Below are 70,353 nucleotides of genomic sequence, written 5' to 3'. Positions count from 1 at the left end.
TGGATTGTGGGGTTGGAGTTGGGGTTGAAAAGAACAGGATAAATTGTTCTGGGAATGTGATCAGGGACTTAAAGTTGCACCAATCTATGGGTTCGGATAGTAGAAGGGCATCGATTGATGGTGGTGGATTGAATCTTGATTTGTGTAATTCTATTGAAGAGAACCCGGATGGGAATTCAGTTAAAGATATGTATTCGGATACTGATAGTGTATCTTCCGGTAGCACTTCAGGAGTTCAAGAAAATGGGTTAAGTCGTCCACGAATTGGGTCTAAAGGGATAATTGTTTCTCCAAAGTTTTGGCAAGAAACTAATAGTAGATTGAGGAGGCTGCAGGATTCAAGCTCTCCACTTTCGAGCAGTCCGGTATCAAAACTATATACCCCACAAAAACATTTTAGTCCAAGAAGATTCTCGAGTGATAACCCGTCAAGAACAACTGGTTCTTCCCCAGGTAGAATTAGACCATCATCACCAAGTAAATTTATGACATCGCCATCACCATCCAGGGGAATGACTAGTCCTCGCAGGAATTCAGTTTGTGGAATTAGTTCTAATTTTAGTGAGACACCATCAGTACTTAGTTTTGCTGTTGATGTTCGAAGAGGAAAAGTGGGCGAGAATCGGTTTTTTGATGCACATATGTTGAGGCTTTTATATAACCATCAGTTGCAGTGGCGGTTTGTAAATGCTAGAACTGAAGAAATGGTATTGAAGCAGAGACATAGTGTTGAGGTATGATGATTAAGAACCTGTGCTATTTTGCTATTAGTTTGTTTTTTGTTTATGTTTACTTGACAGAGTACTACTACCTTATGTAATTTGAACTCATCTTAGTTCTATGTTTCTAATTTTATGAGCTAAATTTCTTTGTATTTAGGAAAATTTATGGAATTCATGGATTACAATATCAGATCTTCGCGACTCTCTGACCAAAAAACGACACAGGTTGCAATTGTTGAGGCAAAAATTGAAATTAGCATCCATTCTTAAGGCACAAGTAAGTTTATACTCAAGCGTATGTGATTTAAAGTAAAGTTATTCACAGAAACGCAGACTTGTCATTCCAAAACTATTGCAAATCTTGTGGGACATATAGTATACGTCATTCTGGCTGAAATTGTAGAGTTGTGGTTAACATGAGAGGCTCCACCTCAAAAGTTAAACATTTAGGCTTGGTTTGAGTTGCACAATCAAAAAATGGATTACTTAAGTTTATGGATTATGGAGCCTGATTTGCATAGTACAACTAAATTCAAGCCTTTGTGTATCCATCTTCTCTGAGATACTATGTTCATGACAGTTAGACATATAGGATGACAACTTGTTTCTTTTATTCATATCTGGTATAGTAGCTATGTTTTTTTTATACTAATGGAAAGGTTAATTCCTTGGTTGAGTATTGGAATTTAGGGGATCTAGTGAATGAGAACAAAAATGACTGATGTAAGCACATCATATAACCTCATAATGTGTTCCTTTTTTGTTTCTCAAAGTCATTTTTGTGTGTTCAATTATAGATCTATTTGAGATGACACGATGGTCACGTCTAGCGTGTTGTTTAACAATGAATTCAGGTCATAATGATCATCTTTTGGTGAATCAAAATAGGCCAAGTTGGGTTTGCATATGTAACATTTTGCCGTACTTCCTTTTAAAATCATTAAGTAACTAGAAAATTTAATTGATAATAGTTTACAAAACACTATTACTAAAACGTTAATGAAATTAGATTGAATACAACAACTCGGGAAGTTGTTAGTTGGATAGAAGTTCTCCAAGTTATATACTAAACCTGATAAATTAAGTTGTACGGTTTGTGAGGAATTAATATTATTTAAGAAAGATAAAAAAAACTCACTATATAAGGATCCACTCGTTTTTTTCACTCACAGAACTATTCAACTTGATCCATCAAGTTGAAAATCAACTTTAAAGGATCTCTATCCATTGTAAGTGTTTGAATACATTTTGATTGACTTTTAATGTATTCGACCATATTGATCCCATCATTCTTAACTGCAATTTATTTCACTAATATTACGTGTTAAAATGAACCTGTTTTTAACTACATAAGTCATAATTGCCTCCTCTAATAAAATAGTTCGATTAAACTTCCACTTGTGTTAAGATTTTATATCTAGCTCAGTGATATAAAAATAATAATCTTGAGGGTATATTGTTTATAATAGCTCAATCATCCTCGTCAGCTTTAACTATATACTTATGCTGCTTTTGAGAAACTAATTCTTGTTTCCTTGAAAATATGTAGGTAAATTTTCTTGAAGATTGGGCTTATTTTGATAAAGACCATTCAGTATCATTGCTTGGAGCCATTGAAGCTCTGAAGGCCAGCACTCTTCGTCTTCCTGTTGGTGAAGGAGCAACTGTATGTGACTTTTATTATTTTACGCTTATCGTGACATGTTTTTTCAAAAACTCAAAAGATTGAGCCTTTATAATGGTGTTATTCTGAGCTCAAAAACTTTATAATATTGTTTCTTAAGAACTTAAAATTTCAAAACTTTACATTGTGTTTTTTTCAAGTACAATGATGTTCATCTTTTTAGGCTGACCTCCAAAGTATGAAAGAGGCCATAAGTTCAGCACTCGATGTGATGCAGGCAATAGGTTCATCGATGAACTCGCTTTGTTTACAGGTATTTCACTCGTGATGTCATTGAATATTCCTTGAGGTTTCATCTCAAATCCTACTGGTAATAGGTGGAGTAACCCATTATGTGGATTTACAGGTCGAACAAGCGAATCTGATCATGACCGAGCTTGTAAAAGTGTCTGCCAAAGAGATAGCATTGCTTAGAATTTGCAAAGATTTCTTGTCTGTTTTATCAGCTCTTAAGGTAATTTTACTAAACAAGCCGCGTCTATTTTGATCTTTGACACATACTTTAATGAAATGGTTGAGTGGTTAAATGGTTTAAATTTAAACTACTTTGGCTATAACTGGAATAGGTCGAGTGTGTCAAGTGGTTGGAAAGTTTCTGAAAGTGTTTTTCAAATGTTTTCAATCTCGTAAATTAGTTATTCAAACAAAGTAAATGTTATTTTTGAAACATTGTTTTTAATATAGTCATTACATCACTTATTTGTAAAATTCAAATACTATTCGATAATTAAGTGCTGGCGGGTCAACCCAACCTGATCTGATCTGGTTGGAGCCATGTTAAGTAGTTTCAACCTAAATCTGTCTGACATGACAACATGCTCATATTGCCCTCTCCATATCAAATACACCAAACTGTGCTCAAGAAAGAGATCTTTTAGCTCTCATAGGTATGGCCTGCAATATCAACCTTATAGAGCGGGGTGCATCATCGTTAAGCGTTCCAACTTATGATCCATGTTACTTTTTGTTTAATTACAATAATCTGACAGGTAAAGGACTGTACTTTGAGAACACATATGTTACAGACGAGCCGTGTGCACTGATGCAATTCTACCAACCGCTGCCCCTGTTAAAAAATCGCTAACGTTACATTAAACTTATCAACAACATAAAGGCTTTTTTCCCCCCCGAAGGTGATAACCATGGACTAAGTAGTTGTTTATTTGCTTCTTCTCTTTGTGGCTTCCGGGGTTTTCTTCCTTTGGCAGCTGGGGGTAGAAACATAGTAGATTTTTGGATCGAAATCTTCCAAAGTTGAAATCAACTTTATAGGTAACGTTGTGAGATCTTGACCCTTGGATTAAAATCTAGAATTAAGATTCAAAGATGGTTTTTAAATCTTAACCCTTGAATTTAACTATACCTATGAAGTTGTTTTCAACTTTAGATGATCTCACTCCCTTTTGGAGTGTCTGTGCTTTCACAACTGATGTAAAATGTATATATAAACATACAATTATATATGTAATTTGGCTGATTCTTTTTAGATTTTTTAAATGTTATGATCTCTAGCATTTTGTGTTATGCCATTAAACAAGTGGAATGGATTCAAGTGTCGTACAATGTGCACACATCATACCTTGAAGCTTTCATCAAATTTGCATTTTAAAACTATTTTGGTGGTTGCTTGGTTAATCCACTTCAACACATTTAGAGTGTTAGTATGGTCACCGACACCATGTCTTGAGTTTTTTCAATGTAGGAAAATAAATGAATCTAAATAATTTTAAATTAAGTTGGGTTAAAAGAAATGAATTTTGATAATTTTAATTTAAGTTCAGTTCTTGAGGTTTTTTTTTTTTTTTTGTAAGGAAGGGAAATTAATTGATAAGATTAGGAATTTCACATACTCACATCAACAACCACTTATAATATCATATAGCATGATAACAGTCAAACATTCAATTATATGTCAAATAATTTAAAAGAATGTCGAACTCAAACAATATTAAAATATTCAAGTTCAGATTTGAACTCAAAAAGTATATGAGTTTGAGTCGAAGTCGAGCCCGAGCAGGTTAAATCTTAAATAAGCAGAGCATAAATTTACTACAACTCGGATTGCCTCAACTCATCTCACGTCCCCATCTTAACCTTCAAGCAATAAAGCCATTGACGATCTACTCTTGAATACTTGATGATCATTACCCTATCCATTTATTTTGCTAAGTGGACCAACTTTTTCTGTGGATAAATGATCTATGGGCCTTAGAGTCACAATAACCTTTTTGTGGTGTACTTTCCTGGGCCAAAGGAAAAAGGCAGACCCACTATCGGGATTTTAAAAAGATAATAAATGGATAAGCCACAAAAGAATCTTGGCCCACATATTTGGTGAAATCTACCTATCTAATTTGTCTTGTTGAGTAGAAAAGAGGTCTCAAATTCTCAATGCCCCCTGGAGGGATGCAAGGGCCAATTAGAATTCATGAGCCAACCTCATCTACCTGGTCACTTTTCATTGGTTCTGCTGAAATATCGTTTGTGCCCTCCTTACCACCCTCTTTTGTGTGGATCAAGGTTGAGATTCTCATGTTTTGGTGAATAATTATGTATGGAGTGATAATTATCGTACTCGATTGTATCTTGACATAGTATCTTGAATGAGAATTCTCTAAAGTTGTTTTAATAAAGTTGAAAGTATCTTGACTTTTGGATTGAAATTAAAGGTCAAGATTCAAAAATCATTTTTGAATCTTGACCCTTAATTTTAATTCAAACGTTAAGATTAACAATTTTACCAATAAATTTATAAATAACTTTAGAGGATTCTCATCCTAATATCTTTGCTATATCATTCTATATTTCTATACATGTAAAGTTTGGTTGGCGTATATAAAAAAAATTGAGATTCTCATCTGCGAGTGTAAAATTAAGTTGATTTATCGTAATTTTAGTAAATTTTCCTTTTTACCGTTATTTAATTAATTACATTTTTCTTACTTACAAAATACTAAGATGACTTAATGATCACTTTTGTTAAGCTAAGGTCTACTTGAGAATCTTTTAACTAGTAAAGAAGGTATTGGTGGATATATTCTTCCCTACACAAAACTACAAAGCAAAACCATTCTTTCATTAACAATGCCATTTTATTAAATATAATATAATTCAATAATAATTTAATAATACAATTAGTGGTACTAATGAATTCCACTTGCTATTATTCAAGATTTCTATCATCATTTTAAGTAGGTCTATGTCTCACTCCTACCTAAACTAGCAAAATTTATCCAAACAAATATCTTAATAACAATATTTTATTAATTCATAATTATATATATGCTCCTATACATTTGGAGCTCTATGAACACAGTCAAAGAGTTGGGCAAGTTTTAGCCTGGTTGTATGTGGCCGGATTCAAGTCTGTTTTATTTGAATTATTGTGAGACTTGTGTTAATAGTTGTCTTTCTATGCAGACGAAAAACTTCTTCAATGAACGCAAATATATGATGTTATATTATGGTTGTATTGCTTTTTCTGCGTAGGTTTATCAAATAATCGAATTAATTAATTTGTTACCTCTCAACCAAATAACACTTCAAATAGCCAAAGTATGAAGTAATCTCGAATATAAGTATGAAATAATAAATGAACCCCAACTATAACGTACAACTATTGTAAGCATCCGGCCATATATACCACCAAATAACAACATTATAGCTACAAGTTTATCTTGTACACAAAGTAACAAGTATTTTGTTCAAAAAACTAATAGAAATATAATTGGTTTCATTTAAGCCTCTTTCCCACATCTTCTATTATATGATCAAGATATTTGATATTTATAGAGGATGATAACACGTACAAGAGTTAAAAGTTAATGAGAATTAACTCAAATCTCACTCTCTTGTAAGTAAAAAAAACCTAGGAGAAAAAAAAACAAATTTCGATAAACTTGTAGTTATTCACGAGAAGAGTCTCAAAAGCTTTGTTTCACTACAAGGTGAAGGAGTACTGCTTTCTAACGTAGTCGTTTCAGATACATTCAAGGACGCCGTTCTCTCTAATTTAATCGTCAACCTATCATTACTTCCATCAACGTACGAGTTCAAACCAGACGATTTAGCAACTCCAAGTTCCATATAAGTGTAGTTGTTATCTTCGGATACATTGTTGCTCTCGGATGATGACACCTTAGTTGCTTGATCAAGCGAAAACGCTTCAGGCATCGCATGTATGGTTCCCCCTCTAAGAACAGTCGCGACGGCTGACTGGCATAAGTGCCAGTTTCCTGTCCATAGTAGCCCAACCGCCCCGTTTATTGGATTCACTGTCCTCCCACATGCTTCGAATAATAGAGATTGAAATAGATCTGCACCCAACATTAAAACATCAGTACTTTTGTTTGATATATAACAGTTGATGAAAGTTATATCCATGAGAAGCACATTTTTAAAACTCAATCCATTTATATATTTTATATCAGATGTTATATAACTCAAACAAATAAATTTACTGTCAAAGTTGGAAAAAAACTCAGAAAGTCAAATCAGGACATTTAAGATGAAACAGATGGAGTATATATATATATATAGGTAAAGATGTAAAGTGAGTATGAGGTTGTCATACACATCAGCTTAGATGTGATAGAAGATAATATTGTGATGAAAAAACTGTATGGTTAAGTGCTTGCGAAAGAAATATAACTAGTGTTATAGTGTTATACCAAGGTATAGTGTTGGTTGGTGATAAAATTTTGTGACACATCTATAATAGTGGCTAGCTAGCTAGCTAATTGTTTATATGGATATTTACCAGGTCGTTGTTGCTCGGGGACAGAGGAGAGGAAGGACATAAGGCCAGCACGACCGAAGAATTTGGCGACGAAAAGTGTGGCACTGGCTTGAGCTTGAGCTGTTTCAATAGTACTAAGACTATGTCTAAGAATGCAATTCTCATTGCAGCCTTTTCGGAGAACACGACAACCGTTGCAACTCATGATTGTGGTATAGCCTAGATTTATTCTCTTCTGCTCATGTAACAAAAGTATTGTGTCTGATTTTGTTGGAAGAGATGGGAATTAGTTTTTAGGAGATATGAATGAAATGTGGGAGTGTTTGGAGATGTTTATATAGAGGATTAGATATACAAGGAACCAATTAAAGAAGGTAGGGAATTGTTGCAACATGAAATACTGTCAGACCAAAGTCCTTACATGTCATCCAATGATTATAATATTATTAACAGAAATGATATGGGATCACCCTTTTACATGTTGATTAACTTTTACAGTATTGTACGTAATAATATCATTCTCTTATTAATAACTAGTTATAGTTATATTAATAACAGTCAACTAATAGAATCGCTTAAATATTCTGTATAGAGTGAATCAGTTTATTTACAAAATGAAACTACTTAGCTGCCAAATCTAGCCACACGAATCTTTTAGGGACCTAAGTTTTTTTGTTTTTTTTAGTGACACATTTTTAACATATGTAAACACATTTTATCAATAAATCCGAATATCGCTGTTTCTTTTTACTCATTGATTAATATTATAGTCTACAATAATGGTGATTTTTTGTGTGGATTTTGACTTCTAACAAGTAAATTAAACCCAAATAAGCTTTGGGAATGATAATTGATTATTTTACTTAGAATTTATCTCCCGCTCGACTTGATTCACGCTTATGTGCAATTTTCTGTTAATTCTTAATTATTATGTTTAATAGAAGTTATGAAATTTTCTGGTAGGCAAAGTTTATTCATATCAAATCTTTGTTTAATCATTTATCAATGCTAACTTAACATAAAAAAGTTATTTTATCTAAGAAGGCAAAATGATCACAAAAATATACAATTATTTAATGGATAACTTATTTAACTTACTCAATACATCCATATATTCTATACATTTATATATATTCAAACAAAGCTTAACAAGAAAATAAAATAAAATAAAATGTGACTTGTTCCACGATAGGTAAAAGTGGAGCAGGTAAAAGACTTTTAAGCTTTATGTGTTGATGCATGTTTTAAGCTTTAGTAACACTTTTATTACTTTTAATAGTAATACTTTATGGTTTTTAAGGCACAATTTTGAAAGCAACATGAAAGTTATTAAGGGGTTAACATCGTTGTTTTTAGATATCTAGTTCATAAGTTCGATTTTTACTTCTTACGAGGTCATAGTTTCTCTTCTACATGCTTTAGGTAGAACAACTTATATGATTGTCACATATATCCGGGTACATCCAATAACCATAATTTAAAAGTTCATTACATTACATAGGCATTTTACAAGATCTTTACATAACATAAACATTTTAGGATAATTAGTTATATCCATAAGTAATAATCCCATAAATTTACCACTGAAGTGACAAAACACATTGTAAATGACACATATCGACATATGGTGTTTGCCAAAAACACTCAAGTTTAACTTAAAGTTCAAAATTCAACATCCATAATGGCATCATTAAAATATATAATTGAGGTGATGATGTAACATGGGAGCGATTAGAAAACCTAATTTTAAATAATAGGTATGTTGGTTGAGGAGGTTGGGTAGCCATGGTTAAGTTAATTAATGATGTATGGTGGTTGCTCCAAAGGTATTGGGCAAAGGGCGGCTACGTGTCTCCGCAAGCATATATACATGGGGTTTGGATGAGGAGGTTCGATTGTGTGACCTTCCACTTTCTTTGGAATCAATGCCGCCCATTTGTTTAATTAATTGTTTCTAGAACAAACTTACTTCATCAAACTACTCTTAAATTGACCTTATTTTCATTTCTTCCCTCATATTATATAAATATCATTATACAACTCGATAAATTTGTGTTTTACATGTTTTTATTATAAAACTTATATATTGTGGTAAATTTTCCCTTAAGTTGTTGCAAACGTAATGTGGATTTTCTAGAATCAATAAACAATGTATGTTTTTGTGAGTATTCGAAGCCTATATATGGCATCTGGTCTTCTAGTTGAGAAACATCTATCCTTAACACTAATAAGGAATTTCAAACAATAAATCAAATATCTTTCTGGTCTTTTCTTTTCATTTTTTCTTTTTTCTTCTTAACTAATACATATTCAATATTCTTAAATAGTTTATCTTGAATCACTGTTGTTTTATAAGATCGAGAACATACCATCCAATCGAGATAGTAAAATACTACTTAATCAAATGATGTTACTCCAAGAAGAACAAGGTTTTGACATGTTAAATCGAAATTCTATGATGTTATGATCAAGAGTTTCAAGACCAAGATCATAGATAGATCATATGCTTGCAACATGCTATATGCCTATATATAAGCAAACTAAATATCCATTAATTAATTGGAGGCAAATCAAATAAGAACACACTTAAAATAAAATACGGTGAAAACATTTAAATACTTCATTTTGATGCATTAAAAGTTTATAAAACTAACATAATGTTTAACAATACATTGGTCTGTCAAAATTGAGAAAATCATGTTTTTTGTTTTGAGCATCTATCTTGGATGCATATTCATCAAAATGATGCATCCAACAAAAAACATGATTTTTTTGATTTTGACGGATCAATGTATTGTTAAACACTTAAATAATGATAATTAGTTATGGATAATGTTAGTTTTATGGATTTTTAAAGCATCAAAATGATGTTTTTAAGTGTTCTCACCGTTCTTATTTTAAGAGTATTTTTATCGGAATCTTACCCTTTATTAATTAAGTACATAATATCCTAAAATCCTAAGATAAAGATCATGATTATAATAATCATGGCTACTAAAAGCAAAAATGGAAACGGATAAACTTTTTCATGAAGATTTCTATGACAGCTTAATCATTATGTGAAAGTTTCTACTAAAAACCCAATTACAAATCATATATAGATTCATACAGCTTAATCATATGTGAAAGTTATCCTTAACTTATGAACTAAATACTTAAAAATAAGGATGGGGTTATGTCTTTTGGAGAGCATGTAGAGATAAAGATACCACCCTTTCAAAACTTCCTTGTTAGCCGTGACTCGTTATCTCACTTTCGTTCCATTTGCATTTTATATCTTCTACTTTCTAATATTTAAAAGATATATATTAAACAACATCATACCATTACAATTTTATTTTATTTTTATTTTGAGATCTAAGAAAGGTTCGGATCAAAACAAGCTAAATTCAGACGGCCCAAACCTCTCTCAGTGGGAAAACGGGCGATTTTGAGTGAGTAATATGAATTAAGTGAATAGATTTACAACGATTACAAAAATATTTTGATACAATTACATCATATAAATAACTAGATGGTATATAATGAGTCAGATTATTGTAAAACAATTATTAACCTTTTAGGAATTCTTCAAGCTCTAGCAAATGGTACAAAATTACTTTTCAAAGAAAATCTTCTTCCATCTAGAGGAGATATTCGTTCATTTAGTATCGAGCCATTTATCCGCTCTCTCTTGGCAATAGTTTACCTTTTCGGTTCAGGGTTAGAGCCTTACCCGCTTTTGCTTTCTTTTTCTCCGGCTACTAAGATGTTTCAGTTCGCCAAAGTAAAATAAAATAAAACAACATTTTAACCAGTAAATCATAATGAAACAAGTACATGAAAATTCATAAAGCATAAAGAAATTATCAATTTGGATGATCCATAAGGTCAAGAGTGTAATGCCGATGTATCATCAGCAAACCTGTGGCAAATATTACATCCAATCATGAATTGGCATGTGGCCAAACCAAATACAAACCAATTTGTCCAAAAATTTACCAATTTGTTGGGGCCTAGGGGTGGTTGGCTGGTAGGGGAGAGAGAAAAAGAGAGAAAGAGAGATAGGTGAAAAACGGTTAGAAGCATCGGCTCGATCCATGAGATCGATTTGGAGGAGATTTGACCTAAACCAAAAAGTGCCAAAAAATGAGGGAACTAATAGAGCAAAAACTTACTGATGGAAGAATTGAAATATGAACCGATTACACCCTTTCTTATAATAATATTTATTTTTGATTTTCATCTTAAAATCATTATATGAATTTACTAAAACTATTTTGTTTGTGCATGAAAACGATATAATTGATTTTTCACGGGATAATTTCCGGTTACTTATTGGATTCCATATATAGAACTTTTTGCCGTCCATCTTACAACAATATTGTAAACTAGTTTTATTAATATATTTCGAGTATAATTAATTATTAATTCAAGATTTAAGATGGTTGTGTCGAAAGGAAACAATGGGATGTGATGATTGGCAAGAAAAAACAAAAGATTCCTCTAAGCTACTATACATCTATGTGTTTTTAAACGGGTGGTGTATCCCAACCAAATATTTTGGTATCACAACCAAAATAGTGTGGGCCCCCATATGTGTAATGGCAAAAATGATAGAGTAAAAGCGGGCCCCTTCTCATTGATAGTCTGGTCGGGTTACCAAAAATATGGTCGGAATATCAGACGTCTTTTTAAATGACAAGCCCATTCATGTTGTCATCTGCCCAGATGCGGCAATTATTGTCCCATTGTTCTATTAATGTAGGGGAGGATGATATTGGGCAAGTATAGTAGCTTTTGAGAAACAATCCGGTAAGGCATAATTATGGTATATCTATCAAAACAAATGATACGAATATTACTTTCTATAGCTTTTGGACTTGATTATCAAAAAAAAATAACTTGGTCTTTTAAAATTTATATTATACCTATTATAAAATTCTAATGGTAGTTTTTTAATATATAATATACAAGTTGTTTTTAATGAGTTGTTAATTGTCATTCATCACAACTTTATTGAAAGAGAAAATAATAAATGGTGTAGATTGATTTGTATTAATTAAATTTCAATTTATCTTTACATATATGTATTCATATATAATTATAATAATATTTATAGTTAATTAGTTTATATGTTTAAGAACAGGAGTCGAATGCATGTTTGGCAAAAGTAGCTGTAACTTTTAGTTAGAGCTGTAATATATAACTTTTATTTTTTAAAAGTGTTTGGTATGATAACTGTAGCTGCAAATTCAAAAGGTATATGTGTACTTTTAAAGATTAAAAGCTCCTTCGAAAAGCTAAAGCTTCTGAAATGCTACTTGAAGTAACATTTCGCTTTGGAGCTTTTTCTTTCAAATAAAAGCTTAAGTCAGTTGCATCCAAATAAAGCTTTTAAAATTTTAGGAGCTTTTAATTTAAAATAAAAAGCTAAAGCTTCTGGAACTCTAAAAAAGATTGTGTCAAATATATTAAACTCAAATTTTGAAGAACGGTCAAATGCATTATGAAAATGACCGCATTAGATTTACAAAATGTATTACAAAAACTACTATAAAAACCATAACTTTCACAAGTAAAAATATTTTCAATTATATCTTACTCTCATATAATTCTCATTCAATTCTTCTTCTATCTTACCACCATGCATCTCTCTCCCTCACCTTTCAAGAATACGTACATACAGTGCTTCAGACATAATATCAAACTATTGTTGTTGTCTCCGTTATGAGTGAACATTTTTTTAGGGTTGTGGTATCTGATTTGCTGTTTTAGATTTATAGAACTCGACTTCACCGATATACACCATTACACCGAATTTAATATCTTGTTCTTCTTTACTTTCTTTTTTTCTTCTTTCTATATAATTAGATAGATTTTAATTTTGTAACATGAACTAGAACAAAGTTTAATTTTGTGGGACTCGGAGGTGAGTTTTCTCCAAGGTCTCGAGTTCGAGTCTTGGGTTTCTCATCTCAAGGTATTTTCCATAAAGAGGGGGTTGAAGGTCCAGCGAATTGTTGGTTAAAATTGCCTCCAGCACGTCTGAATTGAAATTAACTTTAAAAAAAATAATAATAAAAAAATAAGAACAAAGTTTAAGTAAGAATGACATGAGTGATTAGTGAGCTACTGACCACTGAGCCACGAACCCACGAGAAGATATATGAAGGCTGAGCCCAAACACTTGAGTCGGTGCATACGTTAGATCTTGGGCGTTGATCCATGACATTCATCTGGCCTGGTGGGCCGGTATCTCTATCTCAATGGGTTTTCAGATTGTAAAATCTTCACCCTTAAGAAATCACATTAAGTTTAGGTTTCATTCAAATCTTCTAGACATCACAAGAAGGAATCTCGATACTTCTTTGAGTTCTTTCTTAACTAATTACGTCATTAAGGAATTTAAAACCATAATTTGAAGAAACTTTAAGACTGTAGGCCGGTAAACTCATAATCGTTTCTTTAATTATACTTAAAAATTTTAGAACATTCAAATAGATATAAACACATTATAATTTGCACCATTTTTCTATTTCTATTATATAAATCTTTTTTTTTATATACATATTATAACTTTATACTCCGAAAATTCCATTGAAAGTTAAGTTAGATTCAAAAGTTTTCTTATAGAAAATTCACAACATAGCTTATTTATTCCCGTGTGAATTTCAAATGAAGTATCTTTTTTTTGAACATTAAATGAAGTATCTTATCGTGTCAAAATATTGTGAGCACTAATTGCTATCCCGGTGTCATTGGTCGTTGATGTTAAGCTTATATGACATAAAAGTCCGAAGCATGCATATATTTTAATAAGGTGTAACTAACTAAGACCTGATATATATAGTAAAAACAAACAACTTTTTTTGGATATTGTATGTTGACAACTTGATAAGTTGTCCAAATTATGTAACATCATATACGTGACAACCCATATATGTCATTTTTTCACACTTGTTTTTCCATAACTTTAAAAAGTGTGAAAAAATTTGTTAATTTAATCACATTTAAAAGTGTGTAGAAATAATTTACATTTTAAAATGTGAAGAAATTTAAAAAATAACAATATTTACACACTTATAAATGTGGAAAAGAAAAGTTCACACTTTTAAGTGTGTAAAAATATATCAATTGTTCACACTTAAGAGTGTGGAAGTTAATTTGTAACATTTATTTTCTTTACATATGGAGGGTGTGAAGAAATCATGTGTTACAAATTGGCTTTCACACTTTTAAGTGTGAAAATGTTTTACAATTGTTCACACTTTTAAGTGTTAACATTTTGTTTACACACTTATAAGTGTGAAAAATTTACAACTTTTGAAATTTATTCACATTTTCAAATGTAACTTTTTTCTACACATTTTTATATATGATTCAATTCATAAATTTTTTCACATTTTTTATAACCAAGTGTGAACAAATGAACTTTTATTTGTAGTGATATGAATTGTCAAGTAAAAGTTTTTGATTAGCTAGTTACATGATTTAAACATTTTTACGAATTTATCAATATACAATATTTAAAACCTTGGTTCATTTATGCTATAAAGATTTCCTCATCATACTTCAAAGATGAAAACAAATGCATGATTTGGTGGTACATAAACAAAGATATATACAAGGATTAATGAAATCGTGGACACTTGCCACTCACTTCTACCAAATTCAATGCATTGTTGAGTTACAACTTACAAGTTAACAATAAAAGTTTGATAATTAGATTTCACTCTTGAAAATATAAACATATCAAAATTTTCAATACAAAAGTTTCAACTATATATATGGTTATGCGTGACATGTATATTTTCATACAAACTTACTACAAAATCGAAAATGCATTCAAGGATATATAAGTGAGAAGAATCCATTATCGGTTTACTCTAGAAAAAAGGAGTTTTTAGTTCTCATATGTCATATATGCAATCTAAGTATCTAACCTTATAGCCGTTTTCTAAAACAGTTTATTCATTCTCATCTTACTAGCACCGTACACACGCAAAGTGGCGGCAGTTATGGCAGCGACGGTGTGATGGTGGGGACGACTATTAGTGGTGAATGCAGCGTTTGACTGGTGTAAATAATTGATGTAAAGATTAATAGAGATAATTTAAAAGATAAAAGACTGATAGTATAATTTCATCATTAAAAGTTTGTTTTTTAGACAATTACTTATATAACTTTGAATAGAAAATTACTTTTTTATTTGATGGTACAAAAGAAGCTTATCCAACGAGATTTGAAAATAACTTAAATTAACATCTTGTTACTAATTCACCCATCGATATGCATTTAATTAAAGTTTAATTAACTTAAAAGAAGTGTACGTCCATTATATATCTATATTAAGTTCATTTTTTTCTTCATCTAATTTAATTCTTTAAAACAATATATTGTGTGTATATCACTCTTTTGTAAGACTTGGTTAGTATATGCTAACTAAACGCAACATTCTACTTGGTTGGTCTTAGTACACGTTTACTTTTCAACATTCCCAATGGCGGTTTTTTAGCGTAATAACTAAAATGACGTATTTTAGAATATGCGTAATACGTGGACTATAGTTTAATATGTATATGCTTTATTTGTAAGCTAGTATAAAACTGTTTCCAGCACGACACAGTGTTAACCAATGACACCTTTAATTCGTCATTCTTATCTGTCCAACACACCCCACTTTTCGGCCACCACTTTTGTTTCATTTTATAACAAACTTACACTTTCTCCATAAAAAACACATTAATAAGTGTAAGGAAATAGGAATAAATAAAGTTTTTTTTTTTTTCGGTACCACTAATGATTTTAACGGTAATTGATAGCCATGAATATGGGCTTTAACATGTGCATTTAGGCATGAACCCACATGGGCGGTTTATATTGTTTTCATTCATCACCATATGTGGTGCATGCCACAAGTAATTAAAATACTATAAATTAAATTATTTTTTACAACAAATATTAACCGTTAAGATTTAGTTTTTTTTTTAGCTTCTACTTACTAAATTAAACAGCATAATAATTAAGTTCACCCGAAAACTCAAAAGAAGCAATGTATTCACCTCCCATTAACCTAAAAATTGCTCTTGAAAGACAATAAAAAGAAAAAAATTGACCTATCACTTTAATTAATATAATATAGATAGATAAAAGATTAAATAAAATAAGATCACATTTCATATATATTAATGTCAATGAATCAAATCAACTGTATAGTACTAGCAACTAAATGAACATGACACAAGAAATTCTATTTTCTATGTACAACATCCATCTATTCTATTCTTTCTATTCTAATTCAATCTTTAATTAAAAAAAAAAAAGTATATAATTCAAAATAAAAAAAATACAATAAATGAATTTAATGATGATGCCATATTTTCGTATTATGAACTTTTGTAGAGACAATTAATCGGCGATATAATTAGATAAACGCGGTTTCTTTGTAGGCAATGGACTTTCAACTTCTTGTTCATCAGTAGTCAATAGTTGACTTTTCTTCCCACAGTCAACGCTCAACCCCATTTGGAAGTCAGGAAAAGCAGGCAAATTGAGGTCAAATCCACGCGGCTGGTGGCTTTGACTTGACGTGGTGGTGGCGCCGCCGTCGGAATTCGTGGCGGCGCTTCCAGGGGTACCATCGTAATGTCTCCTTTTATGACCACCTAACGCTTGACCGGTCGGAAAACTTCTGTGACATATAGAACATTCATGGGCTCGACCACTTGGTTTCAAAACCGATGAATTTGACGGTGGACTTACGGTGGCGGAATGGTGGTTGTCATGATCTGGGGTGTTTTTCCGGTGACTAGCTTTATGACCACCTAATGCTTGATAAGATTGGAATTCCTTGTTACACACGCTACACTTGTGAGAATTGTTGTCTTGGGTCGTCGTCGGAATTGTGACGGCGGCGGCGGATGGGCTGCCGCGGGCTAATAACATTAAGCAAAAAGCTAAGTATTCTTCTTCAGTTGGTTTTTCAGGCATAATTAGCTGGTTGTCGTTTAAGTTGGTTCTTGGTCGTTTAGATCGTTTGCCTTTGATGGAAGAATCTTGGACGGGGGTGGTGGTGTGACGGTGGAAAGACGGTTGTTGTGGCGGCGGTTGTGGTGGTGTGGTTGTGTTGAGAGTTTCGAGTGCCATTTGTTTGGGTTTTTGTTTGAGTGATAGGAGTGAAGAGTACAATTAAGGGTGTGAATATATATATAGAGATAGATATAGATATATAGTTGCGTGAGGGGTGACGGTGAGAGTGTTGTAGAGGTTAATCTTTACTTGGATAGAATATTGGTGAATATATATATACACATAGATAATGAATTAAAATAAGATAGATTATTATTATAAATCTATGAATTAGTTGTGAAATGTGGCGGGTACACGTTGAGTAGTTGGGTGGTGAAGTCGGTCAAGAGTGGGAGTGGAGTAGGGGATAACATAACATAGACTTTTTTTTTTTTTTTTTTTTTTTTTTCAATTCCATTCTTTTTCTTTGACAAATATTACATTATTCTAGATATATTCTAGATATAAATTTAAATTTGGTTTGGTTTCATAATTTAGAAAATTTATTACTCGTACTATATACTAGATTGGTGTCCATACAATGCAGCAATTGTAATGGCGACGATGATGGTGTGATTATTAACGTAAAAGTAATTTTATTACGGCTGGAGATGTGATGAAATTGTTATGTGGGATATGAAATGGGGGGAGGAGCGGGGGAACTTTGAGTTAAGGTTTTTGTTATGTATTTCTGCGTAAGAAAAAGATAGATGTTGAATTTTTCTAAGGGCATTTTAGTCACAATCTATATATAAAATAGAAATAATAATATATTAAGATGGAGGGTAAATATGTCATTTCAGGTTTTTAAAATTAAGGAGGGGGATGAGAAGTTTGTTTTATAAAGGAGTATAAATTTAAAATGTTAACAAGATTTTTAATACAAAGTTTACTTTATTTTTAGCTCTTTTATGGTACTACTGATAAGTATATATTAACATAATATAATAGTTATTTAATTTTTTTTTTTTTTTTTTAAATTATCAGTGATTCGTTATGTTGGTACGCTTCTAATAATAATAACATAAAAAATGTAACTAAAATAAACTAAATAAAGACGTAAACTTTAGATTAATAAAGTAAATTTTGGGAATTTTGCAAGATTGGTTTCGATAAATTATTGTTCACAATAAAAGAGAGGAAAGGGAAAAAAGTGGTGCGATAGAGGGTTAATAGGGCACGATGACTTGTGAAATGGTCAAATGAAAACAAAACGTGTTTATTTTCTACTACTTAGACTTTTTCATTTTGACATATGCAGTAAAGTGTAAACCATGCTTCTACCACTAATCCTCCCCCCTATGAAAATTAGCAAAACTTAATTTTCCAAATACGTTCAAACACATAAAATTAGAGATTGACCTTTCCTTTTTATTATAGTTCTAGAAAGTTAGCGTTCTATAGTATATATTTCGTTGCGGAGTTAAAATCGAGAAAGACCCATAAACAATATTACACTTCTTATTCCAAACATTTGATAAAGTTTTCTTAAAATTTTTGAACCAAATTAACTATATATCAGTTACATGCACTATAATTAGTTTTTTGATAAATTTGGTAAAGTTATTAAATACTCGTAGTTAAAAGGATATAAGTTTTCGTAAATAATAATGAAAAAAAGTATACAAATTAATAACAAAATGTTGATGCACTAAAAAAACAAAAAACAAACCTCCCCTAACAAACTAGAAAATAGTTTTGACCAAATAAACATCCATAACAATCTAGACAAAATGTCGTGTTGTGTATGATGCACATATAGTGCGTGACGGGTTGTTAAAAATCCAAACTTCATTTAATAAGGGCTTATTGTTTTTCACAAAACTAAAAAAGATAATTATAGTATTGATATAATTAAAGTATACATATTTATAAGCTAGCTTGGAGTGACATCTTTCTGTCATGCATCATGCATGCAAGTTATGATTTAAATTCGATTATTAAAAACATGATAAACGAATTAATTAAAAGCATGTTAATTGTTAAAAATAGCTTACATCATATCGTTTTTTTACTTTTTTATTAACCCATATGATAAGCATTTCTATAAAGTTGATTAAATTCGGAATGAGTTGTTTTGGATAACTACGTTTTTTTGTTGAGGTGCAACGCATTTTGCCAAATATATGTTGAGTTGTTGACACTTGTCCTTTATATAACGTGCTTAATTTCTAAAGCATAAGTTAAGGCCTAAAAGTAGCATATGTAAATCCTAACACATTTAAAATATCGTTAACAAAAACAGAAGTAGTGTTTTTGTCTAAAGTACGAGTAATTTAATTTTTGAAATCGTTTTAATATTATTTTTTAAGGCAAATGTTACTTGTTATTTTTGAGTTATTGAACTGTCGACATTTGTGTTTGAACAAGAAATTTCTGAAAGGCAAAGCTTTTTTTTCTCTCTCTTTCATGAACCACTAGAATAAAAATTGGGTAAATTGCACAAAAAGACATTGAAGTTTGTTGATTTTTAAATTTAACGTATCCTACTTTTTTTTAGCAATAAAAGGTATCCAATTTCTTGAAACTATAAAAACAAACTTATTAATATTATTAATAATATAGTTAACAAGAGGTGAGTTAACCACCGTTAAAAAAATATTATTTTAAAAAAAAAAAAAATATTTTTTTTAAAAAAAAATAATACTTTTTTTTAAAAAAAATTTTTTTAATAATTTTGATATATACCTTTTATTGCTAAGCAAAAAGTAGAACAACTTAAATTAAAAAACTTCGATACTTTTTTTTTTTTGCAATTCATCCTTAAAAATTTGTTGGCAAATTATTTTACTTTTAATTAACTGGAATGATAGAATTGAGTTCTTACTAATTAATAAAAGGAAAATGCGGAAAATGCTAAATACATCATCCGTATCAATCATTTATTGAACTTTGGTCCATTTAGTGAAAAAAAAAATCACTATAGCTCGCTAACGACTAACAACAACAAGAACAAGACTACTTAATCTTTACAAGTGGGATATGGGGAAGGTTAAATTTTAACCGTTGTCTCTATCCAAAAGTAAAAAGACTATTTCAATCCCATAAGGACCTCGGACGGTCGGACCAAACGGAAAAAAACTCACGACTATATTATTGCTAAATCCGGAGAGTGGCCCTTACTTTATTGGATATGTTTTGATGTGAGAATTTATTGGATATGACTTATAAGACAATCGTAAGCTAGCTAGCATCGTTCTTATCGTTACTTAATATCAATATTCATTAATGAAAGTTGTTGCGTTAAAAACTCTTTGTAACTATAATAACGTTTAGTTTTTTGCATGCAACTTGTATGCATAAATCTCTAAAGATGAAGAACATTTTTCCTTCTCTCTTCAATACGTAAAATGAAAATGTCTTTGTTTGACCAGTTTGTTTTGACAATTTTGATATGTTAATAACAAGTGCCTTTGTTTGACAAGTTTGTTTTGGCAATTTTAAACATGACTTAAGGTATGTTTAAAACAAAAAATTTATACTATATTTGATTTCATCTCATTTTCTCAAAAAAATAATTAATATGATTTACCCGACTTACCTTTCTCTTGTATTCACAAATTTAATATCTACACCTAATACCTATAATACCTATAATAAAATTATTTAACCATTTCTCCCTCAAGGTCAAATAGCAATGATTTGAAGCATTTCTTTTTACACTATTTTGGAAATCCATCAAAATAATGCAATACCCAGTGGTGGAACTAGGATTCCTATTGACCCGTAGCACGAAATTTTTTCACTAGCCTCATACCAAATTACCAATATAAAGTAATCTTAACGACTAAATTGTTACGATTTATAATCAACTTTTTAACAATATTTTGCTATTATAGCGTTTTATAAGAGTATTATCACTTGTGTTAGTTTTTGTTTCTAACTTAATGGTACAAATACATCTCTATAAGTTTTATTGTTATAAAAACTTTCAAAAATTTAGAGTTATCCACATTGACGGGTATTCCAAATTTATTTTTCCCGTAGCACCATTAAAAAAATTTAAGTATATCAAAAAAGTTTACACTAAATGGGTTGAACGGACCAGTAGCCTGGCTACCCTCTTATGAAGGTAGTAGTTCCGCCAATGGCATTACCCTTTTTACATCAATTACTACTTTTACATTCATATATAACCACACAACGCTAGCGCCACCACCGTCACACCGCCAGTAACACATGTTGCTTTTGTTGCCACCATCATCATCACACCGTTGCACCGTACATGCTTATAACGTATATGTCCTAATCGATGTATATGGTTTATATATTTCAAGTAATAGGCACATGTCTAGTAGTTCTTATAAAAAGTTTCCAAAATGTATTTTATTGCATACTGTCTTAGAAAGGTACTAACTACGAAATGATTACATTCTCATGAGACAAATATTGATTGAATTTTTTTCTACAAAATTATTTACGAAAAGCCCATCATATATTGTGTTAACTAATTCATGTTAAAAAGCTTGAATATATATTCAATCTATACCCCTCGATAAGAACATTTATCACCATAGATTTGTAAGGGTAAACACCATATCACTATAGATGTACGTAATTGAATACATATGGTCACTACTAAATATGTAGAAATAACTCGAACTTAAAACCTATTGTGAGCAAACATATCTCATCGTCAATTTCATCGGGTGATGGTTGGGAGTAAAATTGATAGTACTAAAAAATACATCCAATTAATAGAACTATTTTCAGGATATATTATTTTTCTTCTAAAAAATCTATTCTCATATAAAGTATCTTTTACGTGCAGTGTTAATGTTGATTGAGTTTTAAACTATTACTAGCAAATTCTATTTTTAATATAAAGTCATAGTGCCATACACTTTGCGCCCCTTTCAATTAAATGACATGTGTATTTATCTTTATAAATTAAAAATATTATCATTTTCTATATTTGCCGGTATAAAATATAATCATAAGAGTATTATGGAGTAGACTATACTGATAGTGGTTGTGTGCTTTGAGGTAGTTGTGTTTCTTCCAGGGCAGGCTATCTAGCTATTATCTAATTCCTGTCATTTGGAAAGCATCTACAGCTAGCCACCAGTTAGGATACCTTTTATCTCCTTATCATTGCGCTCCCCCTTTTCACACTTCAATTACTACACTAATCCTCATAAAATAGGATTCCTGATATTATTTTCTTATTTAGTGCAAACTATTTTAAAAGGGGGTGATATATTTATAAGACTATAACAAATTTTGTCCATCTATAACAAATGTGCATTGTATATTACGCAGAACACGTATTGATGTAGATGTCTAAATAATTTGTACATTTATCACTCCCCATCTTAAAAAGGTACGAAATGATAACATTCTCAAGAGACGAGAGATACAATATACATTATCTTAACTGATTAGACTAGATATACTTTTGTAAAATGAATTTTTAAGTTAACCTAGTTGATGAAAAACATTTATCATCTAGGCATTTGGGAAGGCAAACTCGTTCAGGTCATTATAGGTGAGCATCTCTAGATATGACTAAGATATGCCTCAAATCCAAAACTTTTTATGAAAAAACAAAGTAAGATATGCCTCAAACCTGAAACTTTTTATGAAAAAACAAATATCTTTATTTGTCATTAAACCATTTTTGTGATGTTTGAGAGTAATGTTATATAGAACGAAAAAATAAATCTAATATCGAACTTATATGATTTTTACATTAGAACATCCTGATCAATTAAAATGTGGTTGCGACAAAAACGAGTCCATTATTCGTGTCGGATTTTTGGCACGATTTACGCCGATCACTACTTTACGTGTCAATGATTAATTAGTATTAAACATTTTAAGTTTAATGTTCAAAAAAAAAAAAACATTTTAAGTTTAATTTTCTCGTATAAGCAATACCCAATATATATAAATTTATAATTTATAAAGGAATTAATTTGTTATTCCGGGATGTCGAGTGTAAAAACTCAAATTAACAAAATTTAGAAAAATAAAAGAAGCTATTCGAATTGTGATTTTTATTAATAACTTTATAAATAAATTGTACAGTAAATATATAAAGTGACCTATATACTATACTAGTCTTAATACTCGTACGATATACGGTAGCTGTATAAATTGTATCATAAACCACTGTTGTTCAAAAAAAAGAATGTATCATAAAGAAATTTGAATATGCTATATACATGATTAGTATGTATGAAATAAACTGTGGTTAAAGTAAACTGATGATCGAAGTTAACTAATAAACAGTAATGATAAATATAATATATGTTTAGTTAGAGCTTTGAATTTACCTTAAATTTTCACAATCACATTAAAATCGAAACTCGTAAGCATAGTGGATGACGACATATAGCCTTATAATTTCATATCGTAAACTCAAAAATTTGAAGTATTCATGTTAATAACTTATTATAAGTAATATAAGTAATAAGAGTTAAAAAACTGAGAAAGAATAAGAAACAATTTTAATAATGAGAAAACGATCAATCAAATAAGGTTATAACGTGTTTTGTATCTATAAACCAAGAGTTAGAGTTTAATTCTAAGTCTAATAAGGAATTTGAATTTATATACAATTAAAAAAGCTAATTTAAATAAATTAAAAAGATACGTGTCGATTAAAAATTACGTCACGTGTCATTCAAGAACATCTCAATCCTATTTTAGTTTAATATAGTATTAATGCACGTACGATGTATGGATTATATAATATATGATGATACAATTATATTTATATAGAGAAATAGATAATATACGGCTATTAGAGTATTAGATACCTAACTTTGCATACAAATCTTTTCACATATTGTATGAAACCTCATGAAATTTATAATATATATTTGTTTAATTAGATGTTTAAAACTTAACATATATCTTATCTTGTAAAATAATTGTGTTCTGTATTAATATGTTAGTTGTTAACATTATTAATTTTTTTTATAAATCATATATATGAAAACTTAGTATAATCATGATAATTATAAAATATATAATTATTAATGAGATATATATATTAAATCTACAGATTAGTATTTGATTACAATTAAGTAATTATGAATTAAGATTTTTTTTTTGGTTACACCAAAATGACACTTGGCGTACAAAGAATACGCCAAGTTTCAATAAAAAAAATTTTTTAAATTAAATCTAAAGAAATATTAGTATCTGATTACAATTAGGTAATTATGAATTAAGTTTTTTAACTACACCAAGAGTGACACATGTCGTGCAAAGAATATACCAAATATCGATATAAAAAATACACAATCATGTTTTAGTATATTGGTAGATTAATTATACCTTAACTTATATAAAGTTTAGTTTTAAGGACGAAACTATCAAAAATATAAAGCGATAAAACGTAACTTGTATACATAGCAATAACAAGAGTATCTCGTAACCGTTTTTGAATCTCTCCGTGGCCATGTTAAGTCTACCAAGATTTGAATCCTGAACCTCTTAATATATCAGATCATCTTAAAGTTGGTCAGTATGAAATAACGTATTAATGTATTATGTGTATTCAATTTAATATAATCTAATTTAATTTAGCTTATAAATTATCTAAAGTAAGCTTCAACCATTTGATTGAATCATAATCATAACATACTGTAATTTGACTTTGTTTCATAGATGGATTACAACTTACAAGCTTGATGCTCGGGAACTAATTCTTCCAATAATTCATTAAGAGTCAACCTATAATTGGCAACTTATTGTTATGATGAACAATAGAAACTTAATGCGGAAAAAAAGACGTAGTTGTCAATAATTAAAAATATTTATATTCCTAACTTACATAGTTCGAATATTACGAGTATATTTTAACACAAATTAAAATGTATGAAAATCTAATGTAGCCGAGTAATCTAAAGTGTAACAAAATGTATGTACTTTAATTGAATGATACTTGTTTCTTGTGGTAGGAAATTAAAATGGCTTCCCACGACTTTTTTCTATTTGTTGGGGATTTTTATAAGTGGTTTGTTTTCTATGGCATCTCATAACGATTGGTGTTAATGTACGAGGTCGATCATAATGTATATATCATCTTTGTGTTGAGTGAAAAACGAATGACGTGTCACAATGTAATTTTTTAATTTTTTATTTTAAAGGTGTGGATCATTTGCTCGTAGTAGGAGGATAAACCCCCAATTAATTAAACCGCCTGAAGGCACGACATTTAATTGGGGTAAAACTCTGCCCCCTCTGCAGGACTCAAACTTGCTTCACTGGAAGACTTTATTTATGAAATACCTTGAAATGTCCTTCTTATGTCTCGAACTCGAGACCCTCGGCAAGAAAAACTGATACTGAACAATTGAACTATAAAGAAAAGTACGTGTCACGATGTAATTAGTATGTTAAGACTCCTCAAAAGTTATATTATCATAATTCATCAATCATAAGGTATTAATCCTGACTGATAATGGTGATAATGATATAGACATATAGTGGTCATGAATTATTTTATTTTTTCACTTGTATCGTTTATATATAAATTAAAAGTATTAAATGATTGTACGAAATGAATTATTAAAGTAGTACATGATAAATACGGCTATTTACTATAGAAATCATAATAAGTAGATGGGAAGGATATGTTGAATTAATTGGTACCAGAAGTGAAAACAGTGTTTACAACTTTACATATTAAAATTTTTTTAATGATTTAACAGTATTTAGGTTTTTAGATTCTTCTGTTTCTAGAAAAAGAAAAACAGCCAAAAATTTGAAAGCTAATATAAGATGGTGATAAACAATGAATTAATGACAGAGTATTTTTACTTAAATATTTGTAAAGTGAAAGATGGAATATAAAATGATTCTTATTCTACCTAGCTAGTTATGGATAATGAAGTAATGAACGCCATGTAATAAGTTGCGTCTTTTAACGCTTCATTTTATAGATATTTGACAGAGTCAAATAATTTGACATGAAAAAATTATTACTAAAGCTCCCTTAAAAACTGAAAATTAAGTCGAATGTAGCTATATGGCGTGTCTCATAAAAACTGACAAATAACAATCGCATTACTCAACAGATCATATAAAATCAAATTTCTTATTGATAATTTGATATAAATATTTAATAAATAATTTTAACCATTTTGATACATATAGTAAAACTGTTTATTAGTAGATTATAATTACATGAAAAAAATTTTTATAATGCATGTGTTATATATAACATATCATTATATGGGGTTTGTTAGATATACTTCATAGGGTTGTATTTAATGTGCATAAATTATTTGTACATTTATCATAAAATTCAAAGGTAAACTTTTAATATGAAATATACAAATTTTTTATACATGTTAAATATAACTTTTAAAGTTGTATTTAACATTTCCCTTTCATATAAACTTTATAGCTATACGATATATAATTTTTTATACTTATAATGGAAAATGGGTTGTTACTAACAAACACACCTAAATTTTTTTAGTTAATGGGCTTAATTAATTAGACATGAAGGAAGGAAAGTGAAATGGAGACGGAAAACTGAAAAAGGAGTGGAGTAGTATAATGGCACGTGGAAGTTATGTTAGGTTGAAAGTGCCACGTCATTGGAGTTCCGTCGCGTGTATTGTCGATTGATTGTTTGGCAGCAAGTTATTGGTTGGAATATACGCCATACATTTACATAACTTTGTATGTATTCTACTCACACTTTGCCACCCGATCATCACTTGCTGACCTCCTAATCCTATATTCATTTCATTTTGTTTTCTTGTGAGTAATATTTGCATAGAGGCTTGCAAACCCGACTCTTGTCATAAGTTTTTACAAAAATTTATGAAGGTTAATTGGTTGTTATTTATAATAACTTTTGTTTTATTATTTTAAATTAAATGTATCAAAAACCAGCGGTAATTTTTTTCCGAATAGACTTAGCATTTTCGTACACTCTTAAAACCAATTATACCCTTATACAATCAACGAACCTAAAAACTAGCTAACATGGTCAATCAAAAATACACTTAATTTACAAGATATATATATATATATATCAACTACTAACATAATTACTATTAGTACACTACATGGTCCTTTAATTTTATATCAATTTTATTTAAATTAATAACTTATACTACTACTTGTCACCGTCGTCACCACCAACAACCGTCGTCATCACCACCACATCATCGTTATTAACAATAACACCATCCTGTAGTATGATCATACTAGTATCCATATATCTAGTTTTTTCTTGTAAATATATGACTTGTATTATTTTTTTTGTTACATCCTTTATTACTAGCTTCAGCTGTTTGTGTATGAAAAATAATTAATAGAAAATAATTAATTAACACGTTTATGGTGTTTGTAATAATTATATGTTGGGTTACTTGTACATATATACATGCTCTATGAGCGAAGTCACTAGCTCAAGCTGTATTTATAAATTAAATATGACACGTCAACTAGTGGTCGACATAGCATATATATAAAAAGTAGTATTAATTTTTGCAACGGTAAAATTCGTGGCATGATGTAGTGGTCAATTCGTTCCGTACAATAAGCAAAAGAATTGGATCGCAGGATAGAGATTCTTTAAAGTTCAAGTAACTTTATAGATAAAGTTAAAAAAATCTTAATCCTTAAATTAAATAATTCAAGGGTTAAAATCAAAAAATGATTTTTTTAATCTTAACCATTGCTTTTAATGCAATGATGAAAATCCCATAACTTTTTTAAACTTTAAAGAATCTCAATCCTGGATCGCATTCCTTCCTTACGCAAGTATATATCTAACCATACAAAATTATAAACTTATTTGTGAGGCAGACTAATTAAGTACTCATCAGCTCCAGAATAGATTTAATATAGGATCATGCATATCGAGTTTTGTTTCAAGACACTGAATAAAACATGTCTTTTATAATTTAATTATTAATTTCGTATAGGTTTTAAATTCACTCGATAAAAGTCTACTGTGTCGACAATGCAATGTGTTACATGTATTAATTTATGCATGAATCAAGTTTATTACACACGTGTCACCTACTTTAAAGTGTATGTGTAAAACTGAAAATTTTATATCTACGTGGTCTATGTAAAGTCAAATAAGATATGGTTGGTCAAAGTTTGATAATGTATACATAAACGGCACAAGTGTATGTAACACCTGTAAGTAATACCAAATCGTGTGCAAAGGCAAAGGTATGGTTTGAGGTACAAGTAAACATGAGGTCATGCGTTACGTTTCTTTCCTATATGCTTCTTCTTACTCTCTTCGCTTTTGATTTCCTTATCATTTCTGGTGTTAACAGAAAAATATAATTAATTACTGTTTGGACATTGACTTACATCCAAAATGTTTTTGAAACTCTTAGTTAACTTAAATCTAACCAAATAAAAAATAAAAAAAAAATTGAATTTTATGTATATGGTATTCGACGTTTGTTAGAAATTGAATTGAAGTTCTCTATATCGAAAATCATAACCTAAAATTTGTTTACTCTAAATGTATATAACACTCGTTTTCATCTCGCTGCTTTTACTACCAAATAATATTGGAGTTGAATTTTGTTAAATTCCTGTTTACTCGGATTGTTTTTGTTAATACCCAAAAATAAAAAAAAAAGTTTCCTAAAAAGTTACTTCCTGTATCATTTCATGTGATTATGTGAATGAATTATTTTATAACAAACGTGCTTAAGAACATTAATAAGCTAATCCAATGAAAACCCAAATATCATAGCTATAGAAATAGCTTGTTTTGGGCAAATTAGGACCAAAATAAATGGGTCAAGCCCAACCCAAATCCAAACCAAATTAAAAAACCCAACTCCAGCCCAAAACAAACAAACAAACGGAAGGTAACTGAACACATCGTCTTTTTCATTATATTTCTTTTTTCAATCACATAATAAATAAATATAAAGACAGATAAAATAAAATAAAAATCTTTAGAAAAATTCCAATTCTGAGTGACTGACTTAATGGCGACGTCGTCGTTACTCTTATCTTCTTCTCCTCCGGCAGCTATCGAAAGCAATCGTGAACCAAACACTACTCAGTTCCTTAAGTCTTCATTTCTTCAGAACAATACGTCATCCTTCGTCGTACGGAAAGATGTTAGGGTTACACGACGGTGTGTTAGGTCTCCGGTGACTGCAGCTATGGCGGCTGGTGGTGGTGGTGGTAAATCACTGAATCATATTCCTAAACAGTTTAGAGAAGGAAACCTTAAAGATGGATGTATGTCTTCTTTTACTTCTATTATTTATTTCTTTTTTAGATTTAATTATTGTTGGTTATATATATATATAGATATATAGATATATGTATATGTTATGAAGTGAAAGTTGAAAGCCTCGGAAATGATTAGTATTAGGTTTAGAGATTTTGTATATAAAATGAGCTACAGAAATAATGAAATAGGGAGAGCTAGGTGATAGAAGGTATAAGTACTAGTAATCGATAAGGATGAAAGGTTTCGGTATGAAGGGTTCTATAGTAGGAAGCTTAGAAAGGATTACCGCCCACTATTAAAGGATACACCTTGTGTACTTGTCCTAACTAAACTCTTTGATGCATCTTAAAAAAGTGCACCCGAGTTTACTTTTTACTCTTCGATTACTTTAGTTGCATCAAAGCCTAAAAGCTAGGGGTTTTAACGTTAAAACCCCTTTTGGGTGGGACGAGTGCGGTGGTGATACATGGAAGCACCGAAAGGCTTTCTATCTGACTACTTCTGATATGAACATTTGGCTGATCAGTAACGTGAAGTTGAGTGAAAAGGGAATTTCCGTCTTGTGTCATATTGTAGACTCGGGTTTTTCTGGATTAATATTTTAGTTTCTATAACTATATCATTTGTGTATCTTAATTGAACCATCAACGCATTCTTTCGAAACAGCAGTAGGTAGTATTTGTTAACTAAAACAAAAGGATGGTATATGGCAGCATAAAGGCGTGTTTTTGGTTGATTACATGGGCTGTTGTACGTTCGTATCAAGCAATTTGAAAGCACAAAGAAATGTGTTTACTTTGAGGCTATCCAAAATGGTTGGTGTATCTTGTGGGAGCTTTGGAGTTACGTTAGATTTTAGTCTCCGCTTAACTTGAGTACACTATTTTAGTCATTTAGCTTTGTTGGATTACGACTCGGTTTAAACTTAACTTCACTATGTTACTTTAAGCCTCGTCTAATACCTAGAGATTCAACTTTGTAAAAGCAATATAATGAACCACTTTGTAGGGAAGAACTTGAAATGGCTGACTTAATGCTCCTTTTATCTCGCATTTATTGCTTTATTTGAAGATATGCATAATTAAGCAGCTATTATGTCTTTATTACTATATGTTACCAGCATAAATTTCAAGTGCTCTAAGAAGCTACAAGGAGTCAAGGATGTAAAATCATGATTCATTGGAGACTAGAGGTATTTGGGGAAGTACAGGAGAAATACATGAGTTATATATAAAGACCAGGAATACCTTGTGATTTTGTGATTTTGTGATTTTGGGCATAAAAAAAAGAACATGGTGGGCTGCATTTAACAGCTGTCATCTTCTTGCTTGATTCTAATGACATGACTGGCTGTGCATTAAATCTTTCACTCTAGGTCATGATCCGCTAAATAAATCAAAGTTTGTGATAATCTGTGGTATCTGTGACATGTGGATTTGATTTCTGATGAAAAGGGTTAAATCATTATAAAGTCCTGTCTGATAGCATTTAAAGGTTTTTGGATTTATTGTTTGATGTCTTCCAAGCTAAATTAATTATAAATATGTATTATACCTGTGCAGTGATGGACAATTACAAGAATGTTCCTCAATATCTGTACGGTCTTAGTCCTTCACAAATGGACATGTTCATGACTGAAGATAGTCCCATAAGGCGGCAATCGGAGAGTGTCACAGAGGTCTTGTTTTTTTAAATCGAACTACTTATCAATTAAGTTGGTTATCCTATTGTGTGTAACTTAGCCTTTTTTCCGCAGGAAACTATCTCATCCTCACATAATTACTTGAATCATGGAGGAATGTGGAGTCTATCAGGAATGCATGATAGGGGTCCAGCAAAATACAGTATGAGTGTGAGCATGTATAGTGGAGGTGGCAGAGCTGCTGGGAGACCACGAAGTGCTCCTCCCGATTTGCCATCATTGCTTTTAGATGCTCGAATCTGCTATCTAGGAATGCCCGTAAGACAGTTTATCTGATTCTTTCATTTATGAACCACCCCCCCCCCCCCCCCCCCCCCCCCCCCCCCCCCAAGTTTCAACTCTTATTATATAATAATCTTTTCAACTTTGTTTTTCTAGATTGTTCCGGCAGTGACTGAGCTTCTTGTAGCTCAGTTCATGTTTTTGGATTACGACAATCCTTCTAAGCCTATTTATCTCTACATCAATTCATCTGGAACACAGGTGATGCTCAGTTGTCCGCTTTTGAAGCATTTCAACTTTATCCTCATGGACCATGATTTGATTTTCATATATTGCATTGTGTAGAATGACAAAATGGAGACGGTTGGATCTGAAACAGAAGCATATGCAATTGCAGACATGATAGCTGTAAGCAGTAATCCTATGTTGTTTATAATCATTAGTTCAAAAAAGTGGGTGGTTGTTAACAAAATTTTTTAACAATCTGTTTACTTTCTTGATCCTCCTGAAGTACTGCAAGTCAGATGTGTATACGGTCAACTGTGGCATGGCATTTGGTCAAGCAGCAATGCTATTAGCCCTTGGAACCAAAGGACATCGTGCAATGCAGCCACATTCGTCTAGTATGTTCTCATTATTTTCTCAAGAACTAAGCAAAAACCATTCTTGATCTTCATTTGCTGAAGTCTTTATATCTTTTCTGGTCACGTGCCAATATTGATTCAATATTCCAATCTTTTACGATCTATAATTTTAGTTACATTTGTGTGTGTTTTGCATTTCAGCAAAGTTATATCTACCTAAAGTCAACAGATCAAGTGGGGCAGCTATAGACATGTGGATTAAGGCCAAGGAGCTGGACACAAACACAGATTACTTTCTGGAGCTCCTTGAAAAAGGAATTGGAAAACCGAAAGACGAAATTAACAAAGACATCATGCGTCCCAAATACTTCCAAGCACAAGAAGCCATTGATTATGGCATTGCCGACAAAATCATTAGCTCAAGAGATAATGCTTTCGATAAGCGGGTAAGTTCTCTCGTATATATCTATTCTCCATTTAATTGGATTCTGTCTCTTTAGCCACCTGCCACCTTTTTTGATTTTGGTTTGTTAATGTTTAGAACTATGATGAGATTCTGGCCCAGTCAAGAGCAGCTAGGAGAGGAGCAGGAGCAGGTGGTGCACAGCCGGCTCCTTCTGGATGGAGGTAGAATTAAACTGCAAGTGGTCCATCGACAGCTTTGGTGAACCTGGGTGTTCTGGCGAACCCGATTTGTAATGTATTGGTCTACTTATAGCAGGAGTGCCAAAATTTGTGGTCGGGTAATACAGTAGTATTGTATACTGTCATACAGGGGGAAGGGCGACTTTCTGTAATGTTGTAATCAGACTAATTTGATCATATGAATATCAGAAAGTGATGTGTTTTTACCTTCGAACCTATTTCTGGAGAATTGTTGAATTCCGGGTTTTCATGCAAATGTGAAAAAGAGGTCAGACCTGAAGGGTTTTTTTTTTTCTTTCTGGAATGGCGGATGCTAAGCTAAGCCAATTTGGTTATTTAGGTTTATTATTATGTAGACAATTCGGGTGAATGCTACTAACATGTTGCTTCGTTATGAAATAAGTAAAGTTAGTTGATGTAAAACAGACTTTGTTCTTTTTTTTTTTTTTGAAAGGTGAATTTCCCTTTGAGAACTTCGTGTCGCGATTCGACAGCAGGAGGTCTAACATACATTGTCTTAAACCGGGTCCGCGCTAAAGAGCTCCCTCGAAGTACAATTTGATTAATCGTAGCCAACTAATTAAAGATTCTATGCTTTCTCTTATTAAAAAGAATAAGTATACAAAGATGATAGATGTGATTATTATTCATTAGCTTAAACATGTAAGTAGATCAAGCCATCTGAGAAAATTAAGGTGGAGATGAAGAGAGCATAATATGTGTCAATAAGTTCTTATTTATAGGCAACCGCAAATCCGTTATATTTCTAATTTTCTAAAATATCCCACATATTTTAAACATCGAAACTTTCAAAGATAGAAATATTTATAATTCAATCAATACCAGCGTTTCAAAAACCAGAAAGCAAAGAAGCAAAGTCACACCGAGTTTAAGTCATTTCTCACCCTGAGGTGGTAGAATTCAAACCATTATGACCACAATACAGGTAGAACTTTATAAACACCGCGGACTTGAATGCACTTAATAACGGTCTTCTACTATAGAAAATACAATACAGTCCTTGTACATTTCAAACTAAACCTATGCTCCAATTACCGCTCACGAAGCAGGATTTGGGTAGGCTTTAGGCTTCGGCTTCACTTCAACCTCATTCACACTACGCACAAATATGGCATCTGGTTCATGACTGCAAAACAATCATGAGAGTTATTAACTAACAAAACTTGAGCAGATACACATATATATGAGGTATAATATAAATGAAATATTACGGTTTCTCTCCCTCTTCATATGTGTAGCTTGATGCCACTGCCAACAAACGGCCATCTCTGCTGAAAGATAAGGCAGCAACAGTTGTCGGGTACTTTGGGTACTGAAAGCAGATCATCATTAGAAAAATAGAAAGTGTTAACACCACTAAAACTCATTGTCACCACAAAAAGTAATGTAATAACCTAATGTGTACCTGGTATAGCCTCTTCTTGTTATTTCCATCCCACACATTTACAAAGCCATCACAACCACCCGTTGCAAATGTCCCATACCTGCAAATTTAAGATTTTTCAGTGACATGGTCCCATTAGTTTTATGTTGTATATTAAGTAATGTAACATAAGATTACAAGTTCATGAAAATAGGTTTGGTCTTGAAACGGCCTAACAGATGCTTCTGCAAACAATAATCAGTACATATAACTTACACTGGGTGAAAGGCGATAGCATTTACAGGATACACAATGTCTCTCCCAGCTTCCGACTTCCTATGACACTTAAATGCATACTTCTTGGATTGACCTGCCTCGGTAAGATCAAAAAATTCCATAGCAACACGACCCTCCACAGAACTAAGTGCATAACCTGCAAGATATACACTTTAGTTGATTGAGATCAAGAGCCAGAGAAAACATACGAGTAATTATTACATTAGGTTCAAACCTGTTCCATTAGGGTAACAGCGTACACATCTAGTTTGATATTTCAAAGAAGATTCTCTTCGTTGTTCAGGCTGAGACATATTCCTTAAATCATATACATTAACATGACGCCCAGCAGTCGCAACAACTACACGATTTCCAACGAGTGATATTGAGTAAACACGTTCTGGTTGAGTATATGTTCCTACAAGAGCACGCTCCTGTGCACTTGCACCCCTTGGATCCCAACATTTGAGAGTTTTGTCCCAACTTCCGCTAATCACTTGTCCTGCAAACAGTAAAACAGAAACGCATGTAGAGAAATATATCATTTAAAGAAAGTAAAAAGCCAAAGCATTGTCAATTATCTAAACAAGAACCAACCAGTTGCATAAGAGTACTCAATGCAGCGAACCGGTGCATCATGTCGTCCCAAAATGTCCTCCCTTTCGTGGTCAAAAACAAGCCTGACATTATAAAGTTCAAACCAATAAGCAGAGCAAGTTGGGCCTGAATATAGGAATATGTAATACCATATCAATGTACTTTGCGAAGTAGTCTACTTTGGATATTACTGTTTGTTTGCCCTTATCGACTATTATGCACCTATTGGGTAATTACATCTCCACTAAAACATGAGCCTTTTAGCTCATTACGAAAACTTTATTCAGAACTTAAAGTAGGAAAAATAACATGTGTAACCTATAAAAACCAAAGTAGACCACTTTGCAGAGGTACTTCTCAATATAATGAATCCAGTCGCGATACACACAAATGTTAAATAATGATATAAATGTGTAGCATACCTTCTGACAGTATTATCACCACTGGCACTAAAACCAGAGGTATCATCATGAAAACAGCAATCAAGAACTGGACCACCATGCAAAAACTCTCCTCTTAACACATTTGCACTTGCATCATATAGTCGAACACGCTATCAAAAAACAAAAACAAAAACAAAAAAATGGCTATGATCCTTAATACCAAACCAACTTTATTATAATACATTATGTGCGTTTCTATGTATACATGGATATCTATGATTCATATAGATAGGGTCAAATATAAACACGGAATTCATGAGAAGACGATTTCCAGCTTGGTTTTAAAAACATCATTTCTTTCAAGCTCTTTATCAATGTTGCATAAATCACTTCCAAACTTTTTTATCCTTCATGTTTTGGACCAAAGTTCGTAAATTGAAGCACATTTCGCAATCTAAGATGCATACAAGCACCGAACTTTCTGATGCGAACAATTCTAATGCCGATTTAATCCATTTTACAATAACTACAAAATTATCATACTTCAATTATCATCTATAGGAACAAATAAATTAACATGAAACCCTAATTTAATTAAGATACAGCAGACTAAATTTGCCAACACAAACAAGGTAATAGTAATAGGCTTAAAACTACATGTTAAAAAAAAAAAAATTCAAAAACTTTAAAAAGAAAAAAAAAAATCTAAAAAAACATAAAAATGAAAAATAGTGAGTGTGAGATATATATATAGATAGATAGATATACCTTATCCCAGGAAGAAACAAGGAGATGATCAGAATGATGAGAGAAACGGAGGTTGGATATGCCGTCGGTGGGAGGACTTGTGAGTTCCGTTCCGGTGACTGGTGGCACCGCCGCCGCCATTTGAAATTAACGGTGATCGAAGTTAGGGTTTGAGAGAAAGTGAGATAAAGAGGGAGAGGGGGAATGGGTTTTGAATTTTGAAAGTGTTTGAATCTGTTGTTTTTGGAGTTATATTTTGGGCGTTTTTACAGTATTTATTTATTCACAAGGATTAGATTGGATTCTAATTTGATTCGAGAATCCGATACATATGATTCCAACTTTGGCTAGGCTTGAATTTTTATATTTTATTTTATTTTTTTAACGACAAATTTAGGCTCAGCGACATACCTTTCATATACCCAACTGTTATATTTTTGAGTTTTTCACTTATAAAAAGTTGTGTTTTTTTTAATTAATTAAATACTATGTTATATTAACTTGTGTAAACTAACATGGTACCGTGCAATACGGCGCCGACAGCGGGGACGACGGTCTAGTGGTGTCGGTGACGGTATTATTGGTGGTGACGGTGTCAAATGGTGTAGGTTGATGTAAAAATGATAGTGGAATATAAAAAGATAAGGTTTTAAAGTGTTAATTATTAATATAAAGGTTTAAAGTGTAAATTAATTTATTAATGACAAATTTGACAATTTATAAAACCTCTTCCCGTAGTGGGTATTTATCAAGGATAATTATATACATTAACCATTTTCTAACACTTTCTAAAAATAGAAGGATTGATAATTATTATAAATGAGTATAGAAGTATAGATTAGTTAATTTTTTTATTATAACATTTTAAACGATGGACTTTTGATGTAAAAAAACCAAAGTATCATCATCATTTTCTTAAATTAAAAATTTTTAAGTAGATTGCATTATACATTATATGGTGAATAAAAAACCGAATTCAATAGTTTTTGATTTCAAAAACCAAAAACCCAGTTGGATTTTAAATAAAAACCGACCCAAACCACATTAATACAAATATATCTCTTTTATCTTTAAAAATTTTATTTTATAATAATATGGAAAATGATCTTATTTTTAGATTATTCTTACATGATGATTTAAATGATGTGTTTGTAATTTGTTTATGTGTTCTAAAACTTACCAACATAATATAATGTTTTATAAAGTAATTAAGGTCTATATCATTCATTTATATCTATACTATATTATAAAGCAAATTTTCTCTAAAATTTCAACATTGAACTTAAGTTTTGAATATTGATTTTAAGTACTTTCCCAAAATGTCTCTCCTGTTTATTATATATTTACATAAAATAACTATAATACTATTTCCCTCTCCTCAAATACCAACCAATCATTTTTTTTATTTCATGCATAAATCATTTTATTTTTCTAATTCATTTAAAATCTTTTATCTCAAAAACCGTACATCGATAAATTATAAAAATTATATGGGTGTTCTTAAAATTTTATGCTCTTTAATTAGAGTGGTCATCCGATATTCTTTCGACGAATTTTTAAATCTAAGGGCGGAACTTGTACGGCTAAGGGCGGAGCCCGACATATAGATCACTCCATCACCGTCAACGCCGCCGCCGCCATTACATCACCCCTCTATCACTTCTATCACCGCCGCAACGCGCGAGTACCATTTTCGTATTATAAAACATATTTATATCTTTTTAATTCTTAAAGTTAAGTATTTTAACCATCCATTTCTTAAATATGTTTTAGACCACTACTTTTATTAATAAAATCACTTTCGATTCATCTATCACTTTTATATATTTCTCATAATTTTTTTTCCTTTTCTCCATCAACCAACCTTCCATTTCTCTACCCATTATTCAAGTCACATCATTCAGGCACACATTTGTATACATATAAAAATTCAAACATCATAACAAACTATTGTAATCGTTGCTGCTAGTTGCGAAGTATCTAATGTCTAATGTGATCTAAATCTTTTATTAGTAGAATATAGAAAAGAAAATGTTAAATAAAGCCCTTAAGGCTTTATATAACGTGCATAAAAAAATTGTACATTTTCATATTAGAAAATTTACCCTTGAACTTTATGGTCAATATACAACTAATTAATGCACCTCAACGAAAGCCCTTAAAACTTCTTTTAGAAAAAAGAGTAGATTTTGTAAATAAATTGTACGACTATAATTAATGGGTAATGATCAATCCTCCTACGTTATTTGCCTAAAAATCTTCCAAATTAATAGGATTGTGACATGTGAAGAGATTAAGAAAGAGAATCAGTGGTATTCATATGTCACCATTTAAAATTATTAGGAGAATATTTAGGTTAAATTTTTAATGAGGATAAATCATTTTCCATAATTAATCCAACAACACTACATTCCCTACCTTTTCAATCAATTAATTAATTGGTTGGATGACGAAAACAAAAATGAAAACTATAGTCATCCGTTTATTATACAACTTTGGTCTTAGCCAAGATCTATAATCCCCCGCCAGCAGGTGGTCCAGATCACACACACACACACACACACATTCCGATTACTATTTGATTCATTCATTCAGCATCTGTCTCACACTAATAAAAAAACCGAAATTAAACGTTACACACCTGATTACCTTCTTACTACTGATCACCAATTCCAATCTCCTAATTATGGATTAATCATCATCTTTTATTCACAGAAGATCAGATCTTCATTTTGTTTTCACCCAATCCTAAAACCCTATTCCATCTTAAACGACACCGTTTTAGCCCCAATTTTTTGTTTTTTAATCTATTCTAATAATAATTTAGCTTTCTAATTAATGTTTCTATTTTAGATTTTTATTTCAGCTGTTAAAACTAAGTAACAGTTTAATAATAATAATTATTATTATTATTATCCGATGGTCGTCTGCAAGTGCCGTAAGGTATTCATCCATTTTTATTAAATCTATTTATTTTTAAGACCTTTAGTTACTTACATTTTGCATTTATACTACACAGTATATATATATATATATAGATCAGATGTAAATTTGCCTAATTTACTTTTCTAGATGATCCGTGATCTTAGATCCCGAAATTCGATAATATAATTTTTATTTTTGTGAATTGAGTATAATTAGGTAGATAGATAGTGGCGAATTTGTCGTTTCGTATATCGTGTTAATGTTGAAGTACTAACGAAAAAGCGATTGTGTTGTTGCTTGTAGGCGACTAAATTGTACTGCTTTGTACACAAGGTACCTGTTTGCGGAGAATGCATATGTTTTCCGGAACATCAAATTTGTGTGGTACGTTTTAATTATTTATACATATACGGTAACGAGTATTTTTGCTAATGTGGCACATTAGCGGGTTACAAGTTATAAGAGTTCAGATATTATGATAGTGAAAAGTGAAAGCTTGTTACTTACAATAGACGTTTTGTAAGTTGGATACATTGAATAACAAGACGTGATGAGTTGAATACGTTTTGGTGCATTTTGTCTGTTGTTATACAATATTATGCTACTTTGGTTGAGACTGTTGAGTGGATTATATAGGTTCGTACATACTCAGAGTGGGTAATTGATGGGGAGTATGATTGGCCTACAAAGTGTTGCCATTGTCAAGTAGTGCTTGAAGAAGGCGGTGATACTCAAACGACACGCCTGGGTTGCTTGCGTATGTTATTCTGCATTTAAGAAATATGCATGGTTTTTTTTATTGAATTTAAAAGTTGGAATGTTGAACTTAATCGTATGATCTTATGTCTTTTTTTGCTCTCAGATGTTATACACACAAATTGCTTAGTTTCACATATTAAAAGTTATCCTCCCCATACCGCTCCAGCTGGATATGTTTGTCCAGCATGTTCAACTTCGGTAAGGTTTAGACCAGAGGAACTTTCCAATTTTTATTTAGTTTTTTAGTCGCCGATGCTTGCATGAGAACGCAAGTAATATGTTGGAGCAATATTTGATGTCTTAATGCACACAAAAATGTAGACCCTATCTTATAGAACTTTTTCTTCTTCTTTTCTTGAATGCTGTGAATCAGTGCTGCTTTTTTATTTAACAGTTAGATTTGAAGTTTTTGCTTAAAAAGTTGATATTTTTGAAATGTTAAAACTTGCAAAATCCAAGGGTTCATTTGTTCAACGCAGTTCTTTTATCTTTTTGAGTTTATTTGAAATGAAACTAGTTTTTAATTAGAGATTGATAACTCCAGCTGATCAATGTTACAGCTGTATAGGTTACTTTATGATTGAAAACCTGTGGTTTCTTACATGTTAAGTTTGTCAATAAGGCCTATACCACACAATTTTTTCCCGTAAACTCAGTTTTATAAGGTTGCCTAGTACATTTCTAGGATAAGACGAATTTAAAAAATTAATCTTTTACTTGCACAAAATTTCACCAACGCCTCTAAGAAGTTGTATACATAAAAGCTACACTATAAAAGCTAAAAAACCCACAAAAACTGTATCTGATCTCAATCAGGATTCATGTGTGATTGTGATATTGGAAGATGAACTCCTAGATTATTTACTGTTCTTTGTAACACCAGAAGTAACCATTTATAATATAATCAAAACATTATACACGCTGTAATCTTTGGCTCATCTAGCAGTTCATTAACTAATATTGCACTTTATTCACAGATATGGCCTCCTAAAAGTGTTAAAGACTCGGGATCACGTTTACATTCACAGTTGAAGGAAGCGATTGTTCAGGTAATCCCATTTGAAAGAGCCTTATTTTACTTTTTTTGTTAAGAAGTTTGCCACTTTAACAAACTGTTGAAATTTATGTGCATGATAGGGTTCCCTAAAGTTTGTCAAACTCCTATATTTCTCATTTGATTTTTGCATTATATATCATTTGCTGTGATCATAGGGAGAAAAAGTATCTGTGAACTGATAGTATGACATGGGTATCCGTTGCTGTGCTTCTTGCTGTCTAAGTTAATGTATTAGTACTAATAGAATGTGCAGTCTTAGCTTTCAATCTGCATCCTGGAAGAATGTATCTAGAACCTTCCTTGGTAAAAAAGAAAGAAAAAGGAATGTGTCTAGATTGTCAACTTGTTGAGGTGTCTGTGATATGAGGATAATCAAAAGTGAGCCTCATCATTTCTCGTATGTGTTTGAAAATACCTGTTGGAATATATTTTACTGCTTGTATGGTTGTATTATGAGTAATGGCACCTGGAAGTCCCTGACAGAGCAAAGGGCCGTGGGTGATGTCGCCTATTCCGACCTCATAAACGGAGAGATCGGAAACTATTATACCTCGGCTGCTGGGCATCATTGATATGTTTCCTTGGGTTAGTTTTAATTTTTTTTTCTAAGATAGGATCAGTAATGGTTTTGTATTATACGTTAGGATTCTAGTTCAGGACTTGCATACAGAGGGAATGAGAACTATTTTTACTGTGCCGAGTTTGATTAATTAAAGAAGTAAAAATAATAAATTGGGCATCATTGGAGACCTGGTTAACCTCTTGAAGTCTCGGACATGGACCAACTTAAAGAGTTAAAGCAACTACTGTAATTTAAGTGAATTAAGAGGTAAATCAACCTGTCAACGACTTTTTAATTCAAGGTAGAGTTGCATATTTATATAGAAATTGTATCAGAGTTAAATCAGCTACTGTGTTTCTAAGCAACTAAAGAAGAGGCAAGTAAAAATTATGAATCTTTTGGTACTATACTTGCATGTTTGTTACATAAGATAATGTGATCTACAGTATTTTGGATGTTCTTTTTCTTTAAAGGCTCTCTATTTTATTATTCTTGCATCATTGTACTTTGTGTAATGCATGTTGCGATGTATGTAAAATTGTAAATCGGATTTCCCATGAAAATCATTTGCATGGTAAAAACTAACAGGCAGAGTACTTCAATTTATAATTATGTATTTGATATTGATTTGGAATGGAAGTACACAAGACAACAGAATTGTTTTGGTTATTGTATGTATACATTACATTACAACCCAACATGAATATATGGTCTACCATGGAAAGCGGGTCAGTTATTTAATGTGTGTTAAACAAGTAATTTTATTACACACGACATAGTTTCGTTCAGAAAGTTTTTCATAGGTGTAGCTGTTGTATCATATCTATATTTTCTGTTATGCAGACTGGAATTGAGAAGAGTGTGTTTGGAAATAATCCAGTTTCATTGGCTGCCATGCCAACTTCTTCGGAGCCTTCTGGAACAAAAGATGATACAGTAAATGGTTCTGCTAGACCTTCAAGCATAGATATTGTGGAGATAGATGCTCCTAATTCAGCAAATCATCTGAGAAGCCCACCTTCTGGTGTTGTAAGTAATCTTTTGATATAATTATTCCTTTAACTGCATCATTAGTTTTCTGTTTTCCAACATGCTTCATGTTCTATATCCTATCATTTATGGATTAAATGTGGGGTTATAGACTTATAGCTTGTACTTTCCTTCTGTCTTATTTGGGTAAATTACAAAAATCTGGTTTAACAAACGGCTCAAAAGTCACCCAAAATGTATCTAAAGTTCAGTGAACACGTTGGTTTTTTTTCACGTCAAAATTAGTTTCCTCTTGAAAATTTGTAATATATAGTTTTCATTTGTAATCATATCTAAAACTTAATTTTATTATTTATGAACATCAAGAAAATAAAAGGCAATAACGCGTTGGTGTGTTGACACAACCCAGGTCTAGATGAATTTTGGCTGTTACCAGTTACCCTACCTACCCTATTTGGCATTTGCCCAATACGCAGCCTCTGGTTTGCCATCTTAACTGACTGCTGAGAGTGCATTGCAGCCTGGCGCTACCACAAGAAAGAGCACATTACAAGTTGAGAGGCAAAACTCTGAGGTTTCATATTATGCAGATGATGAAGATGCTAACCGCAAGAAGTACTCGAGGAGAGGTGAGAGTATTGACGTTTCATTTAAATTTTTTCTCGTCTTTAAAAGGAAAAAAAAGCTGTTTTTTGTGCCTCTTTTGAGTTTAAGAGAAATATGTTATCACTAGGAAATAGAAAAATACTGACATACTTATCTAAGTACATATTTATAAATTAACTGGGTGTTTGGTCTTGTTTGTTAGCTATATTGTTTCGACTTTCGAACCCATATTGGAAATTGATATTAACTTAGTTTATTTTGTAGGAAGTTTTCGCAACCAGTTTTTAAGGAAGTTGCTACCTTTCTGGTCAAGTGCATTGCCGACTTTACCAGTTACAGCCCCCCCTAGAAAAGATGCAAATGCAGATGAAACCCATACCCGCCATCATAGACCATCAAGAATGGATCCAAGGAAGATACTTCTTGTCATAGCAATCATGTGAGATTTTCCTCATCTCCATTTTCTTTACTGTCGGTTGATGCACTTTTTTACATTGATATTAAAGCTTATACCTGCCTATTTTAGGCTATAATTAACGTGACATTAGTAATTGCCCTATGTCGCTAAATAGCAACTACCTTTTAGTAATTTTCCATATAGGTTACTCAAAGTTCTTGTCGATAGAACACTCCACTTTGTTCGACTGTTCTTATGTTGTGAAAAATGATTTGCAACTGGTATCAGCACATTTACTGAATTTGCCCTTGCATCACACATCAGTTGAGTCATTTCTGTTAATACAAAAGAAACTTTTGGTGACCCAGCTGGAACATTTCTGAAACTTGGTTGCCACACAATATTGACTTAGCTTAACAGCTGGTGATATGTACATCATCTGAACTTTTTATGCACCAACTATGTTTATGTGGACTTGTACACTGTGTTTTCAATATTGTGCACATCTCAATCTTAGCGCAGAGAAAATTCTGGTGGTGCATACGTATCACCTTCCCAGTTTAAATGCCACAAAATGTCGGCATTACATACAAACCCTTATAAAATTTTGCTTATATTTTCGCGTTCATACAGGGCTTGTTTAGCAACAATGGGTATCCTGTATTACAGAATAGCACAACGTGGTTTTGGGGAGGAACTGCCTCAAGAGGAGCAGCAGTGATCTCATGATGGTTTTATAGATCCGCATTTGATTTAATGTTTGCGTCTCCGCATTTCTTGATATAACCTGGATCATAGTGTTCATGAAATGGAAGGATTGAATATTATGTTGATGCTTACTTTTGTCAAATTATAAAAATACCTGCGTTTGTTAAAGAAAGTTTGTTTTTTATTTTGTTTTAGCAAAGTACACCAGTTACAACTTACAAGAGTTGCATAGACCCATGTTTCTCCAAGGTATAGGTGTTTCTTTTGGGCAAATTATAAAAATCCTGCTTATTATGTTGTAGAGATACTGTGCTTCTCTTAATTTGTTTGACAGTCTGACATCTTATGTGGTCTTGCATAAAAGCGGGCTCTCAACCTAACCTTATCTTGTGATCGCTCTTAAATTTGGTTAACCCCAACACGTGGATCGTTTCTGGTTACGTTAGCAGTTTAATATTCTAAACAATAGATAAATAGGTTCATCTTTGGGTAAATGTCATGTTAATTTAATTTCTTTGTACACATTTTGATCCGATTCTCATGTAACTCACAACTAAAATTGATTTTCCTAATACTGTTAGGGAAAATCCATTAGATCCCTGTTTACGTTCTATTAATCATTATGACTATGTACCATCTCGTGATGAAGTCTGTTTTCATCTACGGAGTAATATATTTCACAGTTTTTGTATTCTTGTAACACTAAATTGAGGTGGTGCATATTATGGCATCCACATTATGCAAGATTGCAGTTCACCAACACATTTGGACAATTGGACCTATCATTATACATGTGCGCTTAGCCTCTTTTCCATTTTGGTTCGGGATGGTTCTTTGGCGTTCATATTGAAAACCACAACCTAAAGTAAGATGTAGAATTATATATTGAACAAACCATAAATACGTTTAGAAGCAAATAAAATAGTGTTATTCGGCTAAAAATTCTATGCCGAAATACGTTTAGAATAAAGGGTTATTGGGCTAAAAATTTTATGCCTTTTTGATCGTCCTTTTGAGATCAATCATTGAACTTTTTACCGTCTCTTGTAGGCCTTCGTCCATTCTAAGCCAACGTATTTTCCAAGTGTCTGTCTCTGTATGTCATTCTTTTTTGTTACCAGAATGATCTAGAAGCAAATAAAAAGGTTTGGTGACCTCAATTGAGCAAAATAAAAAGTAAATAGGATTTGTATGCAATTTTTTCGAACATTCGATTTGAATACGACATCAGGGAAACCTCACCGTATAAATGTGTAATAGTGAAGTTTTGCACATACCCTGGACAAGGAGATGTTGACCATATGACGTTACAAATATTCAGAGGGAAAAACCTCAAGGCTTGTCATTTCTGAAAATCGAATTCAAGAACTTATGTAAAACCGGGAGTACCTCAAATTTACTCATAATTTGTAGGCAAGTAATAGCCAAGATTTGTGTATATATTTAAAGTGATACAAACAAGTGATAACTTTTTTGAGCTATTCGAGCCTATTAATTCAAACTATATTAATTCAAACTATTCTTAGTTTTCTTTTATTCAACATTCTTCCTTAACTGATATTTTCAAACTATAGATTTGAGCTCAAAAAACTTGCATCTTAAAGATCAGCTAGGGACTCAAGCTAACTAGACCATACATATACATAGATACATACAAACATAGGAATATAATTGAAGTCGACTTTGACTAGTTCTAAGCAAAAGGTTTCCTAACCTAAACCCATGAAAACGTGCCACCACATTATACAACCCCTTCTTTATCTTCTAGTGTCCAATTAGAGCTATCGATCATAGAATCTCATAATAATTATACTACTATATAGACGTTTGGTGGTAGTCACATAATAATTATATTTAATAATGGAGATCGTGCAATGGGCTCTCTTTAATTATTTATGTTATTATTATTATGTCATTTTCAATGCCAGAGTTTTGCACGAGGTATGTGTGTGTGTGTCTATAAAAAAACAAAAAATTTTGTAGTTAATTAACGTTAAAAAAAACATGCTACTACGATTACTAGATATAAATCATAAATGGCGTCATACAAATTAAGACGACTTGTTTTCATTCCAAATGCGCAAACAACGCCGGGAATATTTCCACGCGGCTTCCTAGTTCTTTCTTCTTACCAAAAAAAAAAACAAAACAAAGAAAATCAAACCAATGACTTATTAGACCATTCGTAACCGTTCATCCTTTTTATCTACAATTTTTTTTTTTACATCAGCATCACCTTTTCAACTTTTATTTTTCTTTTTAACCATTCACTTATTGTTTACACCTCATTTACTATACATGTGACAAAAACCAAAATAAGATTTAATCACCATTTCACTACTCATTTACTATACCTACGACAAAAGCCAAAATAAGATTTGATCATCATTTCACTACTTTCACTACTTCACTAGGTGAAATGGTTCTCCGACTCCAGCATCACCTTTGTATTTAACCAACTAGACTTAATGGGCTCATCTTCTTTCACTTTCATTCACCAATACCTTTTAACCGAACTTTAAGAATGGTCTTATGGTGTGTGTTTCTATTTTATTTTCCATCATTCAACTCTAAAAAGGGTAAATAGATGGGAACCTCTGGTTCCATGTATCGAATAGGTACCCCGAGTCACTACCGCATAGACTACAACCCGATGACTCCCCAGAGAAATAGGTGGGAGGGAATTATCTGCTTAGCAAGGATTCAAACTCATCCATTTTAGCTGCCTAAAACTCTTTGTTAGAGGGCGGTACCAGTGGGGCGTCACCCTGTTGGTTCCATCATTCAACTCTAACTAACTTAATGAGCTCTGTTTTTCTTCAAGAGCTACTAGAAAAAAAATATCTGACAAAACATACCGCCAGCTCATAAAATAAAAGATTTGCTATCATATATATACATGTATTAATTAATAATAAGTGCAATCTATCTTTTGGCTTATATAAACGGGGCTTATCCTTTGTCACATAAGTGATTTTTATATAGCTAGAGAAGCACTTGCGCAACGAGACTAATGTAAAAAGTAATTGATGTAAAAAATGGTTATCTAAATAAGATTTAATTTGGTTGGTGTAACTTATAATTTTTTTTATCATACTAAATTTACATCCATAAATTTACTATTTTTTACGTCTCATATTAAATGTTCAATAATGAAGTTAATTCATGTACACCTATATTTCTATATTATTTTTTATTTTTTATATCAAACTAAAGAATATTTAGTTCATGTACACCTATACTTATTACTTGTAAAGTTACAAGGGCTAAAATGCATGAAGACAAAGGTTGAAGTGTTGAACGCTGTAATGTGTCATTCTCCTTTTTCATTGCAAGGGCTTGTATATGTTAAGCCAATTCCTTTCTTCCGATTCCTAACCAATTTAGTTTGATTAGTGTCTGTAAAACTATGTGTAAACGTACGTTAAGTTGTACCATTCGGTCACGATTACCAGTTTACCACGACCGACATTCTGTGTATCAAATGTAGTTTACCTTTGTGTCCAAGTTTGAATCATCTTATCACCATTGATTATTTAATCATATATGAATAGACTGAATAGTATGAATAGAAATGTTTTGGAGTCTATATATAAGTACTGAAAATATAAGTATAAGAATAAGAATATGTTATAAACTTGATATGCTATAAAGAGCTTATATTGCTTAATCTAGTACCATATCTGAGGCAACAAATATTATCTCCAAATTAACTCTAAAAGTCATAGGGTGTTAGGTTATATTTGAAGGAGACAAAGATCCTAGTTATTTATAAGATTGCATCTGGTAACTGGATCTTCTCTCATTGACATGATGACAACATGCCCATAACATTAAACAAAGTATTTATGATTCTAGATTAACAACTTACTAATATCCCCTTCTCAATATGACCCTGTCGACACTTATGCTCTTCAGCGTGTTCGTGTTTGATAATCTGTTTCAAAGGCTGTGAAGGGTCATGTTAGCTGTATTAGGCAGCTTAACCAACATTCTAATGATTGTTTTATGTAATATTAAAATTAGACTTTGACATAATTGAATTCTATAATGCATTATCTTGTTAATGATACAGACAAAACCAATCAACTGCCACATTACTCGTATAAATACGTCGTTGAACATGATTTCGCTAAGCACTTGCGCAAACATAGCTTCTTTTGACAGTTGAGCCCAAAACAGAATAAAAAATCTTCTATTATTATTATCATTCCCTTTTATACCATTTTCATAAACTAAAAATGGAACCCTTGTCTACCATTTTAGAAGGAGAAAGGAACTTCTTTAGTGGAACATATGCAAGTGAAGAAGCCGATTTTATGGCACAGTTACTTGGCAATTTTTCGGCCAAAGTTCCTAACTTTCAAGACTCTTCGGTCTTTTGGCCACACAACGAACTAACCATGAACATTGATGACATCAATGAAGACTCAGTATCCATATATAATAACAAAAATGCCAAAGTTCCTTCTTGGTTTCAAGAAGATAGTTATCTAGATAGTAATAGTGTTCTGTATCCCACTTCAAGTGGAGAAAGTTACCCCTCGGTTGCTTGTTCAATGGGCAGCAGGAAAGGGGGTTCTGTTCAATCATTTGAAGAATTTAACACGTTGGTGCCAAATTCTATGAAGCGTTCTTGTAGCGAAGCTGATGTAAGTTGACTTTGATAAAACTTGTTTTTAACCTATTAACATTCAAATTCTATGAAGCGGTCTGCTAAACACTAGCTTTACAATGTAGGTCCAGGCAAGTTGGAAAAAGCCAAGATTTAGTGAGAGTCAGAAGGAGTATAGACAAACTACAAATATTACTGACTCAGATAATGAATCAAATGGATTGCAAGATGCGAGTCCAAGACCAAAAGGAGTTGCAATAATGCTGAACACAAGTGGCAAGAAAAGAGCAAGTAACGGGTCAGCTACTGATAGTCAAAGTGTCTATGCCAAGGTGGGTAATCTGATTTTTTCTTTTTTTACGGATTTTTTCTCAATCTAATTCCATTTTCAAGGACGTAAAGCTGATAGGACTTTCTATGTCTCTTGCAGAAAAGAAGAGAAAAAATAAACGAAAGGTTAAGAATATTACAAACTCTTGTCCCAAATGGTACAAAGGTAAGCTTAGTTATACGGAGTAAAAAAATAAACGAGTTAAGCCAGAAATAATCATTTCTAATACTTCTTTTGGCAATGAAGGTTGATATAAGCACAATGCTTGATGAAGCCGTCCAGTATGTGAAATTTTTGCAGCTTCAAATCAAGGTGAGTGAAAAATAAGGCAAATTTACTTTTCATATTATCATATGAAGTTCAAGCTATTGATCTAACAAGTATGATCTTATGGTGTTTGCAGCTGTTGAGTTCTGATGATCTATGGATGTACGCTCCTATTGCATACAATGGAATGGACCTTGGACTCGACATAAACCTTCCTTCACCAAGATGATCCCATAGGGCATAGGCCATATCGCCTATTTTTTTTTTTTCAATAAAAAAAATTTCATATATTTTTGTGTCCATATAAACGCAATATTAGATGCTTATATGTTCAAGAGCGTCGTTGCTCTGCCTTTTCGGTTTTTTCCTTGAACATGGTATCTTGAGTGCTAATGGATACGAGCTAATGTACTAAACCTAGTTTTTTTCTTCAGTTCCTTGTCTTTTTTGGGGAGCTTTTGTTTGACATAATGTTTAAAATCATCTTTAAAGAATGTAGCAGTAATTTGAACATTGCTTTGATTCTTGAAAATTTTACGTTTGTTCAACAATTCTCGAGATCATTTTGCATAAAATGGAACGTTAAATGAATGATTTGGACTCTTGTGGAATAGTTGGATCAAGGGACCCTATTTTCACAATAAACTGGACAAATGTGCTAAAAATCTTGAATTAGAAAACTAGGAACTATGATATGATAAGATCAAATATCTACCCAAATTTGAATGTAAGATAATACAAGTATACAACCAAACTTCGTGTAAGAACTACATGCCAATTCCCACATGTACGTATACATATAGCCTTGGAATTACATATACTTTGCAAAAGACCAAAGGTGACACTCAGCAAATGAAACCTTGTTTATCGGCAAGTCTGCGAGAAGTAAAAAAGAAGTGTTTAGACAAGATTTTTCAGTACGACCGGCTTTGTGTTTTTTTAACCCAAATCTTGAACTTTGCATAAACTCTCTACTCATCTGATTGCAAACTAGAACTAACATCATGTGGTCTTAGAAAGATTGAAAGATTTGTATTTTTTTTTTCTTGTTTTGGATCCTTTAGGGTGCAACGATAGTTTCCTAGTTTACACATATTCGATTTAGTAATAAACTGTATAAAAAATGCTATTGATTGAAAGAAACCAAACATATCATCTCAATTAGGCCACTTTGAAGTCTTCGGGGTAGTAGAGTACAATGGTTTTTCACCCAAAGTTGAAAACTTTGAAATGGTCCAAATGTGTGCATTAATCATACTTAAAGCCTTGATCATGGACAATACTAATGTTTTTGTGCACATTTTGGGACAACAAATTCAAAAGAATCCCCATCGTACTATCAAAAAAGCGAATCAGCTGAGAAATATTAATCAAACTTGCACAATCAAGAATAACTCGAAAGAAGTGTATGATATAAATTTTTGGTTTTTTAATCATTCATTAACTTTCTTAAAAACAAACAAACAAACACACAAACAAACTCTCCCTTATATATTACTCCGAACGTAAAAGCAATAATGGCATACCAACCTCGTTCAAAAAACAAAAAAATTAATAACACCATCTACCACATACCAAAAATCAATTTTTTTATATTTTAAACTAAATGGTAAATAATGAGGCTGATACGATGAGAGATGGAGTATCGGGAAAATTATCACAATGACTTGTCAAAAATAAGAGAGCGGATGATTATATTGTGATTGCGGACTGCCATGCAAAGTCATAAGTAATATCATAAAAGCGAAGAGAGTAAGTGAAATCAAGTATCAACCGTTTGGGGGGGGGGGGGGGGGCAACTATAAGAATAATAGGACACGCACAATAGAGTGTGACTGAGAGAAATGTATGATATAAGTTTTTGATTTTTTTTTTCTCATTCATTCTACTTCTTTTTCTTTTTTGTTTAAAAAGCATAAAACTTTTATATATTACTTCGTACGTAAAAGCAACAATGACAAACCAACCTCCTTAAAAAAACAAACAAATTAATAACATCGTTCAGCATATACCAGAAGTTAAAATTTTCATAATTAAAACTAATCGACAAACAATGAGTCTGGTACGATGAAAGAAGAAGAATAATACTCATGATCAAGTCAAAATTTATACGAAATTGATATTAAAGTACAAATTATCATATTTAACAAGTGAATAAAAACAATATTTAGTTCTGGCAAATACAAATAATTAAAAATAGAAAGTTAACAGCTCAAATATCTTAAGGAAGACTTGTACTTCTAATAGAAAAAAAAGTAAAGAATCAAAAACCGAATTTTTTACCTAATGGTTGAAAAAAAAAATGAATGGTTCAATTGTCCGTCTGTTTAACTAATAATCCGATGTTGTTCAAACGGTTGATCAACCGAGTACAGGTTAAATGTTCGAACCGGTTTTTAAAGAACTTCAAAAGTTCAAGGTCTAATCTGTACAATTAGTGGCCATGTTACAATTTTGCAAAACACAAACAAGTATCCAAAACCCCAAAAATTGAAACTTCCATTTATGAACCCTAAATAAATAAATAAAAATCATAAATCAATCTTGCTTCAGTAAGTAAACATCCATTAGGGTTTATGTGATGACGTGTCGTTCTGTATTTGATGCTGGTTTCATAAGAACTGAATTTGATAAAGCTGGAATCAATACCCAATTCATCCCATCTATTTGGAAGTAAAGTCTCTACCTTTATTTATATAAATCTTGAAAATTTATATATTTTTTTGTGGGGTGTTAAAATTAATGTATATGTATATGTATTTTTTTTGTATATATAGATATGTGATACAAAACCCAGATTGTGAATGGAGAGATATTCCATCATTGCCTGCATCAGCATACACATTGCTTAGCTCCAAATTTAAAACATGCACTTCTGTTATTGAATCTGCTCTTGATTCTACTGATCAAGTTACTACTAAACTTCTTGTTAAGTTGCAGGTATAAATTCCCTTCATTTTTTTAGCCTAAATGTTACGGTTTTTAGTTTTTTTAGGATTTTTATGTAAGTTATCCAATAGCAGCGTACTGTTACTTTTATCCGAATGTAGGCAATGAATGCTGAAGTATACGAATGTAATCGTGAAAGTTGTAAGTTATGTTGTGAGGTTGTCATTGTGGTATCTGGCTACCGGTTGAATCGGTAAAGTTGAATTAAGTGGTATATTTAGGTAGAATTGACTCAATTGAGTTCAAATTTCAGAATAGTTATTAAGCTTTTATAATTGGTTCTGAAATAGTCATTACACTTTGAAATTTGTTACGAAATATCTAGTGTAAAATGTACCACGTCGCAGTCACATAGGCAATGCCAAGATGTTTCCTGTAAAAATGTAAGTTGATTTTAGTATAAACTGCCAAGGCATTTTTTATTATTCCACATGATACATATCATACTTTCAAATGTTGTTCTAACATCATCATCTGGTTTTTAAATTATCACATACCATTTCGGAACACATTATAAAGTTATGTAATGGGAAAAAGTATGTGGTGCATATTGGAGGAGTATCTGAAATTTTGCTGGGCATCACATGGAATAAAAAATATATGGTTCATCTGTGTTCATTCAGGAAAATATGCCCTCTCTTTTTTTTTTTAAACATCCCTTTTTATGTCAAGGTTAGATTATTGTTTTTCAAATGTATATTTGATACAAAAGGTTTTAACTTTAAACTATATCACTATATGTAGTAGTTAGTGTGATGTCCAAAGTACTCCGTAGTGGTTTTCAAATGCAAATTAGACAGAAGAAAGCTTAAACTACTTTTAGTAGTTGGTATGAATTATAAAATTCTTGTTAGTAAAGTGAATGTGTACTGATTAATGCCGTTTTATTTCTGGTTCTATTATTGGTAGAATGGTGCATCTGTAGAAGCTGTGATTATGCGATATGATTCCAGTTTAGGGAAATATGGAGGCAAGCAACGGTCTGGTGGCCCAAGATCAACCTTATGCATATCTTCGCAGGTACACTTTTACAAACATGCTATTCTGTATTCCATTGGTTATGAGAGGCGTGAGGCGCAGAGAGTCCATGATAGCGAGGCGTGAAGTGAAGGCATGTGGTTTTCACAAAATGATTATAAATGGCTTCGACCTCTTGTTTTCTACCTTGTGAGTTGTGAATGCTTTAACATCAGTAGAAATTGAATGTTTATTAATTTAGAATCGGTTTAGTAACAGAGTAGTAATCACTAATCGGAGGTATAGAACTTGTATTATCAGTTTAATAACGGAAGATTGGTAGTAGATGGCAAAGAAGAAATATAAAAGAACATAATCAGTTTAGAGTCTAATGAATAATCCACAGTTAAGTAAACACTTAGAAGAAGTGAAGAATACAGTTGGAGATTAAAAAACAGAAAAGGAAGAGGAGTAACAGAGTAGAATAGAAGATGAAAATGTTGCTTTAATTTTTTGTATTATGAACGTTACGACTTTGGTGTTTTGAAGTTCCTTGCTTACATGTCAACATACATCAGCCTTAAAAACATAGCCTAATTCCCAGTTCCTCTTTTTCCCATTACAAGCCTACTTCATATCAGGTTTGAAAGTTGATGGAGTAGTGTCTAAGTTATTGAGGACTTGAGGTCTGGAGATGCATGACTTACTGCTCTTGGGGTTACTAAGTAACTGAATCCGACTCTCACCCAAGCACTTTATGTTTGTGCCAAGTCTATTTGAAACTTGTTATGTATGTATTTTTTTTGGAACAGCACTGTTATGTATTTTGATTTGTTCAAGATAAGTTGTCTTTTAAACTTGAATATAGGTTGGTTGCAAAATGGGGTGCACATTCTGTGCAACTGGAACAATGGGTTTTAAGAGTAACCTCACTACAGGAGAGATTGTAGAACAGTTGGTGCATGCGTCACGTATATCACCTATACGCAATATTGTTTTCATGGTAAGTACCCCACGTTACTTATATACCTCGAAATGTATTTAGCTACATTCTAGTGAAAATTGGGAGGCTACATTGTCCTGAATTCTGATATTATCATCTTGTTGGCAGGGAATGGGAGAGCCATTAAATAACTATACTGCACTAGTAGAAGCTATCCGAGTAATGACAGCATATCCATTTCAGATTTCACCCAAGAAAATAACCGTGTCAACGGTATGCTCCACCTAATACCACCCTTTGTATACTTTTCATGAGATTTAGTGATTTAAGTCCTTATTGATATCATTCTTGTAGGTTGGCATAATTCATGCAATAAACAAGTTCCATGGTGACTTGCCGAATTTGAACTTAGCAGTATCTCTTCATGCACCAGTTCAAGATATCCGTTGTAAAATTATGCCTGCAGCACGGGCTTTTCCTTTAGAAAAACTTATGAATTCTTTGGCAGAATATCAAAAGAAAAGGTGGGTTTTTTTTCTCCTTAGTTGCTTTAATTATTCTTTAGTAAAAAATTACTTCACCAAAACTCATGTGGCATTGTATTTCAGTCAGCAAAAGATATTTATTGAGTACATAATGCTCGATGGCGTGAATGACGAGGAGCAGCATGCCCACCAGCTTGGCAAATTGCTCGAGACATTTCAAGTGGTGTGTTTCCTACTTATGAAATGATTCACATATCCCACTTCTAATTTTGATCATAAGTTTTTTTATTTATTGAAGGTTGTGAATCTGATACCATTTAATCCGATTGGCATACTTAGTCAATTTGGAACTAGTGAAGATCAGAAAGTTACAATATTCCAGAGAATTCTTAGAAATACGTATAATATACGAACTACTGTTAGAAAACAAATGGGCCAAGATATCAGCGGTGCATGTGGACAGCTTGTGATTAGTTCCACCAAGAAGTCTTCATTAACTGATATTGAAGATCTTCAGCGTTAAGTTAATTTACGGGTCAATGTTTTCCCTTGTGATGTATTTTATTGTATGTCTCATAGTTTTGACATAGAGAAAACTTTAACGCTAAAGGAATTAGCTAGCTTCTACATTCTTCATTTTACTGTTGTCTTTAACTATATATCAAAATAATACAATGCTTTAAATTTAAATGCAAGTATCAAATTGATTATGATTGTTGTTGAAGGTAGTCCATGGGTAGATAATCACCACGTGACTTAACCAGGGATTTGAAGATGGATGACTTTGTCAGGTATGCTAACTTTGTCTACTTTAAAACTGACAGAAGTAGAAGCATTTGTAACCGGGTCTACCACGGTAACTTCATATTGACCATTAAATACTGAAACTTGTGAGCTTCCATTACTATCTGATACAACTTTTATGCTCCCGGTCCTCCATTCTACCATTAGCTTATCGATCAGATCCCCAACTGGTGTGTTCTCTAATTTTTCATTGGTCATGCACATCACATCACAACCATCTATTGACGAGCCTGTCCATATGACAATTGCCTTGACAGCTGCATGAGAGAATGATTCTCGTAGGATCTCTTCCAAGTAAATGACCTGCACGTTTGCAGTTTTTAGCTAGTTTACATAGAAACGTATAAAGTTTACACTTTTGATACTATGGATTTGATTCAGCTGTGTTTATAGAAAAGATTGGCTAAAAAGGTAATGGGTCAAACGGGTTAAAAAGTCTATTTTTGCCCTATACGTTGTTTAATTGTTATATTGGAAGATTTAGAAACTTGATTACAAAATAGTGTGCTTTTTTTAGCAGATCTGGCTCGTTTCAGTTCTAAATTGTTTTTGACCCGTTACTAAACCCGTCTGACCTGTCAATCTTTTCACCTCTAAAAACCACCATCCTTATCTTATTTGGAAAAGCAACAAATGGTGATACCTGCAGTTGAGTTTTATTTGGGAGTGTTGGATCCATTTTAACATCCAACTCGGTTAGCCATATCGGTAAACCTGTTTGGCTTAATGACAACAATGAATTTCTGACGTAATGAAGGTCAATCGGCTCAGCGCCATAATGACATTCGAGCCCGATGCCCATTTTCATGCCACTGTTACCTGGATAAGCCTGAATCGCCTTAAGCTTTCTCAAGTACTTTTCAGGAGATGCCCACTTGTCGTCTACTTGTTCAGTGGTATTAAATTCATTCATATATAATGTCGTGCTTGGATCAATGTTATAGACACGGTTATAAAAATATGCTGATGAATTCTTACCGAGTCTTTTCTCAAAGAAGTTATGGTGCAAGTTCTCATTCATAACATCCCAGCCAATTAACCTTCCCTTGTATCTTTTGACAACCGAGTCAACTCGTTTGTTTGCTGCTTCTAATAGTTTGTCTGGTGAAAGTTTTCTGACCCATTTTTGCTGGTACTTGACATCATCCCATAAGATGGTGTGGCCTCTGACTATTATCCCGTGCTCGTCAGCAAACTTAATCATGGCATCTGGATCAGTGTAGTTTTCCTCACCTTGTTTTGGCTCAGTGTAGTACCATTTTAGCTCGTTGTGGAAATCGGCAGCTGTGAATTTTGAGGCAAACCATTTCTTGTAAGCAGTATTGTTGAGAATTCGATGGGTCATTCCACAACCCCAATGAAAATCTGAGGTGAGCTGTTTCATATAAAGATTAGCATCTTTAACTGCTGTTTTGTTCTTGTAAGTTATTGTGAAATTTAACAGCGTTTTGCGACCCTGTAAGAGATTTTACAACATAACTTTAGAAAAGTGCTAGACTTACAAATAAATTACATACTGATGTATCTCATAGAGAGAAACATTAAAGAGAATAAAGATATAAATTGAATTGGCTCATTTCACATGTCAAGTCACTTTGTAAAATTTGTTTCTAAATTTGTTTGTAAATCTAACATTTCTCGTAACTTTAATCACTATGATTGGAATGATAGAAGTACTAAAAGTTACCTCGTTGATCTTTTTCTCTTGGTATGATCTCCACTCTTGTTTCGTGAATGGACTGAACAACGTGTTTTCATCAAAGTCTATACCTTTGTTCTCCTGTATTGGTGTTCAATGATGGAATTAATCAAGAACATGTAGACAGAAATGCAGAAGTTTAAAATTCCACCTTTTAGCGACAACACTTTGGTTAAGACGACCTTTTACTTATGAATGGGTCGACTTGAATGGTGTTTCATTTCAAATGGCTTAGATAGAAAAGTTATCTGAAAGGAAAATTGGTCATATTACAGAGTTAAGCTAAAAAGGAAATCGGTCAAATGGATTGGAAGTCAACCAGAGACTATTTTTGATGCATACGACCTCTGAATCTCTTTCTCCAAAGTCTTTTTTTACTTCTTGTTATTGTATGATAATCTGTTGTAATCATAATCAAGACAACGAATATTGGAAGAAGTTGTTATAAATGAAAGATTAAAATATGTTTGTGCATCAATCTGGCCTGACCCGTCGCCCAACCCTATTTTGCTACATCTAGCAAGACAGTAGTTTCGTTTTGAAAAGGTAAGAGTTTCTCAGAGGCTGCATTCAAAGTTTTGAAGTACATACAAGCAGACTGAAGAATGGAAACACTTCAAAGGAACTTACACTTGCCTTTGCTGTTGCATAGTGGTCAACGGTATCCTCATTGATCTGGGCTTGAGTTACATCACCTGTATTGGAAAATGCAAATGTACGTTAAGAAAATATCACAAACCGATAACCACAAACACAAAGAAAAACCCACAGTAACCTAGAATCAGCAAAATGCATAGAGCATGAAAGATAACAAGTGTCTTCATTAGTTCACTGTGTGTATCTTCAAGTTAACACCCAAAGTGTTAGTTATAAAATCCAAAAGGCAATGGAGGTCACAATCTTATCTCAGTATTCACATGTGACAGAATCTTATTCATATTCTCAGTGTGTAAACTGTTTTGGACCCCAAATCAATGAGTGATATGAATAATTGGCTCTTGACATCTACATATATGTTGTTTTGTCAGTATCCTTTATGGTACTGCAAAACAAATGTTAAATACTTAAATTATTGATTTAGTAAGTACATGTGACTAAATGAAGGGGAATACTAAAGTAATTTACTTTTGCACAATTTTCTTATAAGATCTCATTTTCAAATCTTAGACTTGTTTTAAGAGTTTAGCATATTCACACTTAGGGCAGGGGGGTAATTGTTTTTGCTCTGTAAGAAATTATTACCACACGGACGGTTTTCATAATTTACATACTTTAAGTTGATCAACTTTGTTTTAAATGGGACACTTGGTCTCTTCACTCTCTTCAACTGAGGTCTCTACATGTTTTCTCAAGTATTGGCAGAATACCAGAGGTCCCAACATATAACAGTATGCATATGATTATTATTGTGGGGAGATAGAGATTAAGAACTTGTCTACCCTAATTGACATCTGCATATGTATACATACATGTAGAACTACAAAAGTAGGCAATAGAGTGAAACCGCACCAGCAACACTAATCGTGTCATCCCCAAACTGCTGGGTGTACACTGTCATAGGTGATGGACATCTTTTCTAAATTGTATAGGTTATATCGTAACATAACAAATCAACATTTGTTAGAAGACGGGTAGAATAACATGCCAAATTCAAGATCTTGTCTTTGATCAATTATGTTATCATTCTATTTACAGTTGGTGAAAGCATACTTCATACACATTCAGAAACATGTCGACTGATGTGTCATGCTTCTGAATAATCACAAATCTTACATATGTTATCGGAACAACAATAAACAGTATTAACTAAATATGTACTAAAATAAGAGCACAATGTTTCGTATTATATACAGGAATAATGTAACATAAACTACAAATGGTGATTTCTTTTTGTAAAAAAGGAATCGATTGGAATGTGCCTGCTATTTGGGGTAGATTGTTTCTGCTTCTTCTTCTTCTTGCCTTTGCTTTGGTGAACAGCAGCCTCTTTCTGCCTCATCCTGATACAAAAGTTATGACACCATAACTACCGATTCTGCCTCATTTACTCAGATTGATTTTTACCACAAATTGAACTATAATATTAAGAATTACAGTATATTATGCATACCTATGTTTCAGTGGTAGATTATTGTAATTGTTCCCTGGTTCTTCCTCTTCTTGCAGCTTTTCAGCAAGATGAAAATCAGAATGTTCTTGCCTTTCCTCCACAAAAGTGGGAGGCAATTCTGCACCGCATAATGAACACTTGTAATCATCCAACCACATCAACAGTTGCCTTTCGTTATCTGAAAATGCAACGCTGGCCAACAAATCTGGGTTCCTCCCCTCATCTGCATCTAATCCAGAAGCTCTCACCGAGTTCTCAATTAGAGTCTCCTCATTAATCTGACACAGAAAACAGTCCATTTGACACTGTCTTGCAGTAAAGCTATGATTATATTATACGGCGTATCTAGGATTAGTTCTTTACGTTACAACTTAAATGGTTATATGAGTAAACTCAGAAGTATAATGACCATATAGATAACTTGGGCCGAATTGCAAACACTTATAACTAATAAATAATCTAAACTTATCTGATTAACCTTTTCCAATGATATAGGAGATTTTATGCATTTAAATACACTTCGAATAACTGACCCACTTGACCTTTTATCTTTAGTTATATTTTCTAGCTTAACGTATCGACTTGCTAATTTGACTTTAGTCCAAGTTCGCATTTTTTTTCTCACAGCACTAAGTCACTAACACTAAAGCCCTTCCAGCCCCAACATTCACTTTCACAGTTCACTATGAGTACCTGATCTTTGCTTTCATTGCCTCCTAGTCCAAGATGCTCCACTTCTTCCTCATTATAATCGCCTGAAGTGCAAGCGTTCTGATTGAGATCTGATAAATGGTCACAAGATGGATCGGTAAATGCATGACAATGTGTTTCATAACCATCTTTAACATCCGAGTCTTCTTCATCCACAACTTCTTTGTTACCGCCTTCTGGTTTAATAAAGTTCAAAAGTGTTCTTTGAGTACCACCTTTATCTTCATCGAAATGAGACATGCGCAGTCCTGTAAGACACAGGCATCCTCAGTTTTAAGTTGCACAAGTTTCAAACATAATTTGGATCTAAATAACTTGAGATGATTTAATTATAGTTCTATAATTAGACAGGTATGTTCAGAAGATGGCAACAATTCCTCATTAGTAATAGCATATGGTACTGACCGAAGTCAAAACATCTATGTACAATTAAAACATATAGAGTTTTAGGAAAACTTATAGTATTATACATAACCAGATTAAATTTTACCCTTATTTTTTGCACACATGTTTAAGAGTACCTCTATTAAAAAAGATCAAGATAGAATGGTAAAATCAATATGTTACTTTCGGAAGTGAACATTTATTTGGGATAAAAATAAAATAGAAACGTGGGCAATTAATTTGGGATTGGGACGGAAAAGTAATATCAAAAAGCAAACCTGCTAACTTACCCATAAGTCTGAGTGATACAGGAAGTTCAGCCTTGAGAAGCTTTGAAGCATGTTTTAGTATCTCTTTACTTGACCGTGTATAGCTCTGCAAAGTTACAGCTCGAGTTCTGACCTGAACATGCTTTGAGTGGTAAGTTTTGGATCAAATCATTCCGCCTACACCATAAGAGCATGAAATTATACCTCAAATGATGCAGTCTTTAATTTCAGTGTCAGTGTTCGCCCATATAGACCTTCTTTCTCCATGTCAGCAGATAGCATTTCTGAGAGTTCAACTGCAAATTGATTTTAACAATAAGTTTATGCAGCATATATAAACCTTCTTTAGCCATGTCAACAACTTAACATAAGCATCTCTGCATGCTCAACTGCAAACTGAAGATCAGATTGGTTGTAGCAAGCTAGACTCAAAGACTAATAAAGATAAAAAAAGTTTCAAAGCTGGTGAATAAAGAAACTCAATAGTAAGGTCTTAGGACATGAATTAATTATCAACTTATTGTAATACTTATTATTACTAATATTGCTCTGAAACAAAATACAATCGAAAACACCATTCAGAATTAGTTCAGCTAACTGCTAAAACTCAATACTAGCACATAAAAGTAAGTAACTTTAGTCTGATTTTTCATGAGTAACCAACTTATTTTAGGCATATGTAAAGTTCAAATACTTGAACTAAAACTAAAACCAGGAAAAAAAAAATCAGTTTTCAGAAGCCTCATAAGTAAACATATAAGAAAACCATGGTCAAAGGTACCAACAAGTCGAATAGATACTGGACTAAGAACTTTTTGTCACCTAATTTCTGATAGAAGAACGCCTCATCCTTTGTGGCAGAAAACGTTCTCTCGTTGCTCATACTTTTTCGGGATCTAACTTGAGGTGCATCTGTTCCTCCAATTCCTAGCCCCACCGATATAAAAAAGTCTACATCAAGCAGAAAGTGGGATTAGCATCACATATATCATATATGAAAAAAAAAATAAAAAATTACAACCATGCCCCTTCTGTTTGCTTTAATATTTTATTTTTATCATTATTACTCAATGGCATCCTTCTGAACCCAACCACAAAAGCTAGTTATATACATGCAATCTTAAACACCTGCTGATGAAGGAGAGAATAGTGCACAAAGGAAAGAGCTTTTTTGCAGCAAATCTTCACATGTTTTAATGTCAAAAACATCTTTTAAGATATGCTCTGTGACTTTCCCAATACCTCCAATCTGTGAAAGAAACAATTAAATCTGTTTCTCGGTAAAAACAAAACTACATTCAGAAGATCACAACTATATCCAGAGTAGGAAAGCTATTCTATTGACCACAAATCTGTAATCAAAATGAATTACCTTCCGTATAGGAAGTGAAGATATAAATGTCATAATGGCATCCCGATCATTAGGTAAAAGGAACTGACCATTTGGCTTATTTATATCCGAGCAGACCTGAATAATTTAGAATGTAAAACAGATTAGTATAATAAACATACACTTAATTCTCTCCACTGACCACCACATAGAAAATATGCATAAATCTTTAGCAAAATGGATGATCATGGTCCAACTTAAGTTAACGCCATTTTATGAACAGCTATCTTTCAACACGGTATCAAGTCACTGATGTACACACATAAATTATATATATATACTAAAAACTAAAGTTGGAATGTGAGGGGGAGGTACTGTAGCTAAAAGTACTCCCCCTTTAGCATAAGGTATAAGCCTTTAAAGCATCTAACATAATTAACGAACTTAATGACGGTTAGGTAACGGACTTAACGACTGTTAGGTGACGGACTTAACGACCCTTATTTTCTTTTTTTTACTGTAGCTAAAAGTACTCCCCCTTTAGCATAAGGTACAAGCCTTTAAAGTATCCAACATAATTAACGGACTTAACGACGGTTAGGTAACAAACCTAACGACTGTTAGGTGACGGACTTAACGACCCTTATTTTCTTTCTTTTTTTACTACATAACTTTTACTTTTTAAACTTTCCACCAAATTTTTTTTTTTTTACATTTCCCCTTTTACCTTTCGTCACATAGCTCTTGCTTTTTAAACTTTCAACATACAAACCTTGTTTTTAGGTATAAAGTTTATTAACTTTTGTACTTTTTTTCATATAACTTTGTTTTTAAACTTTGCTCTGAAAGTTTTCTTTTATTTTATTTTACGATATAACTTTTGATTTCTAAATTTTATTACCAAAGTTTCATTTTCTTTACTTTGAACCACAACTTTTATTTTCTTAACTTTTGTCACGCAAATTTTGTTTTTCGGCTTAATGTTTTTGTAACTTTTATCACCAGAGTTATGTTTTTCTCCCGGGGCAACGCCCGGGTAGAAATACTAGTTATATATTAATTATTAACAAACCTCATTCTTTTTCTTTCACTCTCTATCATACTTCATACCTTTGCAAGTATGCGATTGGGAGCAACTCCAGCACTACATGTCAAACCGGTAGCTTTGTACACATTTTGTCTAAGCTCTTTAGCAACCTTCAGAAATGAAGAATAATAATGATAAAGGACTTAGGATTTACATTTTCTGCATGTGTGTATATAGATACTGTATATAGCTTACCTCTTCAGCGGTAATATCCCTTTCTTTGCAAACTTTAGTGATATCCAGGTATGCCTCGTCAAGACTAGCAGCCGTAAAATTGGGATCATATTCACGGAAAACTGGTTTAGTATGCCACATTACAAAACAGTTCAAAAAGGGTATATTAATAAAAGCGAATCCACATAACTTTAAAAAAAGAAAGTAAACCATCTGACCTTGTCTAGTTAAATCACTATAATGTGTATATTTCTTAAAATCTACGGGCACAAATATCAACTCTGGACATAATTTACATGCTATGAAACCAGGCATTGCAGCACGAACCCCAAATTTCCGCGCCTACAAGTTGAAAACAATCCCATCAACAGACATAATAAAACAACAGACTCGAATTCGATATGGAAAGTATTGCCAAGCAACTGAAGCAAATATAAATGATTTATGAGTTTAAAACCTCATAATTAGCTGTAGAGATCATAGACATGCCACCAACAGCCATTGGCTTGCCTTTTAATGCTGGATTGCTCAAGGTTTCAACAGCTGCATAAAAGGCATCCATGTCTACATGCAACCAAATTCTTGATAAATCTCGTGTAGCTTCCAGTTCCGCAATTCTTTTATCAGCAACCTACATTACACAAGAATGAAAAGAAAAAAAATGTTCATTACCGGCACACATATCTATATCTATATTACATTATAAAGTATTTATATCTCTCCACTCTTTTCAACTAAGTTGTTGATAACCCCAAAATGCCCCTCCCTTTTTATTCACTACTTTTAAGATCTTCGCTTGAAATACCTATAATACCCTTAATTAACTTAATTTACAACAACTACCCTTATCTCTTAAATAATACACTACCCCTTTCACATCAATTACTTTTACATTAATAACCACACCGCTATCGCCGCCACTAAACCGCCGCATCGTGCAGGCATATGACTAGTATGATAAAACCCAATCTTTAACACACAATTCTGGTAAAAGTTAATTTATTCATAGTAAAATGACATACGCCATTCGGTGGTGCAGGAAAGGCCAGAAATTTTGCTCGGGAAGCACATGGCAGTGTACTTTGAATGACAGCTTCAATGTTATATAAATTACATATGCTTACAAATATTTAACCTGTGGAAATAACAGTTACCCGCTGATAATGAGATATATCACTAGCTTTTAGCTTTGCACGCTGAGCACGCATGTTTTCAATCTTCTGTTTCATGTATGCCTCCTTTCTTTCCTCGTTTTCAAAATACTTTGATCCTTTGCTCATCTCATACACTACTTTTTGCACTTTTTCCTTGTCAACCCCATCCATACCTTCCAAAATCATAGCCAAATATAAGTTTAATAACAGATTAAAAACTCAATGAAACACAAATCGATGTTAAACTTTGATAAGTATATACAAACTCGAAATTACTTTGTATATACTACCAATGCATTAAAAAGTTCATAGAGATCACGATCTTAACTTAAACTGCGTACAAAGTAGACATCTTATCATCAGTAACTCAAAGTAAGTAGATAGATAGTTACACAGATTTACAAACACACTTTCTTATTTTGATGATGCTAAATGACTGGCATGTATAGATACACATTTTTTCATATCGTACATATTAACACACTGACAATATAAGCCCGAGCCAACACAAAGTCGAATAATGAAAAAAACAAAAAAGATGAAGAAACTTGAAGTGGCCTATTGGGGTTGCCAAAGATTCAACCTTTTTTCGGAAAAATGAAGAAACAACCAAGAACAGGGAAACGCCGATCGAATCGTGGTGCCACTATGGTTAAAAGATCTAATTCTACTATTCAGTCAAACAAAATCTCAAGCACCCACATAGTGTAAAAGTGATCTAATGTTATTTAAACACATTCCAAATTAGAAATGAAATCAAGATTAGCTACACACACATAGAAAAGTAAGTTACTTGTGAGCTTAATTCTAGTATTCAGTCAAACAATTTTAATTGGCACAAATGAATATTGAAAAGGGGGGGAAATTGTATAAATTAATACAGTAAAATTTAAGGGGAGGTAAAAATAAAAAGGAAAGAACCTGCTTTGGCGTTGGTGAAAACAGTGTGGTAAGATTCCCATGGTCGCAAAGATGATGTTTGTTGGTTATTGTTTGCCATTATTATCGCCTTCTTTTTAATTTTGGTGTTTTGAAGAAAAGAAAAAGGGGGCAAAATGAAGAACAACCAGAAGCCGGGAAACTTGTTAGAGAAGTACTGGGCTTCTTTTAGTAAGCTTCTTCTAGTGGACCGGGCTTAAAACTACAAGTATTTTATATGAAAAACAATGTGGTTGCGTAACTTAAAGGAAGTGTTTGTTTAGGCTCTTAATAAATAAAAAAAAATCATGACTTACTTAAAAATATTTAATTTATTAAGTCATCAAAAGTATTTATTTTTTGACTTTATAAATAAAAAAAAACACTTATATTGACTTAATTCTATAGACATTATTTATTATTCAGTCATTTTATTAATTCAGTCATTTAATGTTAAAAAAACAAACAGGCCTTAAGCAACCAGACTTTTTCAAACCTATCCATATAGATATATTGAGGGTCGTTTAATGGTTAGACTTCTTGAACAATATCTAATGTTCAAATGTATATAAACGTATTGGATGACCTAGTAGTAAGACATCATGATGTTTTGACAAGATATATATGTGAAAATATATCGAGATGATCTAAGAAAGGGAGCAAAAATACCCTTTAGATTTCATTATTATTGGTATTGGCTAACTACTTCTCTACTATCTTAATTAATTCGTCTTTTTATGTAACTTCCTCAACTAATAAGCATCTTATGCTTCCTAAAAGCACAAGAGTACTATCAACATGGTCTTTGGCGTTTGCAAATCTATGTAGTATGCTTTCCACCTCCTCCTTGATGACAAAACTATGATGTGCCCTAAAAGGCTCAAACACAAGTCCTGCATACTCCCCAATGAAACCTTATCGATATTTTGTTGTCTGTGAATTTTTTTTTTCTTGGACATAAAAGTGGTAACATGCGTGTGTTAAAACAGGTCGAGATGGGCCACGACTGGTTAACCTGCAAAATTTTTGTAAATTATATGAAACTCAATAAATAGATAGCGTTGTAAGTGATTTGCCTATGTCGAGATCTGTCAAGCCTTTCGTACCAAAATGATTTCATAGAATCAACTCGAAGCTATATTGTGAAGATTATATCTGTGACAAAATAGCTTAGGAGTTTTCGAACACTCTTATAATACTTTAGTCACATTGGCCGCATTTACTTGAAACATAAAAAATAATTCACGATGCCTAGCACTATATATACCACAAAAGTAATTCCTTACTAATCAGCGGTTAAGATATTGTACCTCCTTATGTTTGTATGTTTTTAATGGAGTGTTTTTGTATGCATGGGCAATAGGGATGCAGAAGAGCACATTGAGAAGAAAGTGAAAAAAAATGAAGATTGGCAATGCTGGTGTGTTGAATAATAATAGCAAAATCAAAGATATATATTATTTATAACTAATGGGTCGGTCTTGTAAATAATAGTTGTGTAAGGGTTAATTATGGATACTTCCATACATATAACCCATGGGTCGTGTCTGTACATAAAAGGGTCATAAGTTAGGGTTGTGTCCATTTGAATAAAACTGTTTGTCAGTTATGGCAACCTTTAGATTAGGAGGGTCGTTCTAGATACCGGTATGTCACACCGGTTAGAAGTGTATAAATACACAAAGTCTGTAACATATTCAATCAATCAATATCACAGATTATTGTTATATATTGTTGTTTTATTCTCTCTCAAATTCATTATATACATCTGATTATATGAGATCAAATAAGAAGTTCAAGATGGGTTTAAACACCCGTTCTTTTCCCCTGGGCCAACATGGTGTTGACCGGACCGTTGAGGAAAAGTTTGCTTAGAAGATTAAGGACACTAAAAAAGAAGACAGCAGTTCTTCGGAGTCCGAGGAGGAACAAAAGAAGATCTTGCAAGAGTTTTAAAGTCAGTGGCGCAGAGGAGAGTGCCTTTTGATGAGGTATCAAGCTTTATACAACTTTTAGTTGTCTTTCTTGCTTTTTATCAATCAGTTATGACTAGCTTGAGTTAATTTAAATTTTATGTAAAAACAGGATATGCGAAGGTGACCAAGCAACGAAACAAGTCACCACCCCCGGGATGCTAAAATATAATCCGCCTAGAAAGATGAAGGGGAATGAGTCCCATGAAAAAGAGATACATGTCCATATATATTTATTTCTACTTAAAAATTTATGCAGATGAGACATTCTTACAAATTGCAATGCTTTTTTTTTTGGGGGGTCCCCATAAGCTAAATGGCTTACATGACTTAAAATTAAAGTCGCTCTTTTTAATTTTTTTTGGTGGGTTTTGAGCTGGAAAATGCAGCCAAGTTGGATGGGTTGGATAACTGCGCAATGTGGATTTGTGTCTAACAAAAGAACATTTATAATGATTATACAACACGGAATTAATTCCAATTCCCGAACGCACGCATTTTAAACTCTCGTTTTACTTATTTCTTTCCTCCCCTTAATAAATAAGATAAACTAAACTAATAAATAAATACATATCTAAACGCCTCCACATATCGAATGTAGGGGTATGGTTTATATTAATACTAAATAAATAAATAAATAATCTTGATATATACTTATGTTTCATTTATTTAGTACATTAACATAATATAAAAAGTTAAAACAAATATCTATAACTTTGGAGAAATCTATTAGGATTCAAATCCTACTTCTTACATTGTAAGAGTGAATTATTAGGTGAGTTTTGAAAGTCTTGAATTTCATCTTAGACATACGTTATTTGAGTTATGCATACTTTTAGATTGTGGTGTCTCGAATGGTATTTGCTAACTACTAATTCACTATTCAAACAAAAAAAATAATAGATCAATTGTCAAGTATCCTTATGGCAAGTTAAAAAAAAAAATGAAAAGTTTCAAATTTTAGACCAGGGTTGAATTTTTTTTTTGTAAAACTTATATCGGTTATGTATTAAAAAGAGTTGGATAATTAATTATAAGTACATATGTATTTTATTTTTATTTTAATAATTAAGTTATTTTAATCATACTTATTACAATTTAACTAATATAAGATTCTACACATTATTTTTTTTCTTATCACGTAGTTATTTGAATGTAAACATGTATTTATTTACATTATATATTATATATTTCTTACATTCAAAATACTTAATAATAATGAAGTATAGTTACATTATTTATAAACAACACATAACGCATTATCACGTATTCTTTACGTCCCACTAAAAGTATCATATTTTGAACTTTTTTTTGTAAAAAAAGGGACAAATTTTAATGTTTATGATCAAATGACTTTAATATCGGACCCGATTGACATAGTAATGGAGAACCTCGATCAATATGAACATATTTATGATGAGCCTGATCAGGTTTTTGCACTTGAATTTATTTCAATGTCTATTTTACAAATGTAATCATTCATCTTAATTTCCACGAATGTTTTTATGGTATATAAAATGAGGAATCAGTATAATAAGTTATAAACGTGCAATGCACGGGTCTAATCTAGTATCTTTAGTATATATATTAAAACAAAACCCTTAATTTTAAATTGAAAAAGTAATAACCATTGATTGAATTTCAACTCTGATTTTCCACCATTAGATCATTTTGATGACATCATCATTGACTAAAAAATTAGTTAATAACACTTTTGGTCCTCATAGTTTTATAGAAATAAATGTGTCTTATAAAGAATTAGTCAATAACACTGTTGACACGGGTTTAAAATCTAGTATTGACTAAAACAACAATACAATAGTCTTCGAAACAATTATACTCCGGATTAGAAATACACTCCACTTAGTTCACATCATACTAAAAGCAGCACTTGTTCAAGTATCAATGGTCAATAATACAAAATCATTCATCTTAAGGATCACAATGTTTTGGACCAGCAGAATTGTGATCCCAAATTGAAGTTATAGTGCCTGCTTTTGGCATTAGGTTATGTTAGGTCAATTGCATTGAAACTGAACTCCCAAATATGATGATTTAAAAGCAGATTCTCTTCATATGTTCTCTAACCCATTCTGATAAAAAAATAAATAAAAAATAAAAAAAGTTGATTCAGCTTATGTTTTACCTCTAAGGAAACAAATAGGATAAAAATGCACGACGCATTGTCGCAAGTCACCCAAGGTGCATTGTTAAGGCATAAAAATTCTAAATCTTTTATAAACAACAATTTAGATTAGTACAAAAATTACACAATCTTTGTAATAAATTTTGACACACAATAATAATAGTAAAATCAAAACTATTGCGCAAAGATGTTTCAGGTTCACTGAGCTAACCCTTCTCAAGATATAAAAGAAATAGTGAAATCCATCGCCAAATGTAGTATACTCAATGGACCATGTAAACTCTGGGGCATTATATAGTGGACGCCTGAAGTGTGGCTGCAGGAGTTGAGATTCATCAGATCATTGCAAGAAAAGTTACATGTGTCTGATGAGTTTATGTATCTACTACCTGACCAAAAGCGATTGAGATGAAAATACCATGGGGTTTTAAAACCCTGTGAACACCTTGAAGCATTGCCATTGCTCTGCTCACAACCTCAGGCCGTGGGTTCCATGGGTCACCACTGTCCACGAAAAAAACATCCTTTCATGTTTCATTTCAAAATTCTCATCTTCAGATGTTGCACCGTAGATAGATTCTCCACCAGTACCATCTCCACAGGATATATCACCACCTTCAATCTTAAAGCTTTTAACAAGCCTGTGAAAACAAACTCCCTGAAGTCATTAAAGAGCGTATCACTACAACTTTCAACGACTGATTGAAACCTAATAGAATCTTACAAACAAATACCACTAGAATTCGCAACGATTTTGAAAACATACATCTTAACATACAAGGGGATCTTGGTATAAGTTACATCATTGGTCTTACATAACACAAAGCGTTTTGGGCGTATTGGCTGTGGATAGAGAGGAGAACTCCACAGTTAAGCGTGCTCGGGCGCCTTATGGGTGACCATTCTGGGAAGTTGCCCGGGCAACCAAAAACAAAGCTGTGAGCCTGCGGGCAAAGCGGACAATATTGTGTTGTGGTAAGGCGGGGTGTTACAAATGGTATGAGAGCCAGGTTCTATTCTGTAGAAACTATAAGTTTTGACCTGTGAGTGTGGGTAGAAACTTGTTTAGGATCCTTTTGTTTCGTGAGTTCCAATTCGTTTTCATTTACCTCTTTT

The 70,353-nt window shown here is 32.3% G+C and overlaps 10 protein-coding genes across 14 annotated transcripts in view; 5 read left to right on the top strand and 5 right to left on the bottom strand.

Moving 5' to 3' along the window:
• Positions 1-3,930, top strand: part of LOC122592984 (QWRF motif-containing protein 2-like) — a 4,874-nt gene extending 944 nt beyond the window's left edge. Inside the window, exons 1-6 of the mRNA XM_043765315.1 lie at positions 1-734; positions 880-999; positions 2,272-2,388; positions 2,570-2,659; positions 2,753-2,860; positions 3,396-3,930. The exon at positions 1-734 is cut by the window's left edge and continues 944 nt beyond it. Coding sequence (XP_043621250.1) covers positions 1-734; positions 880-999; positions 2,272-2,388; positions 2,570-2,659; positions 2,753-2,860; positions 3,396-3,449 — 1,223 coding nt within the window. The 3' untranslated portion in view covers positions 3,450-3,930. The remainder of the gene's footprint in view (positions 735-879; positions 1,000-2,271; positions 2,389-2,569; positions 2,660-2,752; positions 2,861-3,395) is intronic.
• A 2,174-nt stretch (positions 3,931-6,104) lies between these two features.
• Positions 6,105-7,477, bottom strand: LOC122593195 (LOB domain-containing protein 37-like). Its single transcript, XM_043765568.1, has 2 exons — positions 7,166-7,477; positions 6,105-6,722 (listed from the first exon to the last, which is right to left on the bottom strand). Exons 1-2 carry the CDS (start codon positions 7,347-7,349, stop codon positions 6,316-6,318), a joined length of 591 nt encoding a protein of 196 aa, XP_043621503.1. The 5' UTR covers positions 7,350-7,477; the 3' UTR covers positions 6,105-6,315.
• Positions 7,478-16,285: 8,808 nt separating this feature from the next.
• Positions 16,286-17,415, bottom strand: LOC122593308 (zinc finger protein ZAT10-like). The gene has a single exon (XM_043765701.1). The coding sequence runs from the start codon at positions 17,270-17,272 to the stop codon at positions 16,535-16,537; it is 738 nt and encodes a 245-aa protein (XP_043621636.1). The 5' UTR covers positions 17,273-17,415; the 3' UTR covers positions 16,286-16,534.
• An 11,660-nt stretch (positions 17,416-29,075) lies between these two features.
• Positions 29,076-32,758, top strand: LOC122593406 (ATP-dependent Clp protease proteolytic subunit-related protein 1, chloroplastic). Its single transcript, XM_043765814.1, has 8 exons — positions 29,076-29,392; positions 30,950-31,065; positions 31,144-31,347; positions 31,468-31,572; positions 31,657-31,719; positions 31,823-31,934; positions 32,097-32,341; positions 32,437-32,758. The coding sequence occupies exons 1-8, from the start codon at positions 29,134-29,136 to the stop codon at positions 32,524-32,526; spliced, it is 1,194 nt and encodes a 397-aa protein (XP_043621749.1). The 5' UTR covers positions 29,076-29,133; the 3' UTR covers positions 32,527-32,758.
• A 589-nt stretch (positions 32,759-33,347) lies between these two features.
• Positions 33,348-36,178, bottom strand: LOC122593372 (mitotic checkpoint protein BUB3.1-like). Its single transcript, XM_043765767.1, has 8 exons — positions 35,949-36,178; positions 35,220-35,350; positions 34,798-34,880; positions 34,436-34,702; positions 34,201-34,357; positions 33,967-34,045; positions 33,773-33,873; positions 33,348-33,687 (listed from the first exon to the last, which is right to left on the bottom strand). The coding sequence occupies exons 1-8, from the start codon at positions 36,066-36,068 to the stop codon at positions 33,600-33,602; spliced, it is 1,026 nt and encodes a 341-aa protein (XP_043621702.1). The 5' UTR covers positions 36,069-36,178; the 3' UTR covers positions 33,348-33,599.
• A 2,297-nt stretch (positions 36,179-38,475) lies between these two features.
• On the top strand, positions 38,476-44,115 carry LOC122593922 (zinc finger protein-like 1 homolog). The gene is made up of 9 exons (XM_043766384.1): positions 38,476-38,870; positions 39,156-39,236; positions 39,489-39,609; positions 39,715-39,809; positions 40,589-40,660; positions 42,074-42,259; positions 42,741-42,849; positions 43,091-43,265; positions 43,857-44,115. The coding sequence occupies exons 1-9, from the start codon at positions 38,847-38,849 to the stop codon at positions 43,942-43,944; spliced, it is 951 nt and encodes a 316-aa protein (XP_043622319.1). The 5' UTR covers positions 38,476-38,846; the 3' UTR covers positions 43,945-44,115.
• A 4,057-nt stretch (positions 44,116-48,172) lies between these two features.
• On the top strand, positions 48,173-49,373 carry LOC122591845 (transcription factor bHLH139-like). The gene is made up of 5 exons (XM_043764075.1): positions 48,173-48,583; positions 48,672-48,878; positions 48,977-49,042; positions 49,124-49,189; positions 49,281-49,373. The coding sequence occupies exons 1-5, from the start codon at positions 48,173-48,175 to the stop codon at positions 49,371-49,373; spliced, it is 843 nt and encodes a 280-aa protein (XP_043620010.1).
• Positions 49,374-51,627: 2,254 nt separating this feature from the next.
• Positions 51,628-55,188, top strand: LOC122592099 (dual-specificity RNA methyltransferase RlmN). Its single transcript, XM_043764309.1, has 8 exons — positions 51,628-51,817; positions 51,922-52,084; positions 53,003-53,113; positions 53,919-54,053; positions 54,162-54,266; positions 54,348-54,517; positions 54,602-54,701; positions 54,777-55,188. Exons 1-8 carry the CDS (start codon positions 51,726-51,728, stop codon positions 54,999-55,001), a joined length of 1,101 nt encoding a protein of 366 aa, XP_043620244.1. The 5' UTR covers positions 51,628-51,725; the 3' UTR covers positions 55,002-55,188.
• On the bottom strand, positions 55,076-57,946 carry LOC122592098 (endo-1,4-beta-xylanase 5-like). 5 transcript variants are annotated; one of them, XM_043764308.1, is made up of 6 exons: positions 57,751-57,946; positions 57,612-57,676; positions 56,970-57,062; positions 56,261-56,738; positions 55,926-56,164; positions 55,076-55,585 (listed from the first exon to the last, which is right to left on the bottom strand). In XM_043764308.1, the coding sequence occupies exons 1-6, from the start codon at positions 57,803-57,805 to the stop codon at positions 55,235-55,237; spliced, it is 1,281 nt and encodes a 426-aa protein (XP_043620243.1). In that variant the 5' UTR covers positions 57,806-57,946; the 3' UTR covers positions 55,076-55,234. The 5 variants fall into 5 exon arrangements, with proteins under 5 accessions (XP_043620243.1, XP_043620239.1, XP_043620241.1 ...); XM_043764304.1 differs by having other exon boundaries at positions 55,926-56,738; XM_043764306.1 differs by having other exon boundaries at positions 55,926-56,738; positions 57,618-57,676.
• Positions 57,947-58,618: 672 nt separating this feature from the next.
• Positions 58,619-65,254, bottom strand: LOC122593425 (DNA polymerase kappa). The gene is made up of 13 exons (XM_043765834.1): positions 65,122-65,254; positions 64,201-64,373; positions 63,504-63,677; positions 63,068-63,388; positions 62,896-62,982; positions 61,828-61,923; positions 61,584-61,704; positions 61,278-61,406; positions 60,660-60,751; positions 60,477-60,588; positions 59,785-60,050; positions 59,092-59,369; positions 58,619-58,981 (listed from the first exon to the last, which is right to left on the bottom strand). The coding sequence occupies exons 1-13, from the start codon at positions 65,198-65,200 to the stop codon at positions 58,852-58,854; spliced, it is 2,058 nt and encodes a 685-aa protein (XP_043621769.1). The 5' UTR covers positions 65,201-65,254; the 3' UTR covers positions 58,619-58,851.
• Positions 65,255-70,353: the final 5,099 nt, after the last annotated feature.

Source organism: Erigeron canadensis, chromosome 3, assembly GCF_010389155.1.
Source record: "Erigeron canadensis isolate Cc75 chromosome 3, C_canadensis_v1, whole genome shotgun sequence".
NCBI classification, from domain to species: domain Eukaryota; kingdom Viridiplantae; phylum Streptophyta; class Magnoliopsida; order Asterales; family Asteraceae; genus Erigeron; species Erigeron canadensis.
Note: the sequence above shows the minus strand (reverse complement) of the source record. Positions and strands in the feature narration are given on the sequence as shown.

Bases quoted from the DNA above. Each gene is read 5' to 3' on its own strand.
- LOC122593195 (XM_043765568.1), bottom strand. From the start codon at position 7,349: ATGAGTTGCAACGGTTGTCGTGTTCTCCGAAAAGGCTGCAATGAGAAT. The intron at 6,723-7,165 runs GTAAATATCCAT...TGTTGGGTGCAG, and splicing joins CCCCGAGCAACAACGACCTG to ATCTATTTCAATCTCTATTA.
- LOC122593308 (XM_043765701.1), bottom strand. From the start codon at position 17,272: ATGGCACTCGAAACTCTCAACACAACCACACCACCACAACCGCCGCCA.
- LOC122593406 (XM_043765814.1), top strand. From the start codon at position 29,134: ATGGCGACGTCGTCGTTACTCTTATCTTCTTCTCCTCCGGCAGCTATC. The intron at 31,066-31,143 runs GTCTTGTTTTTT...TTTTTTCCGCAG, and splicing joins AATCGGAGAGTGTCACAGAG to GAAACTATCTCATCCTCACA. The intron at 31,348-31,467 runs GTAAGACAGTTT...TTGTTTTTCTAG, and splicing joins TCTGCTATCTAGGAATGCCC to ATTGTTCCGGCAGTGACTGA.
- LOC122593372 (XM_043765767.1), bottom strand. From the start codon at position 36,068: ATGGCGGCGGCGGTGCCACCAGTCACCGGAACGGAACTCACAAGTCCT. The intron at 34,881-35,219 runs GTATGCTACACA...TTATAATGTCAG, and splicing joins GGTGATAATACTGTCAGAAG to GCTTGTTTTTGACCACGAAA. The intron at 34,046-34,200 runs GTAAGTTATATG...TTAAATTTGCAG, and splicing joins GCTATCGCCTTTCACCCAGT to GTATGGGACATTTGCAACGG.
- LOC122593922 (XM_043766384.1), top strand. From the start codon at position 38,847: ATGGTCGTCTGCAAGTGCCGTAAG. The intron at 39,810-40,588 runs GTAAGGTTTAGA...CTTTATTCACAG, and splicing joins GTCCAGCATGTTCAACTTCG to ATATGGCCTCCTAAAAGTGT. The intron at 43,266-43,856 runs GTGAGATTTTCC...GCGTTCATACAG, and splicing joins CTTCTTGTCATAGCAATCAT to GGCTTGTTTAGCAACAATGG.
- LOC122591845 (XM_043764075.1), top strand. From the start codon at position 48,173: ATGGAACCCTTGTCTACCATTTTAGAAGGAGAAAGGAACTTCTTTAGT. The intron at 48,584-48,671 runs GTAAGTTGACTT...TTTACAATGTAG, and splicing joins GTTCTTGTAGCGAAGCTGAT to GTCCAGGCAAGTTGGAAAAA. The intron at 49,190-49,280 runs GTGAGTGAAAAA...TGGTGTTTGCAG, and splicing joins TTTTGCAGCTTCAAATCAAG to CTGTTGAGTTCTGATGATCT.
- LOC122592099 (XM_043764309.1), top strand. From the start codon at position 51,726: ATGACGTGTCGTTCTGTATTTGATGCTGGTTTCATAAGAACTGAATTT. The intron at 52,085-53,002 runs GTATAAATTCCC...TATTATTGGTAG, and splicing joins AACTTCTTGTTAAGTTGCAG to AATGGTGCATCTGTAGAAGC. The intron at 54,702-54,776 runs GTGTGTTTCCTA...TATTTATTGAAG, and splicing joins TGCTCGAGACATTTCAAGTG to GTTGTGAATCTGATACCATT.
- LOC122592098 (XM_043764304.1), bottom strand. From the start codon at position 57,805: ATGAAGACACTTGTTATCTTTCATGCTCTATGCATTTTGCTGATTCTA. The intron at 56,739-56,969 runs GTAACTTTTAGT...AATCTCTTACAG, and splicing joins AAGAGAAAAAGATCAACGAG to GGTCGCAAAACGCTGTTAAA. The intron at 55,586-55,925 runs GTATCACCATTT...GCAAACGTGCAG, and splicing joins CAAATAAAACTCAACTGCAG to GTCATTTACTTGGAAGAGAT.
- LOC122593425 (XM_043765834.1), bottom strand. From the start codon at position 65,200: ATGGCAAACAATAACCAACAAACATCATCTTTGCGACCATGGGAATCT. The intron at 62,983-63,067 runs GTAAGCTATATA...TCATTTCTGAAG, and splicing joins GGGATATTACCGCTGAAGAG to GTTGCTAAAGAGCTTAGACA. The intron at 58,982-59,091 runs GTATGCATAATA...CTTTTGTATCAG, and splicing joins AATCTACCACTGAAACATAG to GATGAGGCAGAAAGAGGCTG.